Here is a 72,089-nt window from a genome sequence, read left to right on the forward strand (position 1 = left end):
ATGATTCTAGGTAGATCCAAGATAAGTGTGATGGACGAAGACAGGAATGAAGCTGAAAAACAGTATGTATTGTTTAAACACTATGCTATTCCGCTACCTTATGTAGAGGTCGTTCCCCATACCTCTTAGACTAAGCTCATTTTGGCAGAGACATCTTTACTTTCTGTTTCATGTCATTGTATATTATTTATTTGTATTATGATCCCCTCAATGTATAGCACTGCGAACGTAATATGTTGGCTCTTTATAAATAAAGGGTAATATTTTTATTAACAATAATATGAGCAAGTGTGCAATATATTGTCATTTTACTCTCTGGTATGGTTATATTATGTCCTAAAATGGATACAGTACAGAAAGATGTTGCCACCTTTGAGGCTTACTAATATTCGAGTGACAAAGACAAGAATATCTTTCACATATACACACACACACATCTACAATCTGAGAACATTAGTTAATGTGCCAATATGAACTGTTCTATCACAGTCCATATACAGCAATTTGCCAGATGTTGCTGCATGTATGGGCCAAAAGCAATTGCAATTCAGGATAATGATGATTGACAAGCATGGCCAAAAATACATTTCTAAAATAGGTGCCATCAGCCTGTGTGCAGCCATCTTCTGACTACACTAACAGGCTACAACCATCTCGTCACATTTGTGGCCAAATCCCACCTTCTGGATCAGCCCGTGTGCGGTCGGTTTTAGACACCACAAAAGAAAAACTTGAGGTAGCTAAAAGACAATTATCAAGAGCAATTGCAATTCTAAAACTGGAAGATCATAAAGATATTTTTTTTTTTTTGCACAACAATTAGACAACATATTCCTAATGCAAATAAACTTTGAACATAGATGACATACTGGATAATACAAGAGAACTGACCACCGTGTATAATAGATTGTGGATTGATAGGATAGCCTTTTCTTTCAATGTTCTGAGTTTGTGTAGATCTGTACTAAACATGTTGTTCTAATATAGTAAGACTTTTTTCAATGGAAGAGGGGTCAGGTGTCATTTCAATGTTATTGCATCTAGGAATAAAGAAATCTGGGGAACTTGGGACTCTCTCTCGTATTTTAAAGCCCTGAAAAAGTGAAACTTTACATCTCCGTCAAAAGAAAACTTCATAATTCAGTTCCTAGAAGTGAAAATTCTCTGCTGAAGAGGACTGCTATTATTTTGACTTTCCCTTTTATGTCAGATCAATTACGGCAGTGCAAGATTACTAGCAAGACATGTGGGGGCCCACATTACCCAAAGTCCAAGACCACAAACTAGCAACATGCAAAAGTGAGTGACAATTGCTCTCCCTTCCTCAGTCACTCAGTGGTACCATACCCGATGCTACCATGTCACTTGTGGATTTGAGACTCAGCACTATGAGCAGTTCTCTGCATAGAAGTTTTCAGAAGTGGAATGACCTTGGAATTTCAGACAACCTACAGGTCATTCCAGAATGCGTTTCTGCATTGTTTTGACCCAGAAACATCAGAGAGCACGCAAGGCAAATGGAGGCACTAGGCTTGGTGCATCAGATGTTGTGTCATGATGGCAAGAGTCCATTTAGCACACTGCTTTGCCTGGATCCACTTTCTTTTACTTCCCAGATAAGTGGTTTGAGTACTCAACTAGCAGTAGGGGAAAAGCAAGCCATCTCTGTGCAATAAAGCTTTCATGGGGATGGTTCTGTGTAATATGGTTGTTAGTTAGAGAAGCCTCTGTGCCATATAATTGGCACTAGGGGCCTTATATGCAATCAATGTATGTAGCAATGGTCACCTCTGTGCAATGAGGCTGGCAAATAGGATCTCTCTGCACAGAAAATACTCAGTGCCACTCATATTGCACAATGTGGCTGGCAATGTGTTATGAATTGTGACCAGCAGGGATTGGCAAATAAATAGTGGATGCAGATGATTAGCATTAGGTGTAACTTATTTCTCTATGCATTATGTCAGTGCTGCTGGAGAAGACTGCTCATTTAGCATGTGGAAGGTGATTGGTCATTTTGAATTACTGTTGCTGCTTCCATGACTGCAGTTTCCCTAGTTTCCAACGGCTCTGAGTAATGGAAGCAGCAACAGGAATTCAAGAGTTCTCTCCTCAGGGTCCCAGTGTGATCCTACCCTTCCCTATATGGTCCACTAGCCACTGCACTCCTAAATTCATTGCATTAGATACTGTGAAGTGCAGCACAGGTGATTGGTTTCACTGTGTTCCCTCCTGACTTAAAGATTTAGAGGGCAAGTGTACAGTGACCAAGGGACAGGTGTATTAGCACTTACCTGTATTGAAAATTGTAGAATGCAGCATAAGTCAATAAAGGTAAGTCGCAAATGAAATGTAAAACTACGCACTGCACACTACACTACACTACACACTTCTCTGCCAACACAACTGGGCAAGACCGGATAAAAAGAACTTGATGAAGAGTCACATTTTATATCTTCAGGTAAGTAGGAAGTTAACTCATTGGTTAGGACTACAGGGGTGTCCAAAGAGGAAAAACATCATAATTTACTGTTGTAACATGACATCAACCTGCATTTAAGAATTATAGGATACACTTATATTTTTTTTAACAAACGTGTCCCTTAACTTACTGGCAAACTAGCAACAATGTGTACACCATGTATATTAAGAGTACTTCATTTTACCTAGCCCTTTTGTAAATGGCTAGTAACAGCCTGCAATGTAAGGATTATGGCATGTATTAGCCTAAACGTTTTTAAAATGCATTACTAACAGTAATTATACCCTAGTAGTGAAAACTGAAATACTATGGGTATTTTACAATATGACATTTCAGTTAGTACAATATAACAGCAACAACATATATTAAACGCTATTGTTTTTAATATAGTTCTTGTAATTACAGATAACTTGAGAACAATAACCCAGATTTAACAGTGTAAATTTTCTTAAACAGAAGAAAAAAGGGGTTGGATGATGTTAAGTAAATGCGCTCCCTTAAACAAAATTTGTAACAAGCCCAAACACTTGTCAAAACTACTAACAATACATTTAGTAAGTTTCAATGAAATACAAGTAAATGATGCATAGTTAAGCTTTGAAAAATAAAATAACGAAAAGAGAACCTTCCTTATTGTGTATATTATTAAAAAAAAGAAGAAAAAAAAAGTGTGCATGTTAAACTGACATACTGCATGACAAATTACTCATTACTGAATGGGTTTTTGCATTTCTTAAGGGAAAGCCCCAAAAGTAGTGTTTCAGCAGTTTGGTAACCTTCTATTAGTACAGTACTTCATTTGCAAGTTTTATATAACTAAAAAAACAAATAGTGGATGAGCTATTTACATTTAGGCTGTAAAGTTCTTAGGCTTGATAATTTAATTTTTTCTTCTTCTTTGGAATTGAGCCAATGTTTATTACTAGCCAAGCTTTAACAACAAAAGATGTTAAATGTGCTAATCAAGAGGACTAATTCCCTGGTATACACAACTAGTGCTCAGCTTTAACTCCTGCTTTTTTAAAGACAGTTACCACATGAATTGTGCAATTATGTAATACAGCTTATATTTAACAAAAAACAAAAATAGTAATACAGGCCCCGCAGAAATTCTGTTTTATTTTTTAACATATCAAATGTCTTCTTGGCTATATGCATGTAGGGGACCAAATTATTGTCAAAATTACATAAATGGATCTTCGCCACTTTGTTATATCGATGAAGGAGGAGGGCCTTGTTGTTCAGGATTTGATGGCACTGGTGGGGTATGTAGGTTGGTTTCCTTGTAGACAAACCATGCATTGCCTGCCCACAAGATCAAATTCAGGAATCCAAAAGCCTACAGAAAAAAAAAAAAAAAAAAAAAAATGATCTTGTTAAAAATATTTAGTCAATGTGAGATAACTCTGACAGTATAAGAGGGTACTCAAAAACCACTGTAGCATAGTGGTAAAGACACTTTAAATACCTCCATATTTTACTTGCAATTAGCTTACATGTTTTATTTATATGCATAGCAGACAGTGCAAGTTCTTATCACACAAGCACCGATAACACTATGAATTCCACATGCAAGTAAATAATTGCTGCCATTTGGTAAAAAAATATAATATCATATATGCAGACATAATCACCAAGTGCCATCTTCTGCAGTCACATACGCCACAAAAAAAGGCAGAGGCAGTGTTTGGAAAGACAAGTGTGTGTATATCATATATCAAAACACACACTGATCATCCACAACATTTAAACCACTGACAAGTGAAGTGAAATACATTGAATATCTTGTTACAATGGTATCTGTCAAGGGATGGGATATATTAGGCAATATATTAGGTTAATGTGTTGGAATCAGGAAAAATAGGCAAGAGTAAGGATCTCAGCAACTCTGACAAGGGCTAAATTGTGATGGCTAGAGAACTGGACCAGAGCATGTCCAAATGGCAGGTCTTGTGGGGTGTTCCTGGTATGCAGTGGCTCATACCTACCTAATGTTATCCAAGGAAGGACAACCAGTGAACCAGTAAGTGTCATGGGCCCCCAAGGCTCATTTATGCATGTGGGGAGCAAAGGCTAGTCTGTTGGTCTAATCTCACAGAAGAACTAATGTAATACAAATTGCTGAAAAAGTTAATGCTGGCTATGACAGAAAGGTGTCAGAACACACCGTGGCATCCCAGCCTGCTGCTTATGGGGCTGTGTAGCCACAGCCTGGTCAAAGTTTCCATGCGGACCCCTGTCCACCGCTGAAAGTGGTGCCCTACAATGGGCACGTGAGCGCCAGAACTGGACCATGGAGCAATGGAAGGTGGCCTGGTCTGATGAATTACGTTTTCGTTTACATCATGTCGACGTCCGTGTGCATGTACGTTGTTTACCTGGGGAAGAGATGGCACCAGAAAGCACTATGGGAAGAAGGCAAGCCGGCGAGGCAGTGTGATGCTCTGGGCAATGTTCTGCTGGAAAACCTTGAGTCCTGGCATTCATGTGGATGTTAATTTGACACATACCACCTCTACCTAAACATTGTTGCAGACCAAGTACACCCTTGTCTGGCAGCAGTATTACCTAACGGCAGTGGCCTTTTTCAGCAAGATAATGCGCCCTGCCACACTGCAAAAATTGTTCAGGAACAGTATAAGGAACATCACAGAGCTCAAGGTGTTAACTTGGCCTCCAATTTCCCCAGATGTCAATCCGATCGAGCAACTGTGTGAATGTGCTAGAAAAATAAATCATAGCCATGGACGCCCCACCTCACAACCTACAGGACTTAAGAATCTGCTAACGTCTTGGTGCCAGATACCATTGGACACCTTCAGAGGTCTTGTGAAGTCCATGGCTCGACAGGTCAGAGCTGTTTTGGCAGCAGAAGTGGGACCTTCCGGTGATATAGTCAGCATGTCGATGCTGACTACACCTACAAGACTTACCACGACATGATCATTCCGAAGGGCTATTTAGCGACGATCCCCGATGCCGACTACTGTTGAAAGCGACTTAAAGCAATGACGAAGAACTAAGCAGTCGGCTGCTCTTCATGATGTCACCATGGCGACAGGATTATCGGTGCTATTAACACTGTAATGTAAGTATGCACCTATGTACAATGTAGAAGCCTTTGTAAACTACATTGCACATATTTACATTATATCATTAACAGCACCAATAATCCTGTCGCCATGGTGACTGACGTCATGAAGAGCAGCTTTAAGTTTCTTGACTTTTAGCAACAGCCTTGTGTGCAGGCAGAAGAAACATTCTTGAAGAATACTACACCACTCTATTAAAAAAAAAAAAAAAGGATCCATCAAGTATACCTAATCAGTGTCGGCTATGCACTATAGTTGTGTAGCATGTATACCTATATCCTTCACACCCAGGGGCTGCAAGCTACAAAACATCTACTGCACGAAAATCCAAAGGATCAGATATAAAAGTTCTATCTATAACTTTTGGAACTCCCCGTAACTTTTATTTTATTTTTTACTTTGATAGAAAATTTTACTTTTTGGTTTACCAATTGGTTCAAATGCTGTGCCATCTTGTGCCAATGTTTTAAATTGAGGAAAAAAACAAACAAAAAAAACCCCAAACATTTTTCAGGAATCCTGATCTTTATAAGAACATATGTTTTTCACAAGTTACATGTTTGTACTGTGGACATGCATGAAAGATGACTTTAACCACACTGATGGAATCAATTAACAAGTCACAAGTTACTTTGAAGTTCACATATGAAAGCGATGCTGAAAAGATAAAAAAATTTTGTACTGATCTGGATTACAGACCATTCGCTACAAACCACCATCTATAGAAAAACACCTTGTTATGGGAACAAAGTCATCACCCTCAGTCCCTCAAGAGGGGACTGATGTTTTTGCTATTGAGAGTGCATAGATATTTGATATCAAGGAAGTCTCCAACCAGATGGATGTTATGACAAAAAAGTTTCTAGACTCAGGATATTTCTCAATGTTTCTGGCAGAAACCAAACAAAGGTATTGAACATACTAAAAATTCAGAGATTACAATCAAAAATCCATATAGAGAGTCTAAAAATAGACTCACTTGGGAGAATAGATATACAACAACAAGTGAATACATTAAAAGATCTATATGTGGGGGGGAAAAAAAAAAATAAAAATATCTAAATGTGAGTTTTTGCCAATATTGGAAATCGACCCAGAATTACCAGTTCTTAAGACTACTACGATCATGCCCTGCTACACATGGGGTAAAAATATTAGAGACTGGGTTTTCCATACTGAGGTCAAGGACCATGGTCCAACTAGTCATGTGTTGACACAAAAAGCAGGTTGCTGCAGATGCAATTGAACCACATGATTCCAGATATCTGTAAATAGGCAATACCATCATGCTTCCCTGCTCTGCGAAAATCCTAGAGACCTACTTTTATGTATCGGCTGATTTGTTGTAAACGGCATTTTATGCACCCCTGGTATTATAACGTATCTTGAAAACCACCCATCAATTTAAAGAACATATGGCATCACATCGGTCAGCATGCTATGGAAGGCAAAGAGACTGGCTTCTGAAAAATGACTGGCCACTGGTTAGTCAGACATAGCCTAGCAACAGAGAGACACAAAATAGTGGATCAAGTGCCACCAGCAAGAAGAAGAGATTGTGCTAAAGTCTTCTTACGATTGAAGGACAAATGGATCCGTAAAAGAACACAATAGCCTCTTGGGCTTAAATGAATATCTGTGGATAAACGGTTTTCTATGAGCTCTCTACTTATAGATCTCCGCACTTCTGACTGTGATAGCCCAGTTTTGTTCCCCTCATTCTTCCACCTTTGGGGATGTGTATAAACCTTCTTCTCTCCACATCTGTGCCATTTTTCCTCTAGTCAGTTCGGTATGTACTGGAGCACTGAACATATGTCTCTAGCATGATGACCTCTTTTATGCATGATGAATATTTCTAAATATGACAAAATATATTTCTTTACAGTTACAAATTTTATAATCAAACTTTTTTGTAAAAACAATATTATACAACTGCAACCTCCAGATTTCCTTGACATGATATTTCTGTAAAGGATAATTCCAACTAAGAATATCTTCGATAAATCTAGTACCCAAAAAATGACTTCTATCATCCAGCCTTTAAACTACCCAGTGGGGTTCCTTAACATGACATGTGCCTGCTGCAGCTCACAAGCCTAAAGATCGTGGTCAGGAAAACAAAGAAAGTGTTGCAGTATTATTTCAGACAGACTGTGTGTTGCCCACCAACTTGCTGATAGAGAGCCGAGCAGCACCAGGCAGTATCTTGTACATTTCAGCTCTTGCTTTAGAGAAAATGGTCTGAAAATATTCTCAACTTGTAAATCAGCCGTTCAATAATATAAACAATTCCAACCAAAAACAAAAGTGCTATATTACTACTTTTCAAGTGCCAGGTCCTCTTTAAGTGACCATGAAGTCCAAAAAAATCTTCAAGGGCAACCTATGAGTTAAAGTACTCAGAAACTATAGTAAACACTTTTACACAATCCAAGACCACTTGATGAAATATGCAAAATATACATACCACAGAAATGTTTAGACTTCCCATGCGCGATTCAGATCCTGGAGTACATTTGTATGGCAAGTTGCAGTAGCTCACAATCTTTTGTGGGTCAGTCACAATTTTAATATCGGTCAATGCTTTAGCCCATGCAGAGGAACTCACAAGCCACATAAAGGCAAAAATAATTGTGATGATAAAGTCCTAGAATACAAACGCAAATGCTATAAATGTGATTTGAAACCTTTTTCTTTCAGCTTAAAGCAAGGTACAAACGCTCTTGGTTGACCCAACATATCTGTTGGAAACAAGATCATGAAGGTATAACAGAACACTTTCAGAGTCAGAATTCTAATATTTAAAATTCTAGCATTCAAAAGAACTAGCAATGCCCAATTTAAAGTTACAGATATGTGGTTATAGAATAAGACACTAATCTTAGTTGAATTACTCAATATTTACTTACCACTGGTAACAGTCCTAATCCATGAAGCAAAAAGAATAATATTGATAAGGGATTAGATTACTTCTAATTGTGACAATGTTATAAAAAAAATGCCAACATTCAGATAAACTCCATAAATCATGTTTGGAAAAACATCCAATTATGACTCAAACAAACCTGTATGACTTGTGGAATACTGATAAGGCTCAGATTTTGGTAAAATTATAATACCTAGGGCTACACAAACACTACTGACTTCAGTCCTATGGTATATTAGATACCGTTCAACTATTTATACTGCCACCACTAAGGGTTAATTTAAGGTCTATTACCTAATGAAGCCATCTGGCTCAAAATAAACACAACAAAAATACACACACACACACACACACACATTATCTATACATAAGTACATATATACATAATTTAGACTGTAAGATCCATCAGTTGGCCAGAAGCAGATCGAGGCAAATAGTTTGTAAAACATGTTTTTAAAATATCGGTGTTCGTGTCAGTTCAAAATTTTTTGTCACTTACCACCATTTTATATCACATGATGATGGAATTAAGTGTACATTTTCAGGCACGAAGGCCGATTTCCTATAAATTAACTCTGCAGTGGACATGTAAAGAAGGTCCAAAACATTTTGTAGGAGGGACAAGTCAGGAGAATCTAAGATGGCATGAGTTGGAGCATTTCGAGATGAGGTTTGAGATGTATGAAGAGGGGGTGTTGTTGAGGGTTGTGTAGGTGAGAGTAATAATTGTAATCAGATTTTGGAGGAAATGGGGAGATCATATAGGGAGGGTGTGTAGAGAGATGCAGCAGGTGTTAAGTGGCGAGAGAGGAAGATCAGTCTTGCTACAGTATTTAGGTCTGACAAATGGGTTGGTGTATATGCCAGACAGGAGGAGGTTGTAGTAGTAGAGATGGGAGATGTGAAAATGGATAAGAGTTTACATCTTATGAAAGAGGCATATTTTAGCAATATTTCAAAAGTAGATGCTGTAAGACTGCAAGAAGAAAAGTAGAGGGTAAAAAACAATGGTTATACCATGGCAGTGAGTTTAGGAGACTGAGGAGATTGTGGTATTGCATTACTGCTTAATAATGTGACTTTTTGTTTTTTTACACTTCAAAACCAATTCAGACTCCATATTGCCCATTCAATCAGTAAAAGCAGCTATAAATAACATTCTTTTAGGTTCATTCCACATCAAATCAATACAGGGTTTCAAACTGACCATTTCAGATTGTAATTAAATTTGGTATAATAAATGCTGCCATTGGTGTAAAAAAAAAACAAAAAAAAAAACAATAAAATCTTAGGCTGATATGTGCACTGGTTTTGAAGTTATATGCCCTTAAAGTGGCAATTTTTTAACAAAAAAAATAGCTTTTAACGTTTTTTTGTAAATTGCATTTGTAGCCCACCTAATCGAGCTAGAGAGAGTTGGGTAGGGTCTCATTTTAAACCTCTTTTTATGGGCTTTTGTATGATCTAGAACTCAGCGGTATGTTTTAAAAAAAATATTAAACGTTGATTTTCTCAAAAAGACATTTTTTACATTTCTGTAAAACATCTATAAAAAAAATATGTTCATCCTGTTAATAAATCCCCAAAGTTTTTTTTTGGGATCATCTGCTACAAGAGCTTTCACTTTGGACTGTTTGTTAAAATAATGAAAATGGCCTGTTCATTAAATTAAATTTATCTCCTTGAACAATCCCTTGATGTATATTATGTACAATGACACCGTATGTTAATCCAGAAATATTTAAAAAACATTTGTGATAATTTTAGGTCTTTCACATATTTTAAGAAAGCTTACTATAAATCATTATCATTTAGTGCTGCTGCTCTGGACGGATGGTGCCACTTGATGGGTTGGAACTGGCTGAAGGTTTCATTTGTTTTTAGAATTTCCATTTTAGAAAAGGGTATACATTCGACCTGTTGGAGTTAACGAATTCACCTTACACAGAACATCTACCGTAGTAATACATACAACATCCGGCTTCCTTGGGTATGAAAAAGACCAGATGGATGTTTTGATATTTCTCCAGAATAAATGTGAGCCACCATTTGTTGTCAAAGACAGCACTTACATAACCTGTGATGTCAGCAGATGGGAGCGGATACTACATTATCTTGAGAAACTGAACAATGACCCTATTTGATCTTCGAAGTGTCCCAAGTTGTTTTCTGCAGCTGGCACAAACTTTTGCAATTTTTGTCATTTCAGGAAAAAAAAAAAATGTACACATCCATTCTGAAACAGCTCTCAACCCCTTCTTTTTAGAAGTATGATTAACGCTTTTAAATGGGTTGAAACAATGCAACATTAGGTACCTGTCACTTTCCTCCATCTTTACTTCTCTAAACCAATTTAAACACCAACCACTGCGCTAAACCAAATTAAACACCAAACCAAGCCCGGACTGAGCTGCCAGAAAGTCGGAGAAATAATTCACATGAGACTCTGCTGAGGGGTGAGAGGAGCATGTGCTGAGCTCTGATTGGATGAGCCTATCACATGCTTCTCTGAACCGTGGAGATCAGCAGCAGCCTCATGGGCTGTGCCTTCTCTTCTGTGCCTGGCCTGGCCACTGAGGCTTCTTGCGAGTACAGTATTGCTCCCAGCACCCCTTCTCCAAATTGCTGTTGCTCCCAGCAACACATTTTCTCAGTCTGATACTACACTGTAATTAAACACTCAGCTTTTTCAAATGTGACACATAGTTAAATTTTTTATTTTTATTGAAACATACTGCTGTGTTATATCAAATGGAAGCCCATAAAAGGAGGTTTACATTTAGACCTTTCCCTTGAATTAGGGGAGCTACGAATGCAATTTTAAAAAATGTTGAAAGCAAATTTTTGGGGAAAAAATTGCAGCTTTACAGGCATTCTTCAAAACCAATGTACACATCAGCCTAAAATTTGGGGGTTTTCTTTACAGCCACGGCAGCGTTATTTTTTTTTTAAAATTGCGTTGATTTTATGTTGAATGAACCTTTACAGCCTTCGTGTAATATTCCTTTAAGATCAGGATTATTGCTTACTACTTGATAATCTGCATACCAAATGTATAGGCTCTCTCGGTTGTAAAAATATAGAGGTAATATGATTTCAGTGATACAGACAAACAAAATTATACTTACAATTAGTCGCAGTTTCGGAGAGTCCTGATAAAGATGCCTGAACCCAATATACAAGACAAGGGCACCAATACAGTAAAGGAATGCAAAAACTGCAATTGTAACATAAAATTGGGCAGGAGAAGAAAAATCCCCAATAAGATGCAAGTCTGACCACTCCTGGCCACAAAATGGACCATGAATTCCACTAAGTATATAATTATTTAACCTATAGGAATAAAAACATAGGAAATAAAAGGAAGAACATATAATGAATATACATATATAAATAAATTTAACAATTATATGATTAGAACAAATCACCAACATCTGTGAGAATGAGTTCTTTAAATGTCCAGTAAAACAAATCATTCTACACAGCAAAAATAAGTAGACTAGCATAAACGTCCAGTCCTAAAACATAGCCTGTACTTAATCAGACATTAAGAACAAAGAAACAAGAAGCAAATATTCAGTCACATCAGGTTTACATGGATTCAAAACTCTTACAATGCACCCGTACTATCAGCATACAGCCCGAGATGGACACTTAAGGAGTCTATAATTAGACTAATACACAGTGAACTAACATTTGGATGGATTTCCTAGGGGGACTTAGAATGATTTTTAGAAAAAAATCCATCCAATTGACGATTCACCTGGTCCTTAAAAACTGCTCCCTGGTTCAAGGACAATAAAGTCAACAAAACTCAATCACTATCCAGATGTTTAATAGACATGCACTAAACTTTTGAGCAAATCAGCCTTACATTTGTAAGTTTACATTTACATGAATTTTTACTTTTACGTATAAAACACTTTAATTTTCGTATATATAGAAAAAAGTCCAAGACATTCAGCACTTGATTGTACGCAAAGATCTAGAGAACATAGATCAAAAGAATAACAAGCAAAATACAATACAAAATCAGGTACAAAACCACGAACAGAAATAAAAATCCATATATCACAGTTCTTTATGCAAAGCGATCACACCGGAATCCCATAGGTGGTAAATAAGGTAACGCTTGATCTTTATGGATCTCTGATCCAAAGTGACGAACACCTCACCATCACCTCCGTGTTATAATAAAAGCTGGATTCCTACCAGATAGTATATATTCGTAGGCATTCAAAGATATCTTTAAATCCTTCCTCCCTCATCCGGCAGAAATATTGGACCAACCGTGAAAGCAAGAAAAAATGGACAAATCTAGCGCGATATTGTCATAGCTTCAAAAATGTAATAAAAAAAAATCACAAAGGATGATAAAAAAAAACAATCGAACATTGACCAGAATAAAAAGCAGCAAAAAAGTGTATATGAGAATGCCCCTACCAGAAAACGAAGTTAACAGCGCATGTAATGAAACAGTTAGATGGAAAGTAATCCTGGGATGTCAATTTCACTTCACGTCCATTAATTAGATTCAAAGATGTAACACAAATAGAATCGCACTTCCCATCCATTGCTAGTCAATGTTCGTACCCCAACGCGTTTCAACTGTTAAACGGTCTTTGTCAAGGAGATAAGATTGATGATTTCTGAGAGGCTATTTAAACTGGATTTTTTTATTAAATTTGGAAGCTATTACAATATCGCGCTAGATTTGTCCATTTTTTCTTGCTTTCACGGTTGTTCCAATATTTCTGCCGCACGAGGGAGGAAGGATTTAAAGATATCTTTGAATGCCTACGAATATATACTATCTGGTAGGAATCCAACTTTTATTATAACACGGAGGTGATGGTGAGGTGTTCGTCACTTTGGATCAGAGATCCATAGAGATCAAGCGTTACCTTATATACCACCTATGGGATTCCGGTGTGATCACTTTGCATAAAGAACTGTTATATATGGATTTTTATTTCTGTACATGTTTTTTACCTGATTTTGTATTGTATTTTGCTAATTCTCCAAGAATTTTGGCAGCTATTTTTGTTCACTGAGTGCTGATAGTGGTTGTTATCTATTTATCCACTTTAATTTTAGTACAGTAAGAGGCATCGCTAGGCTACTTTTTTTCCACGCAGATTCCAAGTACATGACGCGCTGTCTTTCATCCATTAGGTTATCATAGCATCAAATTAATGACTTTTGAAAAGATTATTTGGATTAGTTAATTCACCCTTTTCAGAGATTAACTATCAACACAGCATTTACTAGTTTTCTGCGCTATTCACAAGTACCTAAAACATGCAGTCTAAACAGAATACGATAATGGTATGCCATTTGCACGTTAGTAATTATTCCGTGTCTGGCGAGGCATTAATGCTTCAGGAGCAGCAAGATGATTGCCCAGTGACATTACCAAGATTCCAAGAGGTATGCTGCGGCATAGTACTATGCGAACATACCCAACTCCAAGGATATTTGGTTTTTTTTTTAATCTACTTTGTGGAAGTGAAATTCATTTGAAAAAAAATAATTATATATATATATATATATATATATATATATATATATATAATTTTTTTATTTTTTTTTTACACACGCACGCATATTGTGGTTTCCCCGTCTTATTTACACCCAACCTTAATGCGCCAATTCTCATTCATTCAACCTAAAATAATGAAGATGCTGACTTGTTATGCTTACCTAAAAGGGTACATAAATGTAGCTTCAACGGTTTGATTATTCAACGTATTGTTTGCACAAGCCACAATCATGCTTGTTTTTCCACTGTAACCACCGCATGTTGCAAATGAGAATATTGAAAAAACCTATAAAAAGAAAAAAACACAGGTTTGTTTTATACAAATGTGATATTACATGCAAAGTTGATCAAATAAACTGAAGTTATGTGTAAGGATATGTTACTTTAAAGCTTCAGTCCATTCACTGTTACAATTTGAATAATATAGATCTCGTCTGCCACTTAAGGATTTTTTTAAAATTAGTGATGTCTACAACTAGAGGGCAGATTTTGTCCAGAAATTTGGCCAGAAATTATTTGCCCAAAACCAACATAAATAAATTAATTCCCCACATTTATTATACATTTCGCAATTTTCCACCACTGAGAAAAATTGCTGCTTTTCACATTCATTTGAATAAGAGATTAATTTCAGTAAGTGCAGGAAACCCATAGAAATGCATTGCCCATAGAAATTAATGGAGGAAGCTTAGCCAATCACAGTCAAAATTTACATTCTGGTCACTAGTGATTGGCTGTGCAGGTACTGGCCTCCAGACCCACTGAAAACAAGATTATTAGCAGCAAAGCAGTGTAATAATATTATTGAACTATATATGCTGGTACTTATTTCACCCTGACTTTATTTTTATTTATTTAAAAATTTAACATTTTCCCATTTATTCCAATCAGCAATGCATTTCTATGGGCTTTCCGCACCCATTGAAATGAATGAAAAGCCATGCTGGTTTTCAAGCAGATTATTTTTGGAGATTAGCAAAGGGTGATGCTATATTTCCCATGCTCTAAACTTCATAATGCAGAAATTGAGGATTTCTGTAACTGCAAGATGCATTGTGATTATTATAATAAAAAAAACAAAAAAACAAAACAAAACCCCAATTCAGAGGCTGGGAAAAGGAGAGGTCTATATAGCGATTTGCATTTTAACTAATCTGCTAAAGGATGTAAATCAGTAGAAAAATAGGAAATTTGGTCCAAACCACCCATTCATATAGCTCATGCCGTGGCTTTCAAAAATCTAATCTCTTACCACTTTAATACCATCCAATAATAATATTATTATTATTATTAATAATAATAATAATAATATTAAAACAACAGCTCAATTTGTCTTCTAAAATCCTGCTCAATGTAGCCCAATTTATTCTACATGAGAGGGACTCCCTCTCTTTCTTCGGGGCAGTGTTCTTACAAGTGTGGAAAATTTGTACGTGAATCTTTTTTTTTTTTTTTTTTTAAACACTTTCTTTTCAAATACAAATGTAGCCAAACAGCAGATTGCAAGGCATACAAAACAATCATGGTGACAAGAAAAGAGAAGGTCATCATCATCAGCTATTTATGTAGCGTCACTATTTCCGCAGCGCTGTACAGAGAATGCACTTACATCAGTCCCTGCCCAATCGGAGCTAGCAGTCTAAATTCTCTAACACACACACACACACATAGACAGAGAGAGAAGAGAGACTAGGGTCAATTTGATAGCAGCCAATTAACCTACTAGTATGCTTTTGGAGTGTGGGAGGAAACTGGAGCACCGGGAGGAAACCCATGCAAACACAGGGAGAACATACAAACTCCACACAGATAAGACCATGGTCTGGAATCGAACGCTTGACTCCAGTTCTGTGAGGCAGAAGTGCTAACCAATAAGCCACCGTGCTGCCCGCATACAGATCAAAACGATGAAGATGAAGAAGACTGGTAAACCTCAGAACCCATCATTAAAACATCAAAAGATTTGGCTTAAGTTACTTAGAATAAAGTAGGATATAGGAGGGGAAAGGGAAGGAGAGAAGTGGGGGTGGGGTACTGATAGTCACCTGTGTGGAAAATTAACTTTGAACATCACCTTATATACCTTTTCAAGTGAGGGCTCAACTTAGCAAATAGTGGTAGTGGTGCCTTGCTTAGCAGTTAGCAGAGAAGCATAAATGCTAGAGAGTGGGGGTGAGTTTAGGATTACAGGTACAGCCAGGGAGCAAAGACCTGATGGAATTAATCCTCATCATGCAGGTGGTAAGTAATCTTCTCCATCTGGTCAATAAACCAGATATACGACTTAAGGGCAGAGATGCAGGGCCAGTCACTCTATTTCGCATAGGCAAGGAGATGAGAGGCTATTTTTGGCGATTGTCTATCTGTATCTTGAAGTGGATAACAGATGAGGAAGGGCCTTTCGGACATGGCACGGAAGGAGAAAGGAGAAACATGACCACTAGATATGTATGAACGTGCCTTGGTGGCTGCATTTTTGTCAGGAGGCTGAGGTGGTAGATGGGTACATTTTGACAAGTTTATCAGGAGTGAGGTACCATCTATAATAAACTTTGTATGCGTTCTCTTTGATAAAAGTGGAAATCAAAATGTTGGCTACTTGTTGTATGTGAAGCTTGTTATTACATTGGACAATGTAAATTGCTCATTTTAACCATCACTAATTTCTTCTGTTTATTGGTATTATTTATAAAGGCGCCACAGGCTCCGTAGTGCTGAATACAGAGGGAAGTAACAAATAGATGGTGTAATACACATAGGTAGCACAGAGTGTGAGTAACGCTATGGAGACTCACACGGAGTCAAGCAAAACATATGACAGCATGTACAAGGGAGTTAGAGAGTGGACAGACATGGGACAATAGGTAGAGAGAACCCTGCCCATGAGAGCTTACATTCTAGAGGGAGGGGTGGTGAGAGACAGCAGGACTAGCTGGGAGAAAATGGAGATGGCAGGCGAAGGAAGAGGAGATGATGGATAAGATGGTCAGGAGGTGGTAGGATAGGTAAGCTTGAAAAAGTGTGTTTTGATGGAGTGTGAAGGACTGAGGGTTGGGGGAAGAGTTGAAGCAGGGTAGGGAGTTCCAAAGAATGGGGGCAGCATTTCAGAGGTCCTGGAGGAGAGCATGGGAAGAAGTAATGAGAGATGAATTTAGGCGGAGGTCACAGGCTGAGCAGAGGTCGGGTAGGTATGTACCTAGAGACAAGGTCAGAGATGTAAGGGGGAAAAGTGTCAGTAAGGGCTTTGCAAGTGAGAGTAAGGAGCTTGAACCGAATTCTGAAATGGATGTGAAACCAAAAAAAGGGATTTACACAGAGGAATAACGGAAGAGGAATGCAGGAGGGGAAGAGGAGTTACGCTGCAGCATTCTGTATGGATTGAAGGTCATACCAAGTGAGAGACAGGAAGGCCAGTGAGAAGGAGGTTGCAATAGTTGAGGCCAGAAATGATGAATTAATGGACTAGGTTGCTTCCTGAGAGAGGAAGTGACAGGATTTGGTGAGGGACTGGATATGAGGGGTAAAGCTGAGGGCAGAATCAAATGTGACTCCAAGTCAGTGGGCATGGGTGACAGGAGAGAGAGATATGTTGTCAACCAAGAGGGAAATATTGGGAGGGACAGAAACATTGGCGGGAGAAAAAATGATGAGCACATTTTTGGAGATGTTGAGCTTGAGAAAGCGCTGCGACATCCAGGTAGTTACATCCAAGAGACAGCTAGATACTTGGGTTAGAAAGGCGGGAAAGAGGTCAGGGGAGGAAAGATAGATTTGTGTGTCATCAGCATAGAGGTGGTATTGGAAGCAAATGATTGGGGGAGGAAGCACTGTTTCGCGAAGACCTAGGGAGTGAAGGGTGGTAGTCAGAAGAGAATGATCAACAGTGTCTAAACCAGCAGAGGGGTCGAGGAGAGTCTGGTAAGAGCAGATATCATTGTCGATAGAGTCAATCTTGTCTTTGAAGTAGGTGCCAAAGTCAAGAGCGATGATGGACGAGAGGGGAGAACACAGTAGAGAATGGTAGTGAAGAGGTGTTTGGGTTTATTGCACAGGGAGTATATGGGGGATGAGAAATAGGTTTAGCAAAAGAGAGGGCAGAATAGTAGGAGCAAAGGATGAACTTAAAGTGGATAAAGTCAGCATTGGAGCGAGATTTCCTCCATTGGTGTTAAGAGAAGCGAGAGCACTTTTGGAGGAGAGGAGTAAGAGGGGAGTGCCAGGGTTGGGGTTGAGATTGGCGGAGACGGAGTGGGGTGGCTGGGGCTGCAGTGTCAAAGGCAACAGAGAACGAGGAGCTGTAAAGAGTGACAGCAGCATTGGGGCATGACAGGGAAGAAATGGGAGCGAGGAGGGGTTCGAGGGTGAATGAAAAGATGATGGGGCCAATGCTGTTGATGGGACGCTGCATGCAAGCGACTTTGGGTGGGAGAAGGGGGCAGGAGGTAAAGAAAAGGTAAAGGAAAGGAGATTGTGGTCAGAGTATGGGAAGACAAAATTGGAGAAGTTGGAAATGTCACAGAGATGGGAGAACACTAGGTCCAGGGAGTGACCATCACGGTGGGTGGCAGAAGTAGTTCATTGGGAGAGACCATAGGAAGATGGGAGTTAAGAGTTTAGGGGCAGCTGTAGTAATAGGAGAGTTGGTAGAGATGGTAAAATCACCAATAATAGTTGGAAGATCAGAAGAGAGGAAGTGGGAAAGCCAGGCATCAAAGTTATCCAGAAATTGAGAGTAAGGGTCAGGGGGACGATAAGAGGACAGCAACACAAAGGTGGAGAGGGGAGAAGAGAGTGAGGAGGGTTCAGAGGGGATAGCATTGAAGGTGGAGCCAGAAGACAGTAGAACACCTACACCACCCTCCTTGGAATTCCTCAGGATGGTAACTTTGGGAGGAGAGACCCCCGTGGGACAGTGAAGCGGGGGAAGCAGTATCAGAGGGGGGAGATCCATGTTTCTATAAGGGCCAGGAGACCAAAGGAGTGGGAGAGGAAGAGGTCATGAATGGAAGTGCGCTTATTGCAGACAGATCTTGCATTCCAGAGTGCGCAGGATAGGGGAAGGTGTGCGAGAGGAAGGATGGGAATAAGGTTGGCGGGAATGGATGTCCTGGGGGAATAAGGGGATATATGGTGGAGGGGGGAACAACAGCTGATAGAGAGGATAGGCTTGGGCAGGTAGTATGGAGTAATGATGTGGGGAGACATATGGGGGAGCGGGTGGAAGTGTTGAATGGAGAGTAATAAGGCACAGGTGATTCAGTAACTGAGTTCTTGCAGAGTTATAAAATAGGAGAGTGGGCCAAAGTCAGTTCAGATTCAGTTTCAGCTTTTCATACAGCCTTAAAAGTACAATGGCGAGATAGGAGACTGCAACAGCTGAAGCAGAAGGAGGGAGTGGCTGAGCAAGTAGTACAGCAGGCTAATTAAACAGATGGGATGTTGCAGGAAAATAAACTGGCGGATAAAACAAACTTATGAACTAAGAAGGAAATCAGCTCATAGTTCAAAACAGTTTTTATGTGACGTGAAGCTTGCAGCCAGGGAGAGATGGTTTGAAAAGTGGAGATGTTGCCTATAGCAACCAGATTCTAGCTATCATTTTGTAGAATGTACTTAATAAATGATAGCTAGAATCTGATTGTTTTTTCAAACCCGCCAGAAAACTCTCAGCTTGATACATCTACTCATGGGGTAGATTATGGTTTCAGGTGAATGCGGTCCTGGTGTAGCTGTGTTGGGTAGAATAATCTTCTCCTGTTTAAATCCAGTATTACTCCGAATTATGCTATTTAAATCTTAATACACTTGTAATTACACACTTAGAACGTTACACCCTAGCTATATGGTTAACAAACATAAGTGATCAGTGTCTTTAAATGAGACCCTCAATAAACTCCCCCAGCAAAGACTAGCAATAAAAGTTTTAAACAAACAAGCAATCTAAGGACAGCATATCGTGGAGTTAGAAATAAAAATGCACTTTATTTGCAGTTTTTTTTACAAACGCTCTCTCGCCACTCCACTACGCCATTATCCTTACAATTCAATATCCTTTACACCCAGCATGAAACATCTTTATCCATATTGCCCCCTCACTACACCACTCCCTTCCAATTAATACGCATAAACTTAATTCCCATTTTTGTTCCCAAACTGTAATATTCACAACTTGTCAACACAAAATAACACCTTTTAAGTGTTACAATAATCTTATCTACCTTTAATCCTTCTGCTTTTAGCAGCCATGTCATATTACGAAATACAGGTTCCACCTACATCTCCTACTTACTTTAATATGATTCAGTACAATATAAATAAACATTCTGAAAACCTCAAACCCCTCATGGATTATCTTTCAATAATCGTTCCCAGCAGGAAAACGGATATGATAGTAGAAATGATTGTCTAATTTTTTAGCAGACTTTTTTTTTTTTTTTTAACCAACGAATGATAAAATTTGCGCTACAAAGAAGGGGCTAGTCAATTTCCTGGCCTGAGCAATTATGACCCAAAAAAAATCTTTCATTAATATCAAACCTTACATCCTTTTATTTTATTATGCAGGGGATTTTAATAAGGTCTATAGTATATTTAGGAAGGTGTACCACCTGTTAATAACCCTCTGAAGGGGGATTGACACATATTGAGTAAGTGATAAGGGAAGTGAATGTGTTATCTGGTGTGAGCCTAGGGCAATGATTGAAAATAGTCAAGCTTGAATATTCTTGAATAAAGTTTCAGACCTTAAAAGTGTCACCAATATTAGGGAGAAGCATAGAAACAGCTGTGTGTGCTTGGGAACTACTGGAGTGGCATTTTAGGAAAGATAGGAAACGGGTAAGAATTAAAATACACTCTCAATGCTTCTGTTCAGTCCAAGGCCCTCTGCTTTTCTCTATTCATACCACTACTCTTGAAACACTGATAAGCACCTGTGGATTTCAGTATCACCTCTTTGCAGATGAAACCCAAATGTATCTATCCTCTCTGGATCCTTAACCATCTGTGTTGGCTTGAGTTACTGAATGCCTTTCTGCAGTTTCATCCCAGATGTTCTCTGACCATGTCAAACGCAATCTTTCTAAAAACTGAGCAATAATATTTCCACCATTCAACAGAAGCTATTTACCATACATCTCTGTTTAGAATACTACCCATCAAGCTAATAAATGTTATTTGTTGTCATAAATTTAAATTTTAGAATGCAGCTGTACTTTCCGTTTCACATGTTGCCAACAGACAGAAGCAACTGAAATGTAGTAAGTCGTCTCTAATCATTTAGAGCACTACATGCATATAAAACAAAACATGTATTCACTAAAAAGGAAGAAATCCCAGCATGACTGCAGTGCAAGAAAAAGCAGGTATGACACTTGACCAAAGCATGAAGAAATGTCTAGCAGACTACTAAACTCAAAACATGCCTCTTCTGGATTGATGCACGTTTTCATAGTTATAATACAAGAACATATTTACATACTTACATTTCTCTTATGGTTCTGGATTATGAAAACTTTACTTGTTGGCACATTTAGTCTTAATGGACCATTAAAACATGTTTCTTACATAAAGAAACGGATAATCACATTTTGGTAATAGCAGCAGCTAACTCTTTTCCAGTTAGTGGCTATTCTAACGAGAAAGTGTTGAGCTTAATCTTTGGTTTCTCAGACATTGTGAAATTAAAATCTCTCTTTGGATGTAGACGATGCCTTTTGATAGTGTATAGAGAGGTTTAATTGATTCTAAATATTTCTTATATCCTTGGTTTTCCGCCTATTTGTGTTGAAACTAATTTACAGTGGTGCTAAAAAGTTTGTGAACCCCTTAGAAATTGTATAAATGTGACCTTAAATGTTTTTAGATCTTCATTCAAGTCTTAAAAATAGTTAAGAAAACAACTCAAATTTAACAACTCACAAAAGAGTATGCTTTCTCAAGCATTTATTGGAAAAAGTATGTGACCCTCTAAGGTTATCAGTTCAGTTAAGTGGGTAAGAACTGTTAATCAATAGGATGACAATCAGTTGTGGGTTTGGTGGTCCAGCCCTATTTAAAAAACAAACCTGGACTTCTGGTAGGAGGGGCATCAAATATGGCCACATCTTAACGGGAGTGCTAGTGAAATCCACATCAATCTTTGATGATTACCTAATGTCAGCATGTGAAAAGTGAAGCAGGAGCTGGGTGCTGACTTGGTGCATCAATTGAACTTTTTTCTTTCTTGGTTCCACAATTTTTTTACACCAGAATCTAGCCTAGCTCAGTGCAGCTCCAAAACTGTACAGTGACTGAAAACTCTTTGCAGGCAAGCAAGTGAGTGGGAGTATGCCCCCTTTGAACAGACCACACATTCAAACCACCCCAGACTACCTTGGTATGCAGAGTATCGTAAGTTTGACAATATCCAAACACTATGCCTGGAGGCCAACTAACCCACCAGCATCGCTGACTGACTATTGAGAGAACTTAGCCTTCCCTTTACATAGCAGTCTCTCATCACGGAAGTCTTATTAATGAATGATAGGAACTGCATTTAACATTTTATTAAACTCACTTGTACAACAAAAATCAGTAAAGATGAAATAGTTAAGCGCCCTACTTACACGAAACAGTCTTCCCGGTGCCGACAATTCCCAGGGATGTGAGGTGTCGAGAGTGGCGTATCTACAGGGCTCCATAATTAGTATCTCCCTGGGGTCAAACTCTGCCACTGGGACAAAGTAGAATAGCCATTCCCACCATAGCCAGCGCAAAGTAGCCATTCCCACCATAGCCAGCGCAAAGGCGAACTGCTTATACAGCTGACAGAGACACTTCCAGCTCCCGCTGCACTGTACACCGCGCCCCATCAATATTGCCTAACAAATCGAAGGCTTGGACAGTCCAGAGTACCCAACTGTCTTGTCTCTAACACGCAGTAAAGTGGTATAGAAACAAAGATGTGTGAAACAATAATAGTTGGTACTATACAACAATTTATATTTATATACAACCACAAAGCGCATAAACCTTTAAAAGAACCAAATACTAGTGCTTGTGGAATTGTGCCCCCACCTAGTGGTAATTTAAATAGCATAAATCTACATAAATTTCATTTTAACCCTTAAAAATCTATCCATTTACCTCTGTTTGGAAATCCCGAATTCCTAAATGGCATGGCTTACATTCATGCAACTATCAGATAAAACTTAAAAAAAAAAATAAATAAAGCACTTGGATATGCCCAGGCGAGCGAGTAGTTCCCATTCTTAGGTCCCTGTGGCTTGGCTTTTATCCAGGCCCAACACTATGTTAAAAGATTATCTCCTTCTCTGCTGAAAAAACTGGAACAATCCCCATGATGATACCCTTTTTACATCTTGTCCCCCTCAAAAGGAGGCAATCTTCTTACACTATAACTTTTTAAGAAATGACGAACCACTGAGTAAGGCCAAATTGAAAAGTGGAGTGGTTTAAAAATATTTTACCCAGCTAACAAATGATATCTTACATAAAGTCCTTAGTACTTCTATTATGTTATTCCCCGCCTCCATGTATGTGGAAATGTTCCTCAACATTTTTCATAGATATCTTTTCTTTCACCGTAGATTTATTATGGGTTTGTCTGAGGTTGTCCCAAGTGTGAAGGGACTCAGACTGATCTGTTCCACTGTTTCTGGGACTGTCCTATCACTAAGGGTTTCTGGAACCGCATGTGGAGATTTGCTATGGCAGACCTGGTCAATTATTTGCCATTTACACCCAAATGGGTAATTTTGGGTATTTTGCCACAAAATGTAAGAGCTTCTAAAGCAAGCAAAAAGCTTCTACAAGAAATTTTGGCTGCGACCAGGAAATGCATTCTCCATGTGTAGATCCAGGACTCTCTATCCACACTTGATCTTTTTAAACAAAACATTATTTATTATGCGAATGGCCTGATTGGAGGCTTCCCTTCAAAAAGAAAGATTTACTCCCAAATCCTTCGAAACCTGGGAGAGCAACTTCAGGAATGCTTTCATCAGACAAAAGCATAAATCTGTTTGTTAAACTTGCTATACCACAATTCATGCTAGAACAAGAAAAGCTATGTAAATCTGGCACTGTGCTTTTTAGTCTAAATATGTTGCAGCTGTGATAAAACAGGACCTTGCTGAGATCCCAACTAACACTAGAAAGACAGAAAATTATCTTAAAACAGTGCCAACAAAAGACTTCCTAATATATTAAATACAAATAATATCCTTCTATATCAATGCAACTTGTAGAGAAATAAATTATTATCATCATCATTTATTTGTTGGGCGCCACAAGGTTTCCACAGCGCCTTACATAGTAAGGCGCTGCGGAAATAAATCAATTAACATCAAATAAAGTCCAACACAAATGTAACAGAAAACAGGTAGGACGGCTCTCTATAAAACTACACACTTTATCAGAAAATATTAATTTAAAACAAACAACAACATGTGATCTATAGAAAACTAGTAAACTAATGACACACTTTCATTTTGAGGACATTGAAAACCGCTCACACCGAAATAGTGTACGTTTAAAGAATATCCCAGAATCGGTTGATGTGGACTTCCTCCCTAAAAACCTGATAGGCCTGTTTCAACAATGCCTCCCTGACTCACCAATTTCTGGTTTTCAGTTAGACCAAGCTCATCGTGCTCTAAACCACCTGCTGATTAACCTCTAAGAGATGTTTTTGTGTGGTTTCAGTAGAAGGAACTGTTCATTTCCTTAACTCGCAATGCTCCAGTCTTTCCCTATTATGGGCACAATCTACAGATTTCATAAAATCTGGCTTCTTTAACCTTAAGGAAAAGATGGAACTTAATTAAGATCACAAAAGCACTTCGGAACCATGCATTGGGGCTTCCCGTTCCATCTCCTAGATACCCACGATGGTACAGCTCACAGAATAAAGACTCCCGAAGAAGGCCTCAAGCTGTTCTGGACTCCTAGCATTTGTTTTTCTGTTTTGTATTGTGTGTCTCAGTCTTTTCTTACAGATTCTGCAGAGCATCTCATCAATATGCCCAGCTGTCAAGATCTCCTTTCTGGAGCCCTTGGAAGACTACTCAGTGATCATATCTTCCACTGTAAATTCTTTTGTTTATTATGTCCCAATTTCTCTTCAATTATATTCGTATGCTTCTCTCTGTACTTTATAACAGACAATTTTTCCCACCCTCCTTAGCATAGGCCCTACCCCTTTTACTTGACAAGTATGTTTCTGTTTAACGGTATTCTGTTCCTTTATGTTTAGATGTTAAATTGAGTATTTCTTGGCATCTTTCTTCAACTATGAGCTGGCCTCCCAATTACGGCATCCTCCTTACCTTTATGTAAAAGTTTTCAGAGTGTGCCTCCAGAATTCATCTTATCCCTCTTTCTGACAGCCTTCTGTTAGTTGTTTGGCTGTCACACTTCCCCCAACTATTTCTCCAACACACAGGATGTGTCTGTTTAAACTCTGTGGATTTGAGATCTGCTTGTCAGTCTTTAGTCTCCTTCCCTCCAATCCTGCTCCCCTTACCATACTAACACTCTCCCATCCCTTCCTATTATATATAGCTTCTTTGTTTGAGTTCTCCTGCACTTTCAGTATTGTACCCAATCCCACCTTGAATCTTAAAATTTTGTACCTGAATGTGAACGAATAAATATCCTGCACAAGCGCACAACGGCAATGCAACAGCTTAAATGCTTGAAAGCGCATATAGCCTTTCATAAGGAAAGACATTTTGCCCGTTAACATCCAGGGCTCACTAATGGGATGTACAAACAAAGTTTCTACTCAACCTCTGAACGTAAAACTAGTGGCATGACAATCTTAATCCACCACTCAGGTCCCTTTACTTTGGAATATACAATCCTGGACGAGCAAGGTAGCTATACGATAACTGGAAAGTTCTTTCAGTTACCTGTCACAATAGCTAGACTTTACAAATGTGGGACAAGGCACTACTCTATTTTTTTTAGGATTTCTTCACTAAGCTCCTTCAGTCTTCTAAGGGATGCCTCATACTAAGTGGTGATTTTAACACCATATTAGATGTGAAATTGTATCGTTCACCCATAACCTCCTACAATCCTGAGGCCCTCTGAAGAATCTCTTACATGATTTCTATGGTTCCTGGTGGGTCTCAAACTCATCTTCATGTGCCTATATACACACATTTCTCTACCCTTCATAATATCCACGTATTGACACGGTCCTTGGGGATATATCCACCACCCCCCTTCTAAGCTCCTCTGAAATTATGCTTGTGTCCTGCTCTGACCACTCAGCAGTTACTCTACATAAAAACCGAGATGCCATATATGCCACCACCCCCCATGCTCTCGTTGGCATCTTAATTATAGTCTCAACACAATTGTGTTGGAAGCCTGTAAGACATATGCAGTCTTCTCATCAGTATGTTCTCTGTTATGAAAAAAGCAAAAACATAACATAATCTTTTGAACTAGAAACATCCCTATCCGCTCCCACTGCGAAAGACAAAACTAAAAATTCTCACGCTCAAAAGCAAATTATAATAAATTCTATCCACTAAGGCAGCTAATGCCATGCAGTGGCTCTGTCAGAGATATTACGAGAGGGGAGATAAAGCGGACTCTCTTAGCCTGTCACCTTAGACCCAAAAGAACTCATAATTTAATAGTCTCTTTCTTGGGTTGGCAGTGAAAATTAACCTACTCCACAGGCTACTCTATTTGTTTCAAACGTTGCCAGTCAGAGTCCCCTCCAATTCTCTTAAAGATATCCAGTCCTTAAGCCCCTGATTTATTTGGTTTGGAAGACATCAGAGGGTCCGTATGAAAATTCTTTAGACACTAAGAGCAGGGGCCTAGATCTTCCCTACCTTCACAAATATCTGACAGCACACGTCACCCAATCTGTTTTTGTTCATGCAAACCCGAACACTAAGCTGCGGAAGCTGATTTATTCCACGTCATCCCACTATATCCTTTTCTGGCTAGATCCCACAGATCAACCCCCTCTACACCAGCTAACTTCCAGAATTCGCTTTTGCCTCTCTATGTGGAAGTACTGTGTCCATGCTTTTAATCCTATTAACCACCTGAAAAGAATGATCAACCCGGTCTTTTTTTATTAAAAAAACAAAACAAAAAAAAAAAAAAAAAAAAAAAAAAAAACACACACATTCTGGCTGAATACACAACTTTACATTTCTTCCAGATATAGTTCCCTAGGGCTTCTTCCCAGAGTACCCTGGGGTTTGTGATCAACTCTGCCTTTCACTCAAATGTCTTCAAATCTGTCATCTCTATAATTGCCAGATTAAACCCTATCACCACCCCCTGGAGATATTCTGTCTTCGCAGGTCCTCCATCAGAGAGGCCTAAAGAACCTCATGAGATACCCTGAGAGATGGAGTCGCTTCATCTAGAAGAATGGTCCTCTATTCGTGAAGCGGCAGCTGAATCCTCCACATGTACTCAAAGGAAAATTCATATAAGCTGCTCTTTCGATGGTATTTGGTCCTCTCCAGACAAAGTAATTTTCCCTACATCTACAGACTCTTGTTGGCTTCTTCATTCCCTCTAAAAGAACAAAAGGACTGCCTGGCTGTATTTGCAACATACGGTCCAGAATAAGGTTTTTCCCAGGACGACAGGTTCAGGCCTCTTAAGATGTTATTTTAAAGAAAAAGTAGAATATATTCATTCCTCTACAATTCAATGGAAGGTGATGTAATTTACCTTCAGTAAATTTAAGAATCATAGTATCCAGTTTGTCAAACAGAAAATCCCCTTGAAAAAGGGCGTAGTTCAATGATTCTTTGACTGTTGATCTGCCACCCATGGAAGCAGCCAAAGGACTCTCTTGGTCATCAATGTTGAAGCTACACTTCTAACAGAAAGTAAGATTGCATCCAATGATGCCTCACAAATGAAATCAATTGCTGTTTTTATATTCTTCAAAAAGTGTTGTCTATGGAGCTCTGCCTCTTTTCCTGTGCTTTTGTGTAACTTCCCAAGCTTTTTCTGAAAAATATAAAAACCTAACAATCATGGGTGGGAAAGGGCTGCCATGGAGTATTTCGAGGAAATAGATTTAACAGTAAACATAATTCACATTTTTCCCCTCTTTAATCCTTCGTGGCAGCCATTACAATGGGTGCTAAGAATGTCTTTCAAACATATAACCAGTGGAAGAAAAGAATTACAGATGATAATGACTAGCGAAGGTATGGATCCATCCAGTTCCTCTGCAAATATTTGTAGCTGTAGATTGAGTCTTACTATCCCAAGATGTTGCTACTGCCCGTGTCAAATGGGCCCTCAGAATCTACGGCACCTTACGCTCATTTCTCACCTATGCCTGTTCAATTACTTCTTTGTACCATCTGGAAATGGATTGTTTAGAAGGGGACCTTCAGAAACCATGAAGAGTCAGAAATCTTCTGTCAAGGATAAATAATCTCAACTTTCTGCAGCTATTGAAAAGGGTCAGACATCAGAGTGTTGAACACTAAATTGAGGTCCTCTGGAGCCAAAAAGGATCAGATAGAATAAATCTATAGATCCATATGTATATCTGGTTCTTTTAACCCTATAACATGCTTAAAGCCATTCTTTAGATACAAAATATTTAATTATCCAATTAATCAACTTCTTATATTGTTTTGAGGGGGCTGCACAGTTTTCTCTATAAGGAATACAGTCCATACATAAAGCCAGTTTATAATTGGGTACGTCCTTATCACATGCTCCACAAATGTTATTATGAGTCTTACTAATCTTCTTTCCTTCTACAGGTTCTGAAAGAGTACCAAGATGGAAATGTACATAAGAAAAACGAATCCCTAGCTAGTGACTTCTCTAGATGGGTGTCTTTTGCCAGTTCGGGAGCCAAGAACTTTTCTAGGAACTAGAACTTTTAGGATATAAAACAAAAATGCAGAAGGTATTATGACAATTTTCTCTTTCGGTCCTTTTTTTCTCCTATTTGGAAACATAGGAGAGGTCCCTAACAACAGCAATACCGTCAAGTGAATGCTATTATCAACGCTTGATTATTTTTCTATCATGTGAGTGTAATCACAAAGGTAGCCAACTTTCTTTTTCATCTGAAAGTCATGGATTTAATCACTTTTCAATCACTTCATATTCTGTTACGTTCACAGCTTAAAACAGTTTAATATTATATTTTTTTTCTCCCCATTTCCTTATGTATGCCACACAATAATAGCTTCCATCTCACCATTTTCTGGACTTTATATCCTTTTGGGACATTTATGTAGATATAATTTTTGTTTTAGTTTTATTAATTTAAAAAGCAAAAATTAAAAAAAACTAATTGAAACATTTTTGCTAGTTTAACACAATCTGAAATGGCCATATCCTGCTTGTTCTTTTAGAAATTGCATCAAAATTCACTGTTTTTAGTCTATTGTTTTATCAGGTGGGGCGGCACCTATTTGTTGAGATGGCCTGCATCCTTGGTTTGTGCTTTAGAAGTTTTCTTGTTTTTAGATAACTTTTTTGCCATTTCCATTAAAGAAAAAACAAAAAATACTTTTTTATCCATTTTAGGTAGAAATCCTTTTTTTTTTTTTTTTTTTTAAGTGATAGAAGGTATAAGCAAGCTAATAGCATTTTCTGTAAACCCCAAGTCTTCTGGTAAAAAACAAAGTATAATTTGTGTGGGTACCATTCAAACAAATTACTGATATTGATGTTGGAATAGGACCAATCCAAAAAGTGTCAAAATAGGCTAATCAGTGAAGAAGTTAATCAGAAAATAATACTATTAGTACCAGTGGAATACAAAAGATCCAGCAAGCAGCTGCTCAAATATTATTGTTAGTAAATACAATACAAGCAGTTACAAATCATTAAGTGGCATTATTTTCTGGCAGTGTCCTTGCATTAATACATTCAAGTGTGCAGAAAAATATAGTCATCTAGTAAAATCACATTTTCTGTCAGAAATTAATACAATTAAATAAATCACATGGGATGCCAAGTCATCACTACAGTATATTTCAAACCAGCCTTGTTTATAAACAGAAAATACCAGTACTAAAATGAGAAACAAAATGATTATCTATGGAGTACAGCATAGGTCTTCATGAGGCTACTCCAAGGGTGTTTCATGGCAATTACACTGAGATTTGGTGAGGAATTCTTCACATCACACTGTAGAGAGATAGTTTCATTATAAAGCAACTGTGAGCAGAGCTGCTGGATAATCTCAGCTCGTGACCCTGACAGCTACTCCACTCCACCCCGACTTGGCAAATAAGAGGGAGCGCCAGCGCCCAACCCTGATATAAAGAGTATTATAATACAAGACACAGTCCTGCAGCTCTTACAGGAGTAATGGACTCGGGCCCCTGTGACTTGTTAGGTTGTATTTTGTGCGCACAGATCGGAAGGGGCCAAAACACAAATCTGACACCAAGTCATTTGATTTAATTATTAATATCCAGAAATAGAAGCTGGACTATATCAGAGGGAAAGTAAACAAGACCCAGACACGGAACAAAGTTTTCCAACATGGGGCATGATAGAAGGTAACAAATCAGGTCTTCTGTGGCACGTTACGCTATAATAATGAGCAACTACGTCATAATCTCCCCGAGCAGTGAGTGCAACAGAAGACTGCACAATGCAGGATAACTATGCCGGGGTGTATGTAGCAGAGGTGACCAGTTTTAGTGCACGTGCAGTTGGTGTGACGATTTGACAGCACCTATGTCGTTTCCATAGACCCGTGCACCACGGTGACACGTGTACTAGATACCGAATCACCAGTGCCATGTCGGTGACAGGTAATGAGTGACGTCTGCCCCCGCAATTACACAGGCCTAGCTCCCCATTTACTCACCCACTCCAGCAACTTGATGAAACCCAGGGGCTCCTTAAGCGGAGAGAAGTTCAGCTGCAGGCCGGACATTTTCTGCAATGACAGAGAACAGGGTAATAAAGGGGGCGGGCTGCAGGGATGGCGATCACACCGGGACAGGGACGGATTTGACGGCCTCCTTCAGTACCTGAGTCAGCCGGTTCATTTCCTACGTCTGTTAAGCACCGCCCTAGGGAGGGAAGAGGCCGCACTGCTTACTGCACCCGCCCAAAGAGGCAGGGGATTGCGCAATGATCCCCCTAGCGGTAGGACGCAGCTCCTGCTGCTGACAGTAATCACTTGAGACCCCAATATACCGCGCTACCGTACGAAACTATCTTATGTAAGTCCGTTTATTCCTGTTCGTTTTTATTGTTAGATCTGCAGTGGTTTATACAACGTATACTGATATTAGCAGCGGCTCAGGTGCTCTCAGTCCCCGCTCTGTTAGGCCGCATTCCAGACCGCCTCTTACTTATCTAACGTCCACTTCTCAGGCGCACACATCCCGCGGGCATGAGAGGCGTGGCTATGGCACAATGGCGGGCGGGGCTCTTCGTCTCAGTGCCCAGACCCCCTGTCACATGATAGGTAACGGTAACAACTGGCTCTTTCTTGTCAGCCAGCTACAACTCCTGACATAGAATCAGGCGACTATCCTCGTCGTCACGAAACCTCTCTGAACTAATAATTTGTTGTGACAATTGTTTGTGAATGTTGTAGCTAAATAAGAAATGATGAATAATTAATTTTATATACTTGGTGACAATAATAAATGTATCGTGCAGACGCCTGCGTTTGTGTCCTCAGGCCAGCCACTAGTGCCATTATTATTCTTAATATCTTTTATATAGCACAAATCTTTTTATATATCACACAAGACTTTAATCATTTACATCAGTGGGACGTACTAAAAGGAATGACAATAGACTTCTGTGATAGCAAATTGAAATGTTATATATATTTAAAACAATCTTAAACTTCTTAAATATATCTTCTACACACGTATTGCTAAGGTACTTGGTCATGGTTTACATGTGGAATGACATGGAATGTCAGACAATTACTATGGAATACTTGCAAAAGATTTATACCACCGCACCCGGTAATCACAGTTCCAGTCTAATACTTTATTATTTATATATTTATTATGTGACTGGAATGGTGCACCTTTAACATGTAGATTAGTTCAAATTTGAAGACAAAGGGTAAGAAGAAACATGTCTAGTAAAGACACTCAGTGATGATCATGATTTTTTTAAAATATCATGATCATCACTGAGTGCCTTTACTAGACATGTTTCTTCTTACCCTTTGTCTTCAAATTACTATGGAATGACAGGTGGTTTATACGCCATTTCAATGCAGAAATATAAGTAAAAACTTGTATGGGGGAGCGCATATGCAAAGGGATTAGTGTGTGGTATTAGGGGATGTGGGAGAAACAGGGGTGTTTACCATGACAGAAGAGCAATTGTTTTGACATTTTTGCATTGGCATGGCGTATAAAACAGCTGTCATTCGACATGTTAAAACATGACCAAGTACCTTAGCAATACGTGTGTGGAAGATATATTTAAGAGGTATAAGATTTTTTAAAATATACATAAAATTTCAATTTGCTATCATAGAAGTCTATTGGCATTCATTTTAGCAGACTGAAGCTGTCATTCCTTTTAGTACGTCCCACATCAGTCCCTGCCCTAGTATAGTTTACATTTTAAATTCACTATACCGCAAACACACAATACTGGCCACTGTGTTATGTCTTATGACACTGAAAGGTCCATTGAGTTAATGGTTTGGCAATATAAATCCCTGTTTTACAATTCATCAAAGGCTGCCAAACAGGAGCAGGAGGGAGATCCTTGGATACTTCAATTTCCATTCTGACCTTGGATTTGCCTTAGAAAAATTGAGAAATCTGGGATTTAATGGATGTCTGGCAAGTCTATAATACATCAGTCAGCAAAACATTTGAATTGCATTTATTTCCCTGTGTATTTGCCTTGCTAACATAGGCTCACATTTAACTTTTGAATTTAGGAACTGCCTCTGTAAAATCAGTCTTCCTACTTTGGCAAGGTTGCAGTTCATCTAGAAATGTATGTAATGAAAACATCACAAGTCCTCCCTATCACTTTTTAGATATCTCCCTCCATTATTTACACCATTCTGGTATTCTCTTAAAATCATACTTGCCTACTTTTGCAGGCAGCTTTCCGGGAGGGCGGCGTGGCCACGCGTGGTGCACCGTTAGGCTTCGCCCCTGTCAATCTCAGGTAATTTTAGCCAATCGCAGCAGGGGGTGGGGCCATGATGACATGGTTTAGCCCCGCCTCCGCCATCTTCAACAACGCTGAAATCTGGATCCGGGATTTTTGCCTGCTCTCTCGGGAGTCCGGGAGAACTCCTAAAAATTCGGGAGTCTCCCGGAGTAGGCAACTATGCTTAAAATAATGCTCATTCTAGCCTCATTTATGTTTTAATTTAATCATGCGTATGAGGGGGCAGTGGGACCGTCATTATTACATGTGTTTGGTTGTTTTTATTATATTGGTATTTGTGTGCATATTTGAACATACCTACTTAAAATGCGATGAAGTGGTTAAAAAAGGCTTTCCATTGAAAATCTAAAACTACTTAAGAATATTAATCTTCCCATGAAAATGTGCTCATTGCTTAAATATAGAGGCTGATGTCACAAAATGTTGCTGTTGGTGCACATTTTTTTGCATGTTCACAAATTACTGATTTTGCCCTTGTATTTATGCTCTAATAACTAACTGCCTTTCTTCTTTATCCATTCCTTTCTCATGCAATAAACAACAAAAATACGCCTGCATACTCTTGTTACATTTTGGCTAGGGTAAAGTGACATGATTTTTCAAATTAAATCTAGGCAGACATTAGTGCACTGCACAAATGTTTCATATGCAATCAAATGGCATCGTATTGATATGCATAGAATATGTGTGAATGCAACATAAAAATGCTAAAGACAATTTTAAAATTTGATCCTCTCTATATTTTGTCTAGCAGAATCTGGTGGCAAATATACAAATCAAACCCCAATCTAGCAAAATAAAATGGGAACATAATGAAGTCAATGGTAATTGATATTTGTCTTCCTTTAAATACTGCTCATTTAAGATGCATTTATGGATTAAGATTAAGGGATTTTTAGTCTTTATTACATGGTGTAATTTTTGTGTATTGAAGCCTTGTTTTTCATTGGGCAAAGTGCACTCTGCTACAAAGTGCAATTGGATATGCATCCCATTAAAACTGAAAAACGAGACTGGATCTCTGCAAAGTTAGAGCTGGTTCAAAAGTCAAGACATCTTGCAGAGTGCAAATAGCTTTACACTTTTCAGCAAGAAACACCCCTAAATTGCCACCTCTCAATGATCTCGCTCTGCAAGTTGAAATGTAATTTTTGCACTGCTTTGCAAAACTAGGCACACCACTACACCCACTCTGTACTTTGCATTCCATCCAAGTCATCCCATCTACTCCTCCACATATGCTGCCATTTTGCTCCATAAAAATGTTGCCCTTTGGTGAAAAGCTCTGCGTTCTTTTGAGAGTTTATATTCACATAGGTATTGGACGTATCCTGCAGTGTTCTGTGTAGCAGAGCAGAGAATACCTATCCGCATATTCATTAGAGCACTTATCTTCTGTTCTGTTCCTTGTTAAATTCGGGCTTGCACAGATCTGAACTACGTGCGTTCTAAAAAAAAACACACATTGCGCTCAGTATATGTGCCTTGATGGATTAGGCCCATGGGGTCTAATTTTGGTGGCTCCCATAAAATATGGGAGATGATAGCTATAGTGATTAGGAACGTGGTTTTGTGTGGGAGAGAATGATGCCCTTGTTAATATGCTGAAATGAGCATCATTTCTGTCAATTTGTTACTAATGTTGAGATAAACATTAATAACTGTGTCATATACTTTAAATATGTAGAATTAGCTGTACCATGAGCAGTGCTCCCATTATTTTGAAATAAAAAATCTAGACACCCATGTGACCTGAAGTTTGCTCATTAAATTTACCATTTACCTAATTTAATGTCCTGAGTATTGTAAAAGAGTTATAGGAAGTTATTCCCACTAGTGTTAATTTGAGTTTTAATTATGGGAAAATCAATATTGTGAGATAAAAAATTTGGGTGGAAAAAGGGGGATTGAACTTGGACAACTGGGAGGCGTAACTTTTGGGCACATATAACCTTTGAGTCAGGCAATTTGAAAACAAATTGGCTCCCAGGGCAATATTTGAAATAGCACCCCCTATGCGCATTTTTGAAAAGGGCCGATGGAAAATATTGGGTGTAGCAATAACACAGTGGGGATCTGCCACATGTAAGGAAAGGCTTAAGTCTTTATGGAATCTGATAGCTCAAACTTTTCCTAATATAATTGGGTGGGGCATGACAGCCCAGTTTGAAATTGGTCTATCATGAGGAAAGAGTGTTCCCATGAAATCTCTGCCATGCCTTGTGCTGCTAACTAGGCCTGGGCTCCCAGACTCATATTTATTGGTTTGTTTGTTATGTTCTTATTTATTTTGCACCTGTTTGCTGTATCGTGCTTGGTGTAGCTGACTGTTCTGCACCTTTTGCTGTGTGTGATTTGCCTGCACAGCTGACAATAAAAGGCACAAGATTGGAACTTGCCTGTCTCCACCTTCCAGAGTCATCAGTGCCTCCTAAATTATGAAAATAGTGGCAAAGTGAATAAGCATTCACAACATGAACTGCCATCATGTTGCACTGATTTGTGAACAATTACTACTGTATATAGTCTTCTCCTGGTCAGCACTACAATTAAAATAATGGCAAGCATAAAAGAAAAAAATAATAAAGATCCCCAATTGCCCAGCATATATTGCAGCGCCATAGAACTGCTTATTATACAGGCCCTCAATTGTCCAGGACATATTGCAGCCTTATTGAACAACATGTTATACAGCCCCCTCTATCTGGCATGTAGCCCTCATGCCAAAATGTTCCCCTAGTCAGATTCTCTATTGTTTCCAAAGTGACTCTCATGTCTCCCATACCAGGCTGTTTTCTTGTGTAAGATAACATTTATATATATTTTTTTCTCCTGTGTTCGGTATTCCTACATGTTCAAGCTTCCCAGTTTGCCTTGACCCCTCCCTGTGTTCTGAAAGCCTCAATGTCTATCTTTCACCCTCCGTTTGCTTGTAAGGACTGTACAAGCTGCTTTCAATATAGAGGTCTTTTGCTGTGATTTTTACCAAGAGCGCTGTGTGATGATGTCCCACTTCAATGAGAGAACAGACTATGAAAGTCTCCTATAGTTCAAGCGGATGTCTCACTGAACTGCATGTTTTAAATCCCCCCCCCCCCCCAGCCACCCTTTCTTCCCCCCAAATGTCCAGCATATCTGAATGTGAAGATCTACATAATACCAGTATGCAAACAAAAACCAAATGGTTCCACAGTCTGAAAGTACTACCACCTTTGGATCTAAAGTGCAGTAAAGGAAACCATGCAGCAATGTCGCCGAAGAGGGATAAGAGAGGGTGGTTGCTAGGAGCCCGATTCAAGTGGCATGAAGAAAGGGAGGCAGACAATGAAGTCTGTCCTATTTTCTTACATCTCAACAGTGCAGGTAGCTACTCAGGGAAAGGAGAGGTAGGACAAGGTAAGGGTAGTTAAAGGAGAGGGGGAAGGAAGTTCAACATAGTTTTTCAGTCTCCCACCAACCCATCCCCTATAAAAATAAAAAATGTAGAATTGTATAAATAAAATATATATTAAACACTTTATATGTGTAATCTTTGTAAATGGTTGATGTGACTGGATCACTTATAAATAACTTGTGGTATAAATTGATTTAAAGGAAATAGCGCAGGGTGCTTATTTATATAATTGCCAATGCACTTATTTTTGATATATATATATATATATATATTCATTGTAGAATGGCTGCAAGCCAGTGATGGCTGCATAGTTAGTGTGTACAGTTCTAAGTGTATAGTTAGAAGTCTAAATTTTTTTTTTATTATTTCTGTTGATAACATGACCATAAATCCCACCCCACAAGCTCGCTGCCTAGGTGGAATCCTTGACTCACAACTATCGTTTATTCCCCACATCAACTCTATATCTAAATCATGTTACATACATCTAAAGAACATTTCCAGAAAACGCACATATCTCACACAAGACACCGCAAAAACCTTAATTCATGCACTCATCATCTCCCGCATCGACTATTGCAATTACCTCCTTACTGGTCTTCCCAAAGTCAGAATTGAAGCCCTACAATCTATTTTGCATGCAGCAGCTAGATTGATTTTCCTTGCAAACCATTCTTTCTCTGCTAAGCCACTCTGTCAGTCTCTACATTGGTTGCCTGTATTTCAACGAATCCAATATAAAATTCTTCTACTAACATACAAGGCCGTCAACAAAATTGCACCGACATACATTTCCTCACTTGTCTCAAAAAATCTCCCTACTCGAAATCTCCGTTCTGCACAAGATCTGCGTCTCTCTTCCACTCTCATCACATCCTCCCATTCTCGGTTACAGGATTTTTTTCGGGCTGCACTCAATTTGTGGAATTCCCTCCCTGGCACAATAAGACTTTCCTCTAGTCTTCAAACCTTCAAGCATTCTCTGAAAACCCACCTCTTCAGACAAGCTTATAATATAACCTTGTGTTCCAATGTGTCTGTTTGGTTACCTAATGCAGTTAAATCCGTTTTAATGTCTTGGATGATTGCCGTCATCTCTGTTTGTATGGTGGTCTGATTTAGTTTCATCAATTCAAGGGTGGAGCAAATTACCCCAGTGGGCAGAGATTCTTCCTAGTCTGATTCTGGGGAAGGAGAAGCTCCAAATGTAGAAGCATCAACATGAGTTTTTTCTTTGCGTGAAAACATTGCAGGTTAAACAAAATTATTTGTCTGTGAGACATGTTGAGAAATAGGAGTAGTCCAGAGAAGAAGGGTATAATATACGTCAAGGAAAATCAGTAGCAACAGTCTAATGCGTTTCCCCCCAGGTTCAAACACGGCACCTTGCTATTGTAGAGATGTGCCCATCGCCGGTTCCGGTGCCCGGGAAGAGGGTGAAGATGCCCACTGTTGCCGCTGCGCCCCTGGAGGGGCTGAAAATGTTCCCGGTTACTGTGCCCATCAAGCAGGTGAAGGAAGAAGAGAAGTACTCACCGTTCCAGCGATCCAGCGGCGGTGAGTATGGCTTCTTTCTTCCAGGTCCTGTTGGCGGAGGAAGGATGAACCAATCAGGGCTCATCTTTCCCTGCTGACCAATCAGCGGCCGGATACGCGAGGCAATCGCGGCTCGCGCCCGGGCGTTTGAAAGATTGGCACCGCGGCGAGCCAATCAGCGCTTGCGGCGGCGCCTAGTGATGCTGCCGCACCGGCGAGTATATAAACCTTGTCAGAAGTGCGGCGGCGGAGACAGAGAAGGACGTTGTGGGATGTCCGGAGCGGCGGAAGAAGACTACAATCAAGCAGACGCCGAAAGTGGCAGGGAGCCCTTGTAAGGGCTAGGAGTGACCAGGCCAATGATAATCACCGCCGTCAGCGGGGAGCCCTTGTCAGGGCTAAGAGCGCCCCCACTCTTGGAGCAGCTGAGAAGTCCGCGCCGAACAGGAGAAGAGGCGCCGCCGGCTGGAGGGTCTGGAAGACCCGGAAAAGAAGGAGGAAGACGGCGTGGCAAGTTGAGTATCCTGCGCAGAGCAGGTAAGTACACTCAGTGTTAAGTCGGGCAGTAGGCCCGTGGCCACGGTCGGGCATAAGGCCCGTGGGCATCCCTTAGGGGCACAAGGCCCAGGGAACAGGGCAATAGGCCCTACATGGCAGGTAGTGGGCCAGTAGGCCATAAGGTTTTGATAGGGCACAATGCCCTTAGTTAGCTAGGCAGGGGCAATAAGCCCAAGGAGTATAAGGGCACAAGGCCTTTATAGTTAGGTAGTGGCCCAGCGGCCATAGTTAGGAGAGGCCACAGGGCCTAGTCAAGGGCTCAAAGCCCATAGTTAGGCAGTGGCTAGTGTCCCCATAGTCAGAGCATAAGGCTCTGTAGGTAACTGGGCAGAGAGGCCCATGGTGTGTAGGGCAGAAGGCCCTGGTGTATCAGAGGCGTGAGAGCCCTGAGTAGTGTAGGGCGTGGTCCCGTGAGGTGAGTACACTGAGAGTAGAAGGTACAGTAGAGCAGAAGGCTCCTGTTGGTGCTGTAGCAACCGGCTGGTTGGCTAGCAGCTGTGTACTCTGGTGATTAGCGTGCAAAATACTGTATTTATTCTGTCCGTGCGGCGAGTATTACTTGTATACCGTATTTTTGGTGTACTACATAATTGTTTCCAGGTGCAAGATGTCAGGCCCCCATTCCTGTGTTGTCCTGTACTAACCTGCACTGTGGGGATAAGTGTAGTTACCAGCTTACACATAGTCAGGGAAGAATATATGTAGTTTTCCTGTCCCGTAGGTCCCTGGGGTTACGCTGGTTTCCAGAGGGGGTGACTGAGTGAGTCAGTGGCAGTGCAGCACAGCTTGATTCAGTTCCAGGGGCGGCCCGTGGTTCTGGTTAAGGGTCCCAAGTCCGAGTTCCGTGCAGGCTCTCTGGCGGTTCCGGGTGGACGGACACGTGTTCGATACCTGGACAGAGGCAGTCGGGCGGTTGAGTTACGATCGGCCGTTCTGTGCGGCAGTTGACGCCCAGGTTAGTGTGCTCTTCCAGTGAGCCTCAGTCGGGCCTTGTGCAGCCGGTCCTTAGGATCCGTGGGTGACCCCATAGCAAGAAGACAGTCTTCTTGGTTACGACCTGGGTGAGGGGGTTAGGAACCGCCCTCCGGAGTAGTCTGTGAACACGGCTGGTGTTCCCCGTAGTGCGCAGTGAATAGTTCCCGTTAGTGCACCACACCTAGTTAGTTATAGTTGTTTAATATAGTTGCGTTGCCAACCATTAGAGAGTTGTTAGGGTCGGGTCGCCTGTTGTAGTAAGTTTAGTGTTGTGGGTGCACACCGTAGTCTCACTGATAGTGCAGAGGGAGGCTGCATGTTCCTTATCATCCGCAGGTGTCGGGGAGGAGCAGGAGAACAGGACTGGAAGTGGGAGTGTCCCGAGGGACGTGGTTAAAGGTGACAAGGGTTGCGGTTGCTGATCTGCTGGGATCAGACAGCGGCTGGGACATCGGAAGCGGACTGAAGGTGACCATCGTTTACAAAGTAAGTTCTTCTGTGTGCGTCTGTCCTGTTCCCCGCAGGCGCTTACACTGTTACATCATAGGAGGATAATATAAGATGAAGAAAATAGTTGTATCTGATTTGGGTGTGCGAATGGTCAATAAACAGCCCTCTGGGTCACTACTGCAGTTGTACTTGAAGATGGCAGGAGAGACAATAGGTTGATACAACGAGGGTACAGTAAAAGATCAATCAAAAAAGCAATCAAAAATCAATTCAACCAAAATAATAGATCGAGCAGATTTGATCTATCCTAAGAAGAAAAGAGAATCGGACAACAAAATTCATTTTGTTGGTGATTTTTGTCAGCAATGGAAAAAAATGTAAACTATTGTACAACGACATTGGCCTATACTCATGTCAGATGAAAAATTGTCTGGCGTATTGGGTGAGCACGCCAATTTTAGTTGGAGACGTGCACCCAACTTAGAAGATAAACTTGTACAAAGTTATTTTAATCCTAAAAGACAAATGCTGACCACAAAAGGTTCACACAAATGTGGATCTTGTAAGGCGTGCTCAGTAATGGTTAAAACTACAGAAATACATGACAAATATGGACAAAAACATACAATTAATAGTTTCATCAATTGCAATACGAAAGGAGTTATTTATGTATTGAAATGTACCTGCAATAAAATCTACGTAGGAATGACTTTTAAAACAACGTGTTTTAGAACACTTAGGGAACATCAAGAATGCTCCTATGGATAAACAACGCTTTAAACCACTTACCTCTGTAGCACGCCATTTTTTACAAACGCATGGAGGAAAATCTGATGAATTAAGTGTATTTGGGATAGAGAAAATCTCCATGGGAATAAGGGGAGGTGACATCATGAAAGTACTGCTTCAAAAAGAAAGTAGGTGGATCTTCCTACTCCATTCCTTGATACCATATGGCCTAAATGAAAATATCAACTATTCCAGCTTTTTATAACCCTGAATGTACTATCAATATGTGTTGCACATATGTACATTTATGCATATTATCTTACAATGAGGATAGATTGAATCTTAATCAACCATACTGAACTATACTATCTACTTCATATCTCTGGCTTTTGGATTCATATATGGAGAAAATATACATATTTATGGCTTATATACCTAGAAGAAGTGATATCATTACACAATATTGCCCATACTTGGACATATAAGACACCAGTGTTACCGTTTTTTAAAATTCTACTGTACCAGCAGAACAAATAGGTATATTGACTTATACATATTCACCAATGAATTGGTACATTTATCATTATATATGTAATATTCATTACATGCACACTTCATTAGATTATTAGAACACTTGGGATTTGTCCCATCCATATATCGCATTTTTCATGTATTTAATATTTAATTTTATGGTCACTTTGGAATAAATAAAGACACTAACAACATGGTACTTTTCTTTTTTCTTTAATTGAATTCCAATACACTTTACTTACCTCACACATGAAATATACCAATTAATGATTCTTTAACACGGTACAAATTTATAATTAATACAATAATAGGAATGGAAATAAAAATCATAAACAAAATGATAATTACAAATCTAAATAAAACAATTATAGATCAACTATATATTAATTAAACAACACAAAATAACTACTTTTTAACAATATATACTTACCTTACCACTAGTCACTATGTATACTTCACTTTCACTTGTCACTTTATCTCTAACTCTAGAGTCTTAGGGTATATTCCCCTTCCCACACCATTATTATTTACCTATAATTAATTATAATTTTATTATATATAATTTTTTCACATTTTATGTATACATGATCACTTATTTATTTTTATGTCTAACAGACATAACATTATCACTTCCCCCACTGACATTATTTTGGCACACTTGCCATCATACATAAGGTTTGTATATGATATAATTACATATACATCGATACCCAGCTATACTTACACATATTAATTCTAGATTTAATAAGCCATTATTTTCCAGCATAGATTATTATTCCATCAAAACAATGTAATCGTCCCATTTCAAGAGTTAATATATGATTGGACATTAGAGACATCAATCATTGATAAGGCAATACTATTGGTCGTTTGAAACATAAAAGCTCTGTCCCTATCCTAGACGAGTAATTTCCCATGACTAAGCCTATTGTTGAAACGTACGTCGGGTAACGTGACGCATGATGTCACAGACCCGGAAGTAGGAAGCCGGTTAGCGGTATTCACCGCGATCGTGTCTCCAAAAGGGTACAATTGTTATCAATATTAGCAGGCAGCTTCAATCGTTACATAAGACTCTTTCTTAGGGTTTCCACTCAAGGGCAATATAGGCATTTTCGGACAGTTCCGGTATTTCAAGTGGGTGGTTCAGACTGTTCCATCTGTGGGTACATGTCACGGCTAGGACCCTTTACTAAGAGGGGCTTCTTCTGTTGGTGGATACTTGCATATAGATAGAGTGGCCCATATATTATATCTAGCCATAACTGAACACACGGTTATCACCATCTTGTAGTGAGCCTATCTCCCCTGTGTAACAGGATTTACAGTTTTAGGTGGGTCATATATTCCACTGATAATCTCATGAACAATAATTTATAGGATACAATGATGGATACATGCCATCATACATCATTTTGATAATCAGACTTGTTTGAGACATAGCATGTTAACTAATATCGATCTTATAACACAATTTCTCAATAATTGATCAAGAGATTAGAATTATTTGTTTATCTACAACAGGGGTGATGGTTCATTTTTTAACAATACCGATGTGGACTAACAAGTAACATAGTGCAAATCATATGCTCATCCACATCCTGAAAGGGACCGTGTTTGGAGATATTATGTATACTTGTGGGCATTGTCTACATACATAGTGTCTTTGTACAATAATAATTATTATTAAAACCTCTGCCACTACCAATCTGCAATAAGCCTAAAGATACTTCTCTCCAGAATACAGGATGTATTAATAAACATATTAAAATGTTACATAAGTACACATGACCACATCCTGATTCACATGGGGTCAATAATAATGGCTAGGATTGTGTGTGGAAAACTACCTATACCTATTGGCACCTTTATGGATATAATGTCCGTATAGAACTATAACGGACAACTTAAACCCTTGTTACCATCCATTTGCGATATACCCTATAAAACTCCCTCCACAGAACAAAGGATATGTTAACAACATATGAGAACATTCCATATGTACATATGATAGTATCCTAATTCTTATGGGGCTTATGATAACCCTTTGATAGTTATAACAGCGGCCGCATATGCTATGAATCAATACCTTGATGAGATATAATATATCAGTTCTTAGTGGTCTTACAATTAAATAATCCATTTGGAAATCAACAACTTTTACGTATCAAGCTATATGCAATTAATATACGTAACTGATATACAATAGAGATAACCGGCTTTCCCTATGGGTCAAGTTTTATCTCTCTAACACTTTATTTCAATCTTTTCACTTCTATAATTTTTAAATTCACCGACTTATATGACATTTGACTATTTATCTAAATCTTTTTAAACTACTATTATCAATAAAGTTGATTTTATACCTATAAATTTCATGGACAGGAGTGCCTCGCATACTACTTTTTTCAGCTGATATCTACTATCAACTGTATTTCTTTAATGTCTAGATTCGTCTAGTTATGAGAGCACCCCCTCATATTATATGTTATATTTAATCATATTGATTAGAGGTTTGTCCTTACCTTGGAGCGGATTGGTCTACCCCCCTTCCCTCTTAGGAGAGTGTATGTGTGCGTTATTTATCGTGCGATTGCGTCATAACAATATCAATCAATATAGTTTATTTCATCCAATTATTCAACTTTGACAGTTCCACCCTTTGATAGTATAATAAACTATCACCCTAAAGATTTTATATGCAGGATCTCAGTACCACGTTTCATTGCTCTGTAATGTAAGTCCCCCTTGGTGTATGACGACGCTGTCTGTAGATCTAAACAAGTTATCATAATAGAGAGTCTTAATCCTCAAAACAATTTTTATTCTTTTGCTTTAGACCGTATACCTCTGGAGCTTGGAGATAACCTTTTTGTCTGCCCTTCAAGTGTACATTAAAACATGTAATACATTATTTGGAAGGGTACAGAGTACAATAGAACATGTATCAGTTATACAGAATACTCTACTACAGTTCTTCATGTCTAACAGGTTCATCCGACCAAAGCATGTCTTTTAGCTCAGACAACATTTAGATAGTTCATATTCACCAATAACATCATCAACCTGAGTTAAAATATACATTCCAATAATATCAACATTTCTTTTCTTCAACACTTGTGGGGCGGGCTATTGTCTGTTCGTTCTTCCCAGTCTCCCAATACTCAAGTTTCTTTGTACGTGAAACAGCGATCGGCTTGCCAAATATTGGGAAACTCCAGACTAAGGGACCTAAGTGTCGTACTTTTCCCCTAGTGACCTCCCACCCATAATTCTGGTACCTCAGGAATATTTAGTGGAAACAGAACTAGTCCTACTCGATATAATCTCTGAGGCACGTGAGAGCACCCCCAGCACTTTTTGGTCTACAACCTTACCCACCCAAGAATGATAATCATTCTTAAGGATGCCTGCTCAAGTCCGAATATTACTGGACTGGCATCGCTGGATGTACCTCTCTTCAACTATGGGGTCAACGTACTTGCGGACGTAATGCTACTCAGACAATAGCCCCTCACACTTTCTCCAAACTCCAAGGTTTCCAAATTTTCCTTTACCCCTGAATTGAATAGAGTAATTGGCTGGACCGATTGTGCTACTAACTTCTCCTTCATCCCCAACTCCTCAATATCATTACCTGAACCAGCCTCTGTCACCTGTCAACAATTAAAAGAATTGAATGTCCAGAAAAGAGAATAAGATGAGAGAAACACAGAACAGGAAAAACTACAACTTCATGCTGGACAATTGTCTTAGCCTTTGGCTCAGGTGCTACTAACTGCATTCCAGGCCTGCCAGAACAGATTCATGAGTGCCCTTGGACCCTTCTCTGGGTGTTGACTCCTCTGCAGTGGGTGAAATGGGCACCAGTGTGTCTCTGCTACCCTTGAAGTCGTGATGCTGGTAGCCTACACTTGGTACCTGTCTGTCAAATAACCTGAGCCTAGGAGATTACTGTTCCACAACTTACTCTCCCGGTCCAACATCCTGACAGTTAGTGTAGCTTTTCAGGAAACAGTGTTTTGAACGTTCTCGGTTGCTGTCTCACTGTTTACCTTCCCTCTCAAGGTCTAAACTAGTCTCTCAGTTACAAACTCATCCCAAGAGAAGTCAAAAACATTTCAAAAGTCAACAGGTTAAGAGGCAGTCTAGGAGTGATCTTGTTAGCGGGGAAGGACTAGTGGTCAAAGCTATCAGCCCCTTCAATCAAGTTTCAACCCTCATTCTATTCAATTCGTTCTAACTAGTACCATTAATTTATGTTCACACTGGTTTGTGGCTAATCAAAAGTATGTATTTTGTTACCACTACTCATACATTATACATTTATTATCAATAACGTGAATACCCCTATCACCTATTATAACTCTAGGGCTATCACATTAAATAACAAAAGCTTTGAGTATGACACAGTAATACATTAGACACATTTCAATAAACCTTTACCCAGATATATTTTATTGGTACACCAGTGTATACTTGAGGATCCTGCAAGGTGGTAATTGGATGACGTGGATTTGTTTTACCTGGAGAAAACCCATCTGCAGGAGGGATATGGGATGGCTCTATTGGTATCATCTTCCTGACACTCTCCCAATCAAGACAGGACATTGCCTTCCTACTAGCTTGAGAAGAAACATCTGGTGCACTCCAATATACTCTTACCAGCTTGCACATACCTTCCATACCCAGCTGAGCCAGACCATGTGCTGCCTCCACTAGGCCTGGAAGATACACTCTGGGAGCTACTGGTCTACCTTGTCCATCTCTCCCGGGTCTGCCAGACTCCCAAACGCATCTCTTCACCTTCCAGTTTATTCTTCAGGTAACACAAATCTTCATATATTAACTAATATGTGTATGTGTGCATGTGTGTGTGTGTGTGTTCACATTTTAAAACTACAACGAAAAACAAAACAAAACATAGATTTGTCAGCTGTCACATAAAACCCTGCTGTCTATTTGACAGCTATGTTCGCCCTGGTGTGACAGCCATGTATAGTCGTGTGTGTAAGTGTGGATTTTACTAGCAGTTACTTCAGTTGGTAACTGTGTTACTGTATCAAGTCCTCTATGTAATGTCCTACTCATGTGCTGGTATTGCTATAAAAAGATTTCTCAGTCACCTCAACGTCGCCCCCTAGACTAGAAAAATGCTGAAGACCAGCGTCGGACTGGCCCACCGGGATACCGGAAAAATCACCGGTAGGCCCAGCTGCATTACGGCCACACCCCCTTTTTGAAGTGGGCGGAGCCCATCCAGCTTACCCGGGTTGTCCTCACCAGGAGTCCGCTGCCCTCCCCGGCGTCCCTGCTGCTGCAGATGACTGGCTGTCACTGACAGCCAGTCATCTTTCACATGTGATCGCAGCTGCGATCATGTGACCCTTCCCCTGTCAGCTGATTGATTGTCGGATGCTAGAACGGGACATTCATTTCCTACAAGCTGATCTCTGTAAAGGTAAAGGGTAATGTGTGGCTATATTAGGGCAGTATGACAGAAATATGCCTAAGTAACAATACATATGTCATTCCTGTGCCATCGGAGGTGAGGGGGGAGGGGCTGATCCAGGACCCTTTCATTGTGGTTGTCTCAGTCTGTACATAAGACAGCACTGACCTTGCCAGACCAGTACTCACCAGACTGGATGATTCAGTTCTGGTCATTATGCAGCAGGTGCAAGCTGTGCTGTCTGATAACTTTAAATCAAGGCCATTGTCAGTGAGCTGCTCACAGCGTGATAAAGTGAGCACAGAGCCTGCAGTCATTTAGAGTATTTCCATCTCAAGTGGCTGTTATCTGTTTTCCCCTCTCAGCATCTTTCTCTGTAGCTTTCAACCCCCTCTGCTGTGCTTAGACAGTGTTTGTCAAATCTTTACTCTTTCTTTTTTTACTTGTTTCTTCTACTTGCCCCGCTCCTTTCTCTCTACATGTTATCTCCTGGTCTCCTTTACATTCTGCCGCTGACTGGCAGCACAGTGGCCTAGTGGTTAGCACGTCTGCCTCACAGCACTGGGGTCATGAGTTCGATTCCCGACCATGGCCTTATCTGTGTGGAGTTTGTATGTTCTCCCTGTGTTTGCGTGGGTTTCCTCCGGGTGCTCCGGTTTCCTCCCACACTCCAAAAACATACTGGTAGGGTAATTGGCTGCAATCAAAAAAATTGACCCTAGTCTCTCCCTCTCTGTCTGTCTGTCTCTGTGTGTGAGTGTGTGTCTATAGTAGGGAATTTAGACTGTAAGCTCCAATGGGGCAGGGACTGATGTGAATGAGTTCTCTGTACAGCGCTGCGGAATTAGTGGCGCTATATAAATAAATGATGATGATGATGATGATGACTGTTTTTCAAGTACATAGTTTTGCCAGGGGGCCCGTTGTCCTCCCCGGCGTCCCCACTGCTGCAGATGACTCTGTCAGTGACAGCCAGTCATCTTTCAAATACAATCGCAGCTGCGATCATGTGACCCGCCCCCTCCCCCTGTCAGCTGATTGGTTGTCTGATGTTACCGCCGCCGCCGCTGAATTAAGAAGGAGCAGAGAGGCTGTAGCTATCAACATATGGGTAAGTATATTTTAACCACTTTATACTTTTTGTGCTATCACTGTATATATATATATATATATATATATATATATAGTGTCTGGTCTCGCCTCTATGGTGATTGACCAAACCCCCTCTGGTGGGCCCCTACCATTGCAGTTCCCCGGTGGGCCCCTCGTGCCCCAGTCCGACACTGCTGAAGACCAATGTATATCAATCAATTTTCCCTCTGCGAACTCACATGCCATTTTCAGTACCCCACATTCAGCTACTTGGCTAAGTGAGAAGGGCAAAGGGGTCTATCTCTATAATACTTTCTTCAAAATATAACATTATCCAGTACATGTCTGTATAACAGTGAAAAAATATAAAACACGAAAATTCTACATTTTCTAGGGTTTCACATTATGTTGTATCTTGTGGCAAAAATCCTACTCCAATGTTCTACACAGAGATGCATATCTGTATGTCTAACCTCCAGCAATCTCCTGTCCCCACCCTTTGTGCATACATATAAAGGCACATTTTTTGTACAGGAGGCACGAAACAAAAAAACAAAAAACATATGCAATCTATAAAACATGAATGGTATTTCCACAACAAAAACTTTCTGCTTAAAATTAGCAGCTTCTATACATATAAAACCAAACCCCTAACTGTTTCTGTGACTTATGTCCATCTAGTGTGTATATCCCTGAGTCCGTCTTATGTCAAAAAATGTCTTAGCCCCATTTAAGCAGACCGTGTCTACGTCTTTTTTGTATCTCTATACAAGAGAAGAGAGAGAGATACTAGCATAGATGTAAAGAATGAGAAAATAGGAGAGCAACGAATAATAAGAATACAAAGATTTGAACACAAGGGTTTGAAAACAAATAGACATGCAGAAAGGGAGATTTTACAGCAAACATGACAGCTGGATTGGACACTATGGGAAAATGGCTGTATTTATTCCACTAATCCCCTTAGCTATTCGCTAAACTATGACCCCTCCCCATACTTAACTAGGGGGGTCTTACGTCAACCGTGCAATCCAGTGTCGTCCGTCATTAGCTCATATGGAACTCAGTTTCTCATGACTATAATGGAGAAGTGCAAAGTTTACCCATTGTGACACATACTTTATATCTCTTATGTGTGTCCTCCTGAAATACATAAAACAACATTAGAGCGAAGTATGTGCACACTTCATTTTAAATAATGAATCTCAACCAAATAAATTATTGTTAATTTGTCTTTCAAGGGAAAGCTTTGTACTTCTTCCGTAATCCCCATAATAACTAAGTATATATACTTCTTTCTTTGACCTTACCTACAAAAAGAGAAACAAAATAAATTCAGTTTGAAATAAAAAACAAAAAACAAACATGATATTTATTTTTGCTTTCAATCCTTATCATCGACTTGTGACAGGAACCTAAGCTCAACACAACATAAAACAAACAAACAAACAAAAAAACAAAACTCTCTGTCTCTTCATTCATTGCAGAAGAACTCTTTAGCAATGCTATCTCCAGTCTTTTGTGTATTGTTCTAAGGCTATATAGCCTCATTACAGTTAGGGTCAATTAACTAAGACCATTTGTCTGGAGACACTGGATATCTTTCACCTACATGTGAAACCTGATTTTTTTTTTCTAGGATTCCTGAATCTAAGCCATTTACATAGACACAACAAATTTCTTTTGTTACACTTCTTTTCCTTCAGACTGAAAAACCTGGTCTTTTTTTTTTTTTTTTCTCTATTGCAGGGTTATTTTCCTAAATTCAATCACACCCACCATACACAAAAAATTAAAAATATACGTTTAAGTTACTCAGCTTTTAAACCTGAATAGTTACACAGATAGTTACATTTGCTATTTTTATAAGTTGTTTTTTTTTGGTTTTTTTAAATTGTATTCGGTGTTTTATACTTTCCTGCCTTGCGCTCGCTTCTCTTCGCTTGGCAACGCTTACTTCCGCTATGCACGCACTTTTCGCCACGCCTACTTTTGCTGTGCATGCGCTGCCTTCCCCTCTAGTTGCCACAATTTCAAACAATCATCATGTTCAATTCTCATTTTTGTTGATTTAATCAACCACACTTTATCTCTAACATTATTTAACACCTCTGAATTAAAACTCCCTTTTGTTGGGAAAGGCCTAACACAATCCTTGGTCATCTTGACCCACTTGTCACAATATGCTGTTGTGTATGCACCATATTTCTTACACATAAGAAACCTTGCTGAGCCAATAGGCCCTTCCTTAGGCAGTACATCGGCCATCTCTAGCGTCTGCTTAGCACCCATGTTGAACAATAGGGTCAAGGGAATATCACAATATCCTGCCACAATATAGGGTCCCAGGAATATCACAATATCCTGCCACAATATAGGGTCCCAGGAATATAATATCCTGCCACTACTTTCAACATTCTGCCACCCGCAATATACCGCTAGAGATATTTTACCGGCCTGTGGACGTATTTGTTACAAGCCGCGTCCACTCGCTTCCTCTCGTACTAAATGAGGACCCCTAATACAGAAATATCAATGCGGACTAAAGGGCTATCAGTTCCTCGATTACCCCTGACTCTCCAGCAAATCTGTTGAGTTTATTACAACTGGCAGCATCCAGTAAAGTCAATTACCGGCCTTGCCAACAGAATTCCTCTCCGTGCTCCCAAGTCACAATCACGGCTTTCCTTGCCGTGCGGTCCAATCGCAACGCTTAAAGATACTAGTTATCAGTAAACGTTACTCTTGGGTGCGCATCGCGAAAACTTGCTTTGTTTCCACCACCAGTATACCTGCCTTGTATACCGTACACCACTTGGGCACCTGCCTCGTCAGTGTCATAAAAATGACCTGTTCCCCGTTCCGCTGCGCTGTCGGCGATGTCTGGCAGCTGTCTCTTCTCCGGCGGGTCAGCGCTTTCCTCTGTTCGCGCCCCCGCACTTCCGGGTTCTCTCAGCGGCAGGTCATGTGACTCCTGGGCGGGGAATTCAAACTATATCTTCTCTGCTCTGACACGCTATCTGTGTCAGAGCAATGTGTTTCCTGTTTCTGGCTACCTCTCCCTGTGTACCTGATCCCTGTGTTTCTGTCACGGTCACAAACAGGAGTACAGCTAGGAGTCACGAATATGGTAAAAACACTCTGTTTATTTGCAGAAAAGTATAAATAGCAGGTAATTGAGAGCAGTAGTAAATACCATGTGCAAGCTGATGCAGGAAATGATACGAATGTTCAGAAACCAGCAGGTAAGCAGCTAATGCAGGGAAGCAGGAAGTATGAACAGGTTCCAAGCAGGCATGAACCAGAGGAGCAAGGCAGGAGGAAGAATCCACAGGTTGCAACAAGGATATGACATCATAGGATGGGACAACAATAACCAGCCATGTATGCTGGGAGTGACAGGTTTAAGAAGGGACACACCCAGGTGCAAGGAATAATTACAGGGCAGGTTAACCCCTGATACAAACAAGTAGGGCACAATAGCAGCACCTCTGGTGAATGAAGGTACTGCTGCAACACACAAAAAGAACAAATAATAAAGTCCAAAAGTCCAGGAGGCAGGAGCTGCCAGGCAAAGCAGTAAGCTGTAAGCAGATCGTTACAGTTCCTGCTTCCTGTGTGCTCCTGCATTGTTCCAGATTCCTGTGTACCGACCCGGCAGTGTTTCTGGCTATCCTCTGGACTCTTCCTTGGCACCGCATACTGAACCATCTCCTGTGTACCGGCCCGGCTGTGTACCTGACGACCCCTGGGACTCATCTCCAGTACTTCGCATACGACAGATACCGTGCACCAAACCGGCTTCCGTTCCAGACTACCGTTCCCTGGATTTCACGGTTAGTGTGCTTAATTTACTTGCACCCACCTGTCATATTTTTCCCTGCCTATCCATCACATAGTACTTTCTCCTTACGTCAGTAGGCTAACCTGGGGGCCGCGACCTGCGGTTCTCCGGCAGCAAAACCCATCCTACCTTGCGGTGGTTCTTGGTGGAGACCGGGAGGCCGTTAGACTCCGCGCCCTAGGTAAGCCTGCGAAAATACTGACTGAGGTACCTGAACCGTAACAGGTTGCTCTGACCCCATATCTATCTGATGGACGCATCGGGGAATCCCTCCGCTAGGGAATTACTGGACCACTTAGCTGTTCGGGTTGAAGATCAGGGGAAAAATCAAGAACCGTTGCTACAGTTTCTGCAGAATCTGTCTACTCGTTTGGACACACTCCAGAATACGGTCTCAGCTCAAGCAGCTCAGGTGGCTGCTCCCACTCCTCCGTCTGTTCCAGCTCCGCAACCTATTCCCTCTCAGAGTAGCGCTGCCGCTATTGTTCCAGCCATGTCTCAACTCCGCATTCCCAACCCACCTAAATTCGATGGGGACCCCAAGGCGTGTCGAGGTTTTTTAAATCAGTGTGCCATACAGTTCGAACTCCAGCCCGGAAATTTTCCAACAGAGAAGACTAAAGTGGCATACATAATTTCCTTGCTGTCTGGTCAAGCCCTTGCCTGGGCATCTCCTCTATGGGAACATAATGATCCTATACTTCATAATTGTACCACCTTCCTGGAAACCTTCAGACGCATCTTTGATGAACCAGGACGTGTCTCCAGCGTAGCTTCAGGTCTTCTCCGTCTGTGCCAAGGTTCTCTTACTTTAGGTCAGTACACCCTTCAATTTCGCACCATGGTGGCCGAGCTACGTTGGAATAAGCCCTTGTGGCCACCTTTTGGCAAGGCTTGTCTGACCGCATTAAGGACGAATTAGCTGGTCGAGAACTCCCAACTTCCCTGGATGAATTGATCTCTCTGTGTAACCAGATTGATATCCGGTTTCGTGAACGCTCTCAAGAGAGGGAGAGTTCCCGTCGATCTACCTTCCGTTTGGCTCCCCGGTTCCAGAGTCCAGTGTTACCTGAGGAGGAGCCTATGCAGTTAGGTAGAGAGCGTCTATCTCAGGAGGAAAGGGAAAGGCGATTCAAGAATCGTTTATGCCTTTATTGCTGGGAACCCGGTCATGTTTTGAGCCTTTGTGGGAAGCGACCGGGAAACGACCGGACCTAACTGACGTTGGAGAGGCTAAGTTAGGTATGTTTATTTCCTCTCCAGTGGATTCTAGCTTTTCCATCCAAGTCCTTCTACAATTTATTGACAAGCAACTATCTCTTCCAGCACTCCTCGACTCCGGGGCAACAGGGAATTTCATAAGAACTGACATCGTAGAGAGGTTGTCCTTACCTATGCTACCATTGGATCCGCCTATCGCCATCACAGCTATCGATGGTAGTCGTATTACTGGAGGATCCATTAAGAAGAGAACTGTTAACCTTTCCCTTCGCATCGGAGCTCTACATACGGAGGAGATTTCCTTTTTAGTTATCCCTGAGGCTATAAATCCTCTGATTCTGGGCCTTCCTTGGCTCAGATTTCACTCTCCTACCTTAGATTGGCAAAAACCAGAAGTTCTTGCTTGGGTCCCAGCCTGCCATTCCCGTTGTCTTCCCAAGATTCACAGGTCTAATACTGCTTGTTCCACCTCTCTTACCACATCCTCTGGTATCCCTCCTCAGTACCATTCCTTTTCTGACGTATTTTGTGAAAAAGAGGCTTCTAAGTTACCTCCTCATAGACCTTGGGATTGTGCTATTGAGTTGTTACCGGACAAGATTCCACCTAGAGGACGTGTTTTTCCATTGTCTTTGCCCGAATCCGATGCCATGTCCCTATATAGCAAAGAAAATTTAAATAGAGGTTTTATCCGGAAATCCTACTCGCCAGCAGGGGCTGGTTTATTTTTTGTAAAAAAGAAGGATGGTGGTTTACGTCCTTGCATAGATTATCGTGGCCTGAATGCTATGACTAAGAAGAACAGGCACCCCTTAAAGGGGCTTCGATATTTTCTAAACTAGACCTTAGAGGTGCCTACAATTTAATCCATATCAAGCAAGGGGATGAATGGAAAACTGCTTTCAATACTCACGATGGGCATTTCGAGTATCTTGTTATGCCATTTGGACTTTGCAACGCCCCTGCAGTTTTTCAAAATTTCAGGATTTCCTATATCAATTTGTTGTGATTTATCTGGATGATATCCTGATATTTTCCCCTGACATGGTTACTCATCGTCATCATGTTTCCTTGGGGCTTCAATGCCTTCATTTACATCATCTATTTTGTAATTTGGACAAGTGCGTCTTTGAGAAAACTCATCTTCGTTTTCTTGGCCACGTAGTTTCTGGCTCCAGACTACGCATGGATCCTGAGAAGTTAAAGGCAATTTCAGAATGGCCCCAGCAGATAGGACTCAAGACCATCCAGCGTTTTATTGGGTTCACAAATTATTATCGGCACTTCATCAAAGGTTTCTCTTCTGTAATTGCACCCATTACTTCTTTGACTAGGAAGTCCGCCAACACTAAACCCTGGCCACCTGAGGCCATAGAAGCCTTTGCGTTTCTATTCTTCATCAACCAGACCCTACCTTCCCTTTCTTCCTCGAGGTCGATGCATCCTCTACAGGAGTTGGAGCTATTTTGTCTCAGAAAGATTCAGCTGGGAAATTTTCCCACTGTGGCTTTTTTTATCGTAAACTTTCGGCCACCGAAAGGAACTATGGCATAGGAGATAGGGAACTCCTTGCCATCAAGTTAGCTCTGGAAGCTTGGAGACATCATTTGGAAGGAGCCAGATTTCCTATTACAATTTTTACAGATCACAAGAACCTGTTGTATTTACAAACTGCATCTTGCCTCAATCTTCGCCAGGCCAGATGGTCCCTGTTCTTCTCCCGCTTCGATATGATCATCACCTTCAGACCAGGATCCAAGAACAAGAAGGCAGATGCTCTCTCTCGTTCCTTCGACTCTATGGATACAGTAGAGGAGGTTTCTAGACCCATCCTAGATCCAGAATGTATTTTGGCCGTCACTCCAGCTCGTTTAACTATTCCTTGCGGGAAGACCTTGGTCCCTCCGCATCTCCAACCCAAACTTCTCAAGTGGGCTCATGCCTCCCGATTTTCTGGTCATGCTGGTATAAAGAAAACATTGGAATTCATTTCCCGTAATTATTGGTGGTCGTCTATCCACTCGGATGTTCGAGATTTTGTGATGGCATGTCCCACCTGTGCTCGGAACAAGGTTCCTCGTCAAGCTCCCTATGGTCTGCTGCAACCTTTACCCATTCTAGATCGGCCTTGGAGTCATCTTTCTATGGATTTTATTACAGATTTACCCTCTTCCAGAGGTGGTAAGGGTAGTCACTGATCGCCTTTCTCGGGCTGCTCATTTTGTGGCATTAAAGGGTCTTCCTTCCGCTCCTGTTCTGGCGCAACTTTTCATCAAAGAGATTTTCCGCCTCCATGGTTGTCCAGATGTTATTGTCTCTGATCGTGGAACTCAGTTCGTGGCTAGATTTTGGAGGGCCTTTTCTCGTGTCTGCGGAATTAAGTTGAATTTTTCTTCTGCATACCATCTGTTACAACTCTTCCTGTGTTTTGTATCTAGCAGCAGTACCTTATACCACCAGAGGTGCTGCTGTTCTGTTCCTAAACTCTTCAGCATGCCTGAAGGAGTTAATCTTCTTGCCTGAGGCCTAATTAGAACTGCACTTGTCACACTGCTTTAAATACCTGCTTCAAGCTGTGCTCTGTGCAGTTCATCCCGTTTGTTCCTGGCTGCTGCTAACCTGCTCCTGTTTTATTTGATATATACCTGCTGGACTGAACTTCTGTGTATGACCCCTGCCTGTACCTTGGACCTTGCCTGCTTGCCTGAGACCCCGAATCATTTGCTTGTACCTTGGACCACGCTGTTTTGCCTGTTGCCCTGACCTTTTGGCCTGACTTCTGGACCTTGATTATTTGCTTGTGTCAGTTACTTTGCCTGGACTGTCTTTGCTTCCTGGACAGACTTTTGCATCCTGGAACTGGGTAACTCATCATTCTTATCCCTGCATTCAAAATACATTAGCATACTGTGGAACCTGTTATTTCTGTGTACCTTCCTGCCATACCTGTTCATGTTTATGTTGGGAGTTATACCTGTTTATGAAAACCTGCATGTTCATTGAACTGAACCCTTGCTTATATATTTTGCTGGAATAAAGACATTTGTATTATACTTCTGTGGCTGCTTGCTGAGTTTACTAGGAATCGTAACACCATCCTCAAAGTAATGGTCTCACTGAAAGGACTAATCAAGAACTGGAGAAATTCTTCAGATGTTTTATTTCAGCTAAACATGATGATTGGGTCGATTTGTTACCTTGGGCAGAGTTCTCTCACAACAATCATTCGCATGACTCCACCTCTGCATCTCCCTTTTTTGCTCTCCAAGGATTTCATCCTAAAGTTCCTCCCTTTAATGATCTACCTGCTTCTGGAGTTCCTGCAGTTGATTCCCTTTTATTGGATTTCTCGTCTAGATCTAATTAAACGCAAACTGCTTCACACCTGTGCCACCAGTAAGAAAGCATTTGACAAAAGAAGGAGACCATCTCCATTACTTGCTCCTGGTGACAAAGTATGGCTGTCTACGAAGAATCTTTGCTTGCTGGTTCCCTCTAGGAAATTCGCCCCCCGATTTATTGTTCCCTTCAGGATCATGGAGGTCATCAATCCAGTGGCCTTTAGATTAAAATTACCTCCTACCTAAAGGATTTCCAATGTGTTTCACATTTCCCTTCTCAAGCCCCTTGTTCTTAACAAGTTTTCCTATTCCAAAAAACCTACTGCTATTTCTGCGCTAGATCAGGAATTTGAGGTTAAGGAAATTCTAAACTCTCGTATTTCCAGAGGTTCCTTACAGTTCCTGGTTGATTGGGAAGGCTACGGTCCTGAGGAGCGTTCTTGGATTCCTGCACGAGATCTTCATGCTCCAAGTTTGTTGAAGAAATTCCATGCCAAGTTCCCTCAGAAGCCTTATAGGTTGTCCGGAGGCCATCCCTGAAGGGGGGGGGTACTGTCATGAACTTACCTGTTCCCCGCTCCACTGCGCTGTCGGCGATATCTGGCAGCTGTCTCTTCTCCGGCGGTTCAGCGCTTTCCTCTGTTTGCGCCCCCGCACTTCTGGGTTCTCTCAGCGGCAGGTCATGTGACTCCTGGGCGGGGAATTCAAACTCTATATCTTCTCTGCTCTGACACGCTATCAGTGTCAGAGCAATGTGTTTCCTGTTTCTGGCTACCTCTCCCTGTGTACCTGATCCCTGTGTTCCTGCTTCCTGTGTGCTCCTGCATTGTTGCAGATTCCTGTGTACTGACCCGGCTGTGTTCTGACTATCCTTTGGCTTAATCCCTGGCACCGCGTATTGGACCGATTCCTGTGTACTGACAGGCATTGTTTCTGGCTATCCTCTGGACTCTTCCTTGGCACCGCATACTGAACCATCTCCTGTGTACCGACCCGGCTGTGTACCTGACGACCCCTGGGACTCATCTCCAGTACTTTGCATACGACAGATACCGTGCACCGAACCGGCTTCCGTTCCAGACTACCGTTCCCCGGATTTACTGACTAAGGTACCTGAACCGAAACAGTCAGACAGCAGCTGACACTCTATTCAACAATAGATCAAACCTCAGTGTATTTAAAGTCACCAAATCACACGACATACACCTTTTCTGCGCAGAAAATCAAAGTCCCCAACAATAGAAATAACGTTTCAGAGGCTTTAACAAGTGATAATATTATACATATATAACAGACTATGAACATGATTGTTTAAACACGTGGCAACAATACCGGAAGTTCACATACTTAATGCAGGAACACATAAGCTATGCAATGCAAACAAACCACATTTAAATCGCAAAATGACATGAAAAAGAAACCTTTTTTTTTTTTTTCTTGTCCCTAGATTCTCACTAGCACCCCATAGATTGCACAAAGCGGATATTCGATTTAGCAACACTAGATGATATAAAGGCATACGTCCTCATCCTACTCTTTGTTGGTAAACCGAAATCCGGCAGTTTTGTGAATCTTTGAGCAATGTAGTGCCTTTTCGAGCCGCCAAATTATTAAAGTAATTTTATCGTTTTCAAATAAGCATTGCCCAAGCGATTGTATTGTGTTTCCGAAGCACAAGCAATTTATTTAGCAAAAGCAATTTGTTTAGCAGTTCAATAAATAAGTACAATACAGTACAATATAGCCAATACATGATACCTATTAAAGATGTTACATTAAAGCAGGAAAGTATGACAACACCGAATACATTACATTTTCCTTATAGAGCTTCACCGAGGTCCATGGAACACAGCCATGCTCACATGTAGCCAGGTTCAGAGAGAGAGAGAGAAAAAGAGAGCTTTGGCTGATAAAAAAGCTTGATAGTATCCGGTTTCAGTGTAGAAAAAAACTACTGATTATGTCATGGCATGCTTCCATTGGTTCAGGGTTCAGGACAGTCTAATGTAATGCAGGTCTTAGGTCAGTTCAAAGGATTTCTCTGGGAAGAGGGGATCACCTTCCCCAACAGCTGAAAATATGTGCTTCTCAGGGAAACTGACCCAAACCAGTTCTAAACAACTTAAAACACAATGCCATTTTGATCATTCAATCTTTTATCTTCCATAACTATTGATTGCAGGAAGCGATCACAAAGCCGAAATTATAGGATGAGAGATGGTAATGTGCAGATCAAAATGACACTAAACATGATACATTTGCTAAATCCTGAGCCTTAGATACTTTTAAAGTGCTTTTAACATTATTATATTTAACTGTAAACTCTATTACATTTGATTATAAACAACTGTGTGTTGGAACTATTTTAAGGTGAACTATTTACAAGTGAATGTGTAAGTGTATGTGTGTGTTATTTATCGTGCGATTGCATCATAACAATATCAATCAATATAGTTTATTTCATCCAGTTATTCAACTTTGACAATGGGCTGCTCATTGGCCTTCTTTCACAGTTCGGAGGTCTAGGAGTGTTCAAAGTGTTTGCCTGGTTTTAGCGCCACCCACCTTGAGGTGCAGAGTCTAACGGAAACCAGGGAGTCCCGCAAGGGAATATGAATTTGGCAGTTCCCTAACCGCAGGCCGGGGTCCTCTCAGTGGGTAACGGGCGAAACCTAAACGAGAGCCTAGTATATCGAGGAACTAAGTAGCAGGAGGTTTCAGGAGATAGGAATCCCTTGGAACCCACATGAAAGCGGGAGGAGATGTTCTGCAGTAAAGACTGCTAGAGAGCTCCTGTGGAGCTAGGAAGCACCAATGAATCAGGAACACGGCGGAGATGTTCTGCAGCAGCGACTGCTGAGGAGGTCATGTGGAGCTAGGAAGCGCCAATAAATCAAGAACACAGCGGAGAAGATGTTCTGCGGCAGCGGCTGCTGAGGAGGTCCTTTGGAGCTGGTAGCTTAAGCAATAAGGCACTGGAGACTTGTACAACAGGTTAACAAGAGAAACAGGAGGACTTGGCGTTCGTCCGGAGGAGAGCAGTCGGGGAGAGAGAGGTAAGTAAACACCCGTCTGATCAGCGGGTCTGAGCGCTGAAGGACCCCCCCTTTTAATGGTGGATGCTGGACACCTAAGACCAGGTTTCCTGGAATTTTTGGAATTAAATCTTACAAGGAGAGGAGCGTTGACATGAGAAGAATCAATCCAAGTGTGTTCCTCAGGACCAAATCCTTTCCAATCAACAAAGTATTTGAGTCTCCCATGAGACAGTTTGGAATCCAGAATCTGTTTGATTTCGAATTCTTCACCTTCCGAAACAGGGAGAGGAGATGGAGGCACTCTGTTGAAAGAAAACTGGTTGATGATAAGAGGTTTAAGTAGGGACACATGAAAGGTATCTGAAATGAGAAGGGATGTAGGAAGCTTGAGTTTAACCAATGCAGGATTAATTATCCCGAAGGATTTTAAAGGGACCAATGAACCGAGGTGCAAATTTCATGCATGGCACCCTAAGGCGGATATTTCTCATGGAAAGCCACACCTTATCGTCTATCTTCAGCAGAGGAATGGCATGACATTTCCTGTCAGCAAAATGTTTGTAACGGGAGAATAATTGTTTGAGATACTTCATGAATTTCTGTTCCAAATGGAACAGAAATTCCGATAGAGATTATCAACTGCTGGCACTTGGGTGGGTGGGAGGACAGCAAATCTGGGAAGATTTGGAGGATGACTATAAACAATAAAGAATGGGGTAGAATAGGTTGATTTGTGATAAGTTATTGTGAGCAAATTCCACCCATGGTAGCAGGTTGGACCAATTATCTTGGGTAGCTGAGGAGTAAATCCGGATGAAGGTCTCTAGGTCCTGGTTTACTCTCTCCATCTTACCGTTCGATTGTGGCTGGTAGGTCGTAGAGAAATTGATTTGAATGTTTGCAAAGAGATCCCCAAAATCGGGAGGTAATTTGAACGCCACGGTGTGACACGATTTACAAGGGAGAGCCATGTAGGCGGAAAATTTCTTTTACAAAAACTAGGCCAGATGGGCGGCTGAGGGTAACTCTATGAGGGGCACAAAATGGGCCATTTTAGAGAACCGGTCCACAATAAATGTAATAAAATCCATGGAGATGAATGACCATGGATTTAATGGAAGGGGTAGCGGAATCAAGGGTCCTGTAGGATTCAACTGAGGAATCTTATGTTGTGCACAAATATTGCAAACTGCCACAAACTGCTTGGTATCAGTCCGAAGGGTAGGCTACCAATAATTCCTGGAAAGTACCTCGATGGTCTTAACAACTCCAGCATGATTGGTAAAACGTGAGTCATGGCACCATTGGAGTATCCTCTTACGGAAAGATGGAGGAACGAAGGTCTTGCCCGGAGGAGGAATAGGAGAGATGATAGTAGATGTAGCCTGGAGTGTCCTAGGATCTAGGATTTGATGGTAAGAGAGTTCCAAAGGTTTAGGCTTATGGAGAAATGCTTGAGAAAGTGCATCTGATTTTTTGTTCTTTGAGCCAGGTCTGAAGCTAATATGTAGGTTAAACCTGGAGAAAAAGAGAGACCAGCGTGCCTGCTGTGGATTTAGACATTGGACAGGTTGAAGATAAAGCAAGTTCCTATGATCAGTGATGATGTTAACAAGAAACTGCCAACCCTCCAGAAGATACCTCAACTCCAAGATTGCTAAATTCATGGCTAGGAGCTCCTTGTCTCCGATGGCATAGCTTTTCTCCGCTGGCAGGAACTTACGGGAGAAAAAAGCACAAGGTTGAGACTTTTTATCCGAGGGGGAGAACTGGTAGAGTTCCGCTCCTACTTCTACGGCCGAGACATCAGCCTCCACAAGGAAGGGTAAGGTGGGGTCCGGTTGCCTGAGACTGGGTGCGGAAGTAAAGTGTCACTCACCGGATGGTTAGTGCCTCTGGTTTGGGACATGGGTCTCTCTCTCTCTTGCCGGCACCTGTTCGGCGCCGCGGCCGTCCGCCATCTTGGCCAAGGATTGCGCATGTGCAGAAACCACGAACTGTTAAAACCTTGCTCATAGTCTCATTGGTCAATCAATCACCTCTCACTACTTAAGTCACCTGTTACTCTATTACCGTTACCTGTTCTTTGGTTCTCATTCCCTTGTGACTCCGAGGTGTTTCCGGTTTCTACTCGTGCTCTCTGTTTGCTGTGGAACATACCTGTGCCCGGACAAGCCTTCTCTCCATATCGTGGTACAACTTGCCAGCCGCAGACCACTCCACGCTACCTTGTTACATACCTGCACCTGGACAAGCCTTCCCTCCATATCGTGGTACAACTTGCTAGTCGCAGACCACTCTACGCTACCTGATAACATACCTGCACCTGGACAAGTCATCTCTCCATATCAGTGGTACAACTTGCTAGTCGCAGACCACTTCACGCTACCTGATAACATACCTGCACCTGGACAAGTCGTCTCTCCACATCAGTGGTACAACTTGCTAGCCGCAGACCACTCCACGCTACCTTGTTACATACCTGCACCTGGACAAGCCTTCCCTCCATATCGTGGTACAACTTGCTAGTCGCAGACCACTCTACGCTACCTGATAACATACCTGCACCTGGACAAGTCGTCTCTCCATATTAGTGGTACAACTTGCTAGCCGCAGACCGCTCCACGCTATCTAGTATTATACCAGCATCTGCACAAGTCTTTACAGTTGCCAGCGGGAACATATGTCAGGAGCAGCTTACCCTACTATTTTACATGGTACCTGTTATTAGGACTAAAGCCTATAGTGCCTCTGAAGCATAGCTGCGAGTCGCTGACTCTCCTGCTGCATTATTGATTGATCCTTCCATAGACTTTATCCAGTTGTCATATATTGGTCTGCTGTATGCTACCTGTGTGCTAATGCACTTTGGAACTTTCTCCTCCTTTTATTACTGCTCATCAGTCTACTGTGTTACCATTGTTTCCATTGTTCAGAGACTCTGCATTTATATCATTGACATTCCCTTTCCTATTCAGTTGTACAGTTCCGTATATTCACCACACTTCCCAGAGGGCCGCGACCTGCACAGTGGCAGCTGCTAAAGCCTTACTCCCTTGCGGGAGTTCCTGGAGAAGACCAGCCACTGTGTTAGACTCCCCGCCTCTGGTAAAGTGAAATTCCACCTGGTGAATTCTGGGTAAAACTCCTAGTGCCCGTGACATAAAGGCTGACTTGAGGATTTTAAAAACTTTGATCGCCTCAGGAGGCCAGACTCTGGTTTCAGCTCTCTTTCGAGTAAGTGCTACTACTGTAGAGTAACCTTGGATAAACTGTCTGTAATAATTGGCAAAACCAAGGAAACGTTGAATTGCCTTGATACCAGAAGGGAGAGGCCAATCAAGAATGGCACAAACCTTTTCTGGAACCCTTTCCGTTCCAGCTATTTTTCGCAGACCTTCTGTAGCTGGCTGGCAAATTCCTGGTACGACTGTGACCCACCTTTATTCAAATTCCTGAACTTGTATCTGTAGGTCTCCGCATTTAACTGGAATTTCACCATTTTTCACGGTACTATATTCCCCATATTTTGGAGGGCATAGAGACTAGTAAGCCTCTAGCACTCTCCCGTTCTGGCTGGGTCCCAAATATTTGGACCATTCTTCCTCCTCAACCCCATGGACTCCCATCAAGTTTTCAAAAACCTGGAGGTGGATATCGATCTCTGTTTAAAAATCGGGACACCACTATATCTTAACTAAGGTCTCCACCGGACTTCTCCTCTGCCTTCTCTGTATGCGGGGTACCTCAATCGATACCCCCAACATTGCTTGAAGCACTCCTGCCCTTTTATACAGGGTTGCCTCTTCCCCCAGCACTGCCAGACAAACTTGCAGCACTGCTAGGGTGCCAGACGGTGGTCTGGGTTATGTATCACTGGGGAATCTCTGTGGCTGGTGTACGACCACCTCCTCCCTCCCTGATTCTTCCATCTCCTTAGGGTGGGTCCTTTCCCATACATTAGCTTGGCCAGCAGAACTTCACCCAGGCCTGTGTCCTCAAAGTCCACCCCTTTGGTTCTGCAAAACCCCTGCAATTGTTGTTACCTTACTTTCATATAGAAGCTCTCTGTGGCTTTTAAACTGCAATGCCCTTCTTCTGTGGCCATCCTTACTGGAATCCCAGCTAGAGGCAGAAGGTATATCACATCAACATGCACAATGCTTATCATGACAGGGGAGCTTGTGTATTAGCTGTGTGTAGCTTGCCTGAGAGTGATCAGGAACCTGACCCATTGGTGGATTTAGCAGCTGCTGCTAAAGATTGGGGATCCCTAGGAGACACCCACTGCAGTGAAGAGCTGTCTAACTATCAGCTAGAGCAGCTTGCTGACATGCTACGACCCTTTCAGTCCTATTTCACAGGGAGACCTGGAAAAACACAAGTGGTCACACATCATGTAAACACAGGCAATCAGACCCTCTCAGACAGACAGCATATCGTTCTTCCCTAGAAGTGCTGGAAGCCATTAAAATGGAAATTGAACAGATGTTGCAGCTAGGGGTAATTCAAAAGTCTCACAGTGCTTGGGCTGCCCCAGTGGTACTGGTCCCAAAGAAATGTAGGGGCACCTGGTTCTGTGTAGACTATAAGAGGTTGAACGACGGCACAGTGTTTGATGCTTATCCTATGCCCAGGATACTATACTTGCCTAGGCACGCTACCTACACATCGTATGGGCACTTCAAAAGCTACAGCTCTACCTCTATGGATGAGATTTCACCATTATTACAGACCATAATCCTTTAAGCTGGCTGAATAGAGTTTCTGGGGATAATGGAAGCTTTTAATATGGAGTTTGATTCTGCAGCAATATAACTTCACCATTCAATATCGGAAAGGCACAAAACACGGAAATGCAGATGGCCTTTCTTGCCAAGGGGGTAGAAGTGGTGAATGGGCAGGAGAGACAGTGACAGGCAGGGGCGGATTGGCCATAGACCTTACAGGGAAGTTTCCCGGTAGGCCGATGGCCTAACGAGGCCACCTGGAGGCCACCTCAGATTTTCCCGGGGGGGGGCGCGTTTGGATGCGGCGGGGGGAGGCACGTACAGGAAAGCAATCTAAAATATTGGTGTTCAGTGGGCAGCAACAGGCAGCCAATTGCTAGGCTCCCACGGTGCTGTTCGGCAGACAGGAAGTCTGACTTCACTTCCTGTCTGCCTGATGTGAGAAGAGATGCTGCTCAGAGCAACTGAAGGTAAGTGAGTGGGGGCTTAGTATACTATACTATACTAAGTGGGGGTCCTATACTATACTAAGGGGGACTACCTATACTATGCTATACTAAGGGGGGCTGCCTATACTATACTAAGGGGTGGCTGCCTATACTATACTAAGGGGTGGCTGCCTATACTATACTAAGGGGGGGCTGCCTATGCTATACTAAGGGGAGTTACCTATACTACACTAAGGTGGGTTACCTATACTATACTATGGAGGGCTACCTATACTATACTATACTAAGGGGGGCAACCTATACTATACTAAGGGGGCTACCTATACTATACTTTTGGGGGGCTACCTATACTATACTATACTAAGAGGGGGCTGCCTATAGTATACTATACATTTGTCCTGCATGGCTTTAGACATGACCCACTGTGTGTAAAGTCATCACATCTAGGTTTTCCTAAATGTTACTACAACCAAATTCCTGTAGTTCTAAATCCCGCCTACTTTTGTGTTGGCCCTACCTACAGTTATTTTAGTCCCGCCGACATGAGGCCACTTCAATAATTTTTTCCAGGGCCACTTTAAGTTTCCAATCCGCCCCTGGTGACAGGTCACAGTTCTCCATTCTCTAGGTTTAGGGGGTGGTGTGACGATTATGTATTATTGTTATTTTCCCTTAATATTCATGTATGACAATGTGTACATTGTATGTAACCTTTCAAAGTGTGGTTTTCTGACTGACCTAAGTGACCTGTGCAATTGACAACAAGTCTTTTGAAATTACCCAGGCCCAGGGACAGATATGCATCTCTCAGGAGTTTGTGTATACAGAGGATGTGGACCTGTCCAGCCGGGCAGAAGGAGTAGAGGTGAGAATCATGCCCCCTGAGATGACAGACATATCTCAGGGATAGATAACTCACTTTGAAAGCCTGTGTCATTCTGGGAATCCATCTGTCCTGATTGAAAGCTAAGCTCCAAAGGTGAGGGTGAGAGCTATGCGAGAAAGGTTTAAATCAGCTACCTTACCTAGTAAAATTGTGCATTTTCTAAGAGGAGACCTGTGCCTAGGTCAGAAATGTGCCATCCTCCTCAAAGTGTACTCCTCTCACGCCAAGTCTTACACTAGTAAGTTAGATTCTGGTTTTATTTCCTATTTTATTTCTGAAATTAATTTGTGCAACTTATTTTGTATGTCTTTTTATTAACTGTTTTGTAATTAAGCCTTGGAATTTTTGTTTCGGATTAAATACATTTAATCTACCATATTTTCTGTGGTTCTTTGTGAACTAATGAAGCCAAGTGAGGCTCATGCTGCAGGTGTATGTGATTTAAGTGTGTAATATTAATAAGTGGTTTTGGTGCACGTAAGGACTCCATAGCAAATCCTTTGTGGTGGCAGAAAAGGTGTATTAATTGGTAAGTGACCAAGGTAACTCCAGTTACAGCCAGCTGTTTCAGATTGCTGTATCTGAGACAGGCTGGGTGTTCATAACAGGAGGGGGGGATGTCTGTTGGCCTCCAGAATCACCCGCTGTGCAAACTCAATTTGCCAATTTCCTTTAGTGAAGGCAGGGTGGAAATATACAGGCTAGACTCAAGACGGTCAAGGAGCGCATCCATACGATCTAAAGAAAAGGCAACAAACTTGGAGACAGTATTTACTTTACAGTAATCCACATCGAAATCAGTGGTTTCGTCAGCCTTCTTAACAAGGACACCGGTATTATACCACTCATCTATGGGGATAGATTTACTAAAACTTCTAATAAGGAAAAGTAGAGTGTCAGGCGCCATCCCCGCTTGTCCCCTTCAGCCAGGAACAGATTCCGTTCTGTTGTTCCTATGCGTCCCGTTGCTAGACAGTGGGGCACTTCTGCTCTCGCCTGCCGGGGCCGGCACTAGAGGCGCATGCGCGTCCGTTGCTATGGCAACGAGACGCTTCTTTCTGCTTCCTGTCGGCGGGCAGCTAGTCTGACTGCCGAAACCACTACACCAATCACAGCCAAGTGTTTCTTATTTTAGGGAGGCTCTGGCACCATTAGGGTGCCAGAGTATCTAGGTCTCACTATGTTCCAGCACTCCTATACTCGTTACAAACCTCTGCCTGATTTCTTGTGTACTGACCCAGCGTCCCCTGGCTCTGCTTTGGATAATCCTTTGACGTTTTCTCAGCTATCTGGTTTTGACTCCTGGCCTTCTGACCTCGCTTCTGCCTGCTCCTCTGTACTTCGCCTGCCCGCATGGTTTCACCATTGCCTGTACGAGTACGTTTCTTCACCCTTCACCTCGCCGGTAGCTATCTCGGAGGGCCTCAACCTGCACGTCTCTTGCAGCGAACCCCAAACTCCCTTGCAGGGGTCCCTGGTGAAGACCAGAGGCGTGTTAGACTCCGCGCCTCCTTGTTTAGCAGCGCCAATACCTGCAGATGACCTTCAGCCTGAAACACTCCGTGACAGTATACTCGGCCATATCTTCTGCAGCACCGGGTGAACCGTCTGCTCGTGACTTGTTACTACACCTAGCCCACCGGGTAGAGAAGCAAGAATCTGAACAGGCACTTGTTTAGCAGCGCCAATACCTGCAGGTGACCTTCAGCCTGAAACACTCCGTGACATAGAGGTGTTGCCCATAGCAACCAAACATAATCTAGCTATCATTTTCATTTTCATTAGCTAGAGCGGCGGTTCCCAAAGTGTGCGCCGTGGCTCCCAGGGGTGCCGCGGCGCTGTCACTGGGGTGCCGCGGGCCAGCCCTAGAGAAAAGAAATCAAACAGAAACACTTACCAATCCACGCGGCGCTAGGACCCTGCAGCCTCCTCTCTCCCGCAGCTGTCACTGAATATCGACGTCAGTGACAGCTGCGCGAGAGAGGAGGCTGCAGGGTCCTAGCGCCGCGCGGATTGGTAAGTTTCTGTTTGCTTTCTTTTTTTCTATAGCTGGCGCCTGGCGCGGGGCAGAGGAGGGGGCAGATGGCAGAGGAGGGGGGCAGAGGAGGGGGGCAGAGGAGGAGGGCAGAGGAGGAGGACAGAGAGCAGAGGAGGAGGGCAGAGAGCAGAGGAGGAGGGCAGATGGCAGAGGAAGAGGACAGAGGGCAGAGGGCAGAGGAGGGGGACAGAGGGAAGAGGAGGGGGACAGAGGGCAGAGGAGGAGGGCAGATGGCAGAGGAGGGGTACAGGTGGCAGAGGAAGAGGACAGATGTCAGAGGAGGGGGACAGAGGGCAGAGGAGGAGGACAGATGGCAGAGGAGGGGGACAGATGGCAGAGGAGGGGGACAGAGAGCAGAGGAGGAGGGCAGATGGCAGAGGAGGGGTACAGATGGCAGAGGAGGGGGACAGAGAGCAGAGGAGGGTGACAGCATGAGAGAGGGCAGAGGAGGGGGACAGATGGCAGAGGAGGGGGACAGATGGCAGAGGAGGGGGACAGAGGGCAGAGGAGGGGGACAGAGAGCAGAGGAGGAGGGCAGATGGCAGAGGAGGGGGACAGATGGCAGAGGAGAGGAACAGAGGGCAGAGGAGGGGGACAGAGAGCAGAGGAGGAGGGCAGATGGCAGAGGAGGAGGGCAGATGGCAGAGGAGGGTGACAGCGTGAGAGAGGGCAGAGGAGGGGGACAGATGGCAGAGGAGGGGGACAGATGGCAGAGGAGGGGGGACAGAGGGCAGAGGAGGGGGACAGAGAGCAGAGGAGGAGGGCAGATGGCAGAGGAGGGTGACAGCGTGAGAGAGGGCAGAGGAGGGTGACAGCGTGAGAGAGGGCAGAGGATGGTGACAGCGTGAGAGAGGGCAGAGGAGGGGGACAGAGGGGCAACGTGAGAGAGGGCAGTGTGCCTGGATGTAGAGGGGGCAGTGTGCCTGCATGAAGAGGGGGCAGTGTGCCTGGTTGCAGAGGGGGCAGTGTGCCTAGTTGCAGAGGGGGCAGTGTGCCTGGATGCAGAGGGGGCAGAGTGTATGGATGCAGAGGGGGCAGAGTGTATGGATGCAGAGGGGCATTTTTGCATACAACTAAATAAGTATTTCTGTCGTGACCTAAATACTTATTACAATTTTTTGACCCAACTACTTCTAAAACAGGACTGCTCAGTAATTATTTTGGAGGGGTGCCTTGAAAAAATTTGGAGACTCTAAGGGTGCCCCGAACTGCAAATGTTTGGGAACCACTGAGCTAGAGTGTACTAGAATAATTTAGAGCTAGAATCTAATTGGTTATTATGGGCAACACCTCCACTTTTACATTTTAAGAGTTTTAGTAAATCTACCCTCATTCTTTAATGACCTTTAGTTTTAAGATCTCTTGGACATCCTTTTTTACTTCGTCTCACTGGTATAACAATGTTAAGCTTTATCAGGTTGGTTCTTTCTGGAGTATCAGAGAATGTCTTGAAACTCCTTAACCAAAACACCTAAATACTCATTTTGTCCTGGGAGAAGGATTGCTCAAGGAAGACACAGGATTTCAACACTTTATTTCCCATAACCTGATATCCTTTATGAACATTGCCTACCACTTGGCGTACAGATTGAGCTTCTTGCTCTATCCACACCTTTAAGAGGTTAACATGATATGTTTGCTTCCCTTTAGTTTCAGGGTTAGCACTTTTGTAATTTACTTCCCTACTTTATGCATACTTGCCAACTCTCCCGGAAAGTAATTTCCCGCATCCCAGGTTTCACCGAGAATCGCGTCATTTGACGCGATTCTCTGTGATTCACGCCATTTTGGAGGGCGGGAGGGGGTGGGGCGAGGTCAATCGCGTCATTTTGGCCCCGCCCCCACGACGGGGTCCGGGGGGCGGGGACCAAAATGACGCGATTAGCCTCGTCCCGTCCCCTCCCGCCCTCCAGTCACGCCCCCTCTTTCCGGGAGATGGCAAGTATAACTTTATGTAAGATCTTGAAGGAACCATTTTATTTGTCCAGCAATTTGCTCTTCTGTGCGAGTAATAATAGCAATGCCTTGCCAGATGGAGCAAATAATAATAATAATTTTACAGGTCAAATGCATTCACATTTTTCACATGTATGTATATTGTGAGCCATTTCCCAGGACAATGCAGGCTGAAAAGGGTGTGTGCCAGGCTGAACTGTCAGTGTGGGGAGGCAGCCTTACATGGACATACAGTGTGTAAATTCACATAGGTGAAAGTTCTATGTTTAATGGGTGATCAAATTGGTGCTTGGGTTTAAGTTGGGTATTTAAGTGTGTGCTTGTTGGGGGCAGGATGACAGATGCCTAACTAGTGGGTTAAAGGTAAAAAATAGGGATGTGCACCGGCCACTTTTTGGGTTTCGGGTTTTGGGTTCTGATTACCTTAAGGTTTTGGGTTCTAATGGGTTTTGCCAAAACACCCCCTCAAGGTTTTGGGTTTTGGGTTCTGATTTTTTTTTTAAAAAGCATAAAAACTGATAAAATCCAGTTTTTTTTGTTTGTTTTCACTCCTACGCTATTATTAACCTCAATAACATTCATTTTCACTCATTTCCAGTCTATTCTGAACACCTCACACCTCACAATATTGTTTTTAGGCCAAAAGGTTGCACCGAGGTAGCTGGATGACTAAGCTAAGCAACACAAGTGGGCGGCACAAACACGTGGCCCATCTAGGAGTGGCACTGCAGTGGCAGACAGGATGGCAGTTTGAAAAACTAGGCCCCAAAGAGCACATAATGCCAAAAAAAGAGGTGCAAGATGGAATTGTCCTTGGGCCCTCCCACCCACCCTTATGTTGGTGAAATAGGACATGCGCACTTTAACAAACCAATCATTTCAGCGAAAGGGCCTACAAAATTGTGGCTGAAATGATTGGTTCGTTTGGACCCCCACAAAATGAGCTGGCAAAGAAAAAAAAGAGGTGCAAGATAAAATTTTGTCCTTGGGCCCTCCCACCCACCCTTATGTTGCGGAAAAAGGACATGCACACTTTAACAAACCAATCATTTCAGCGACAGGGTCTACCAAACTACTGTGGCTGAAATGATTGGTTTGTTTGGGCCCCCACACAAAAAAAGTTATTCATCTCTCCCTGTACAAAGTAAATTGGCTCTACTGAGGCAAGATGTCGTCCTCATCCTCTGATTCCTCGCCCCCTTCAGTGTGTACTTCCTCATTCTCACACATTATCAATTCATCCCCGCTGGACTCCACAATCACAGGTCCCTCTGTAGTCTCTGGAGGCCATTGCTGGTCTTGATTGAAGAATTGATAATTCATTTTTATGAACATCATCTTCTCAACATTTTGCGGAAGCAACCTCCTTCACCGCTCACTGACCAGGTTCCCCGCTGCACTAAAAACTCTTTCGGAGTACACACTGGAGGGTGGACAACTAAGGTAAAATAGAGCCAGTTTGTACAGGGGCTTCCAAACTGCCTTTTTTCCTGCCAGTAAAAGTAAGTGTCTGACATGTAAGTAAAAGTGTCTGACATGTCTACTTGGATGGTGTCAGCAAAGTAATCCTCCACCATTTTTTCAATGGTGACAGCATCCAATGCAGCGACAGTAGACATGTCAGCAATGGTTGGCAGGTCCTTCAGTCCGGACCAGATGTTCTCTGCATCCCCGCAAGTGGGTCGTTTATGAAATCTCAGCTGTTTCCTCGCAGCCACAGGTGTGGAAGAAAATGAAGGAGGAGCTGTTGCCATTTCACGGTCCTCTTCAGATGACAATCTCCTGATCAGCAGGTCTTTGCACCGCTGTAGACTTGTGTCTGCCGGAAACAGAGACACAACATACGCTTTAAACCGAGGATCCAGCACGGTGGCCAGAATGTATTCCTCTGACTTTAAAAGAGTGACCATCCTCGGATCCTGGCAAAGCGTACGAAGGGCTTCATCCACAAGAGCTACATGCTTTGTGGAATCGCAATGGTTTACCAGCTCCTCCCTCACTTTCTCCAGCTGCTTCTGCAACAGCCTGATCAGGGGAATCACCTGACTCAAGCTGGCAGTGTCTGAACTGACTTCTCGTGTGGCAAGTTCAAACGGCTGGAGAACCTTGCACAACACGGAAATCAGTCTCCACTGCGCTTGACCCAGGCGCATCCCCACTCCTTTGCCTATGTCGTAGGTGGCTGTGTAGGCTTGAATGGCCTTTTGCTGCTTCTCCATCCTCTGCAGCATATAGAGGGTGGAGTTCCAGCGCATCACAACCTCTTGTTTGAGGTGATGGCAGGGCAGGTCCAGGCGTTTTTGATGCTGCTCCAGTCTTCGGTAGGCAGTGGCAGAATGACGAAAAGTGTCCCGCAATTTTCCGGGCCACCGCAAGCATATCCTGCACACCCCTGTCACTTTTCAGCTAATGCTGCACCACCAAATTTATTGAGTGGGCAAAACATGGCACGTGCTGGAAATTTCCCATATGTGATGCCCGCACAATGTTACTGACGTTGTCCGACACCACAAATCCCCAGGAGAGTGTAAGTGGGGTAAGCCACTGCGAGATTATTTCCCTCAGTTTCTCTAAGAGGTTGTCAGCGTTGTGCTTCTTACTGAAACCGGTGATACACAACGTTGCCTGTCTTGGAACGAGCAGGCGTTTCGGAGATGCTGCTACTG

General features: G+C 41.8%; 1 protein-coding gene across 1 annotated transcript; it reads right to left on the minus strand.

Annotated features, from left to right (window-relative positions):
- Positions 1-2,847: 2,847 nt before the first annotated feature.
- On the minus strand, positions 2,848-31,408 carry SYPL1 (synaptophysin like 1). Its single transcript, XM_075208799.1, has 6 exons — positions 31,064-31,408; positions 30,898-30,969; positions 14,207-14,331; positions 11,632-11,836; positions 8,045-8,224; positions 2,848-3,821 (listed from the first exon to the last, which is right to left on the minus strand). The coding sequence occupies exons 1-6, from the start codon at positions 31,079-31,081 to the stop codon at positions 3,693-3,695; spliced, it is 729 nt and encodes a 242-aa protein (XP_075064900.1). The 5' UTR covers positions 31,082-31,408; the 3' UTR covers positions 2,848-3,692.
- Between the last annotated feature and the right edge of the window lie 40,681 nt (positions 31,409-72,089).

The sequence above is a fragment of the Mixophyes fleayi genome, chromosome 4, assembly GCF_038048845.1.
Source record: "Mixophyes fleayi isolate aMixFle1 chromosome 4, aMixFle1.hap1, whole genome shotgun sequence".
Classification (NCBI taxonomy): domain Eukaryota; kingdom Metazoa; phylum Chordata; class Amphibia; order Anura; family Limnodynastidae; genus Mixophyes; species Mixophyes fleayi.

Excerpts from the sequence above, each read along its gene's own strand:
- SYPL1 (XM_075208799.1), bottom strand. Across the intron at positions 11,837-14,206 it reads ACATTTATGTACCCTTTTAG|GTTAAATAATTATATACTTA; the intron begins GTAAGCATAACA and ends TTATTCCTATAG. Across the intron at positions 8,225-11,631 it reads CTCCGAAACTGCGACTAATT|GACTTTATCATCACAATTAT; the intron begins GTAAGTATAATT and ends TTTGTATTCTAG.